The sequence below is a fragment of the Haliotis cracherodii genome, unplaced genomic scaffold (assembly GCF_022045235.1).
Source record: "Haliotis cracherodii isolate W230 unplaced genomic scaffold, xgHalCrac1.p SCAF_12, whole genome shotgun sequence".
Lineage (NCBI taxonomy): Eukaryota > Metazoa > Mollusca > Gastropoda > Lepetellida > Haliotidae > Haliotis > Haliotis cracherodii.
Window position 1 is genome coordinate 15,826,821 of NW_027266267.1, and position 72,089 is coordinate 15,898,909.

Sequence of the window (72,089 nt, forward strand, 5' to 3'; positions counted from 1 at the left end):
GGAACGTTAAACCGACTGTTGCATACGGCAGGGGCTCGGTCATAGTTGGGGGGTGTATCTCTCATGACTGCAGGTTGGATTTGGTCACCATAAGAGGCAACCTAACAGGGGCTCAGTACATCCGGGACGTTTTGAGGCCAGTCGTTGTTCCTCACTTTGACAACCACCCTCTTGCTACTAGGCCTCAGTACATGGATGACAATGCTAGGCCTCATCGTACGCATGCAGTCGTGGATTACATGAGGGCCAATGCAATAACGACTCTACCCTGGCCAGCAATGAGCCCAGATTTGAACCCCCTTGAACATGTTTGGGATATTCTGGGGCCGCGCATACAGGCCCAAGATCCTCATGTACAAGATTTATGCCAATTGGAAGCAGCATTACATCAAGAGTGGTTGTTGTTGACCCATCAACAGATCCAACGTCTGACTGGAGGCATGGGACGTAGAGTGGACTGTGTCATCCGGGCACCTGGCGGTTATACCCGCTACTGATCTGTTTCACGTGTCATGTCAAGTAGAGACTTTAAAGAACATTTTCACATGAAACATCAAACGTAACTCGTTTACTTACTCCGGCAGCTCCATACTTTTTTTTAGGTATTGTCTAAAGTCAAAAACAGTACCTGTGTTACCATGATTTGTCAGTAAATTTCAATCACAACTCACCAATATCTTCTTTATTTGTTGTCAAATGTTGTTCTGTCCGATGACATTGGTATCGCCCAGTTCCTGAGGTCAGTCATCCCATGCAATGCTTTTTGCCACGGTCACGGTTATCCAATCGAAACGAATAAAACAAGGTCAACCTTGTACGACACACGTTTGGTTTAATGAAGTGTTTGTAAATTTCTCTCGCTCTCTTGAGAATGCTTCAGTTCTGCCTTGTAGTTGCAAAATGAATGACGTCTGGCGATTTTTTATGAATGTCCATTCTTCATGTTGACCGGAATACAGACGTGAAAGTCATCAGTGCCTGTGTTGGACTCTCCAACATTCTTGGTACCTATAAGGAGGCCAGTAACTTTGAAACTACTCTTGCTATCATACCTGTTAAAATAGCCTGTAGAAATGGCATTACAGTTGAGTCAACTTATGCTTTTTTGGATCCAGGGAGCACTGTGTCGTTCTGCTCAGAAACCCTGATCAACCGGCTTGGATGTAGTGGGAAGAAGATGGAAATCACCATTGACACAATGGAACAGCCGCACACATCTGTAGTTCAAGCAGTAAATGGCCTCCAAGCATACGATCTTGAGTTGAAGAATGCCGTATCCTTACCAACCATATACTCTAGGGAGCATATACCAGTATCCAACAAGTACATACCTAAGTCCTTGGATGCATCACATTGGCCTCATCTATCTGACATCAAAGTGCCAGAAATTGATGCCAAGGTCGAACTTTTGATTGGAGCCAATGTACCAGATGCCTATTCTCCAATCGAGATTCGAACTGGTCCTCAAGGTAGTCCACATGCCTCAAGAACTCAACTGGGTTGGGTTCTATGGAATGTCATGCGAATACAAAGGACAGAAGAAGGAAGTAGTTTTCCATCTATGAGAACTGAGATTGCTTTGATCAAGAAAGCAGAAGAAGTGAATGATCTTGACATGATGGTGAAAGAAAGTATGAACTTTGATTTTCAAGAGAGAAACATTGATGACAAAAAAGAAATGTCACAAGAAGATAAAGTGTTCATCAGTGTGGTATCAAAGTCCATTAACAAGCAAGAACATCACTATGAAATAAAGTTGTCATTAAAAAAAGATGATGTAATGCCTGACAACTCGAAACAAGCATTGCAAAGGCAACATAGTCTGAAGAAGAAGTTAACCAAACACAAGAATTTCCATGAAGATTACAAGGTTTTCATTAAAGATATACTTGACAAAGTGTACGCTGAGAAAGTACCAGTCAGTGAAATTCAAGGTCTCCCAGGCAAGGTGTGGTACATCCCACATCATGGAGTATACCACCCATGTAAACCTGAGAAGATTAGAGTGGTCTTCAATTGCACAGCTAGCTACCAGGGTGTTTCTCTGATTAGTTTGTTACTGCAAGGTCCGAACCTCACCAGCAACTTAATTGGAATACTGATGAGATTTCGCCAAGAAATCATTGCTGTGATGGGAGATATACAAGCTTGGTATTATCAAGTGAGAGTGCCAAGAAAGGACTGTGACTTTTTGAGATTCTACTGGTGGCCAGATGGTGATTATACACAGGAGCCACAATTGCACAGAATGCTTGTCCACCTTTTTGGAGCTGTATCGTCTTCAAGCTGTGCTACCTTTGCCCTGCAGCAAGCAGCGAAAGATCATCAAAATGAGTATGATCCTCACATCACAGACATGATAAAGGACCACTTTTATGTGGATGATTGTCTTGCTTCTGTTCCGGATGAAACACAGGCTATTTGTGTCATCAAAGAAGTCACAGACTTATGCCACAGAAGTGGATTTAAACTTACAAAGTGGATAAGCAATAGCCACACTGTGATGAAAGCAATTCCATCAGAAGAAAGGGCGAAAGATGTGATACAACTGAACCTTGACTGTGAAAGTCTCCCAAGTGAAAGAGCTTTGGGAGTGATTTGGTTTGTAGAATCTGACACTCTTGGATTCCAAATCCAAAGTAAACCTAAACCAAACACGAAACGAGGTATCCTATCCATTGTTAGTAGCATATATGACCCTTTGGGCTTCATAGCTCCATTTGTGCTCCAAGCCAAGCAATTACTGAAGTGTCTTCAGATGAAACAATATGGATGGGATCAAGAAATAGATGCTGTTTCACAAAGAAAGTGGCAGCAGTGGCAAGAGAACTAACCTAGACTTGATCTTACAAGCCAAAAGACTTTGGCAAGGTTGGATCATGCCAGCTACATCTGTTCTCGGATGGCAGTGATGTTGGTTGTGGAGTAGTAGCTTATCTCCGTCTCTTGAATGAACGTAATGAGGTGCATTGCGTCTTGGTTATGGCAAAGTCTAGAGTTGCCCCATTGAAGATAACCATACCTAGAATGGAACTAACAGCAGCTGTACGACTGTCTGGAGTGATCACTCAAGAGATTCAGTACCGCTTAAGTGATACCGTATTTTGGACAGACAGTACGTCTGTCTTGAGATACATCGCAAACGCCACATCACGTTTTCAAACATTTGTGGACAACCGCATTGCTGTAATACGGGAAGCTACGGCTGTAGATCAGTGGAGATTTGTTGACACAAAATCAAATCCTGCAGACTATGCATCAATGGGTGTAATTGTTTGCAATCAAAGGCAGATGAACTTTTGGTTCGAAGGACCAAGCTTTCTTTGGCAGTCTGAAATTCATTGGCCTCAACTGGAAACCATGCCAAGTACTTCTTTGGAGAAAGATCCGGAAGTGACACAGTCTGTGAACTATGCTACAGTACATTTAGACAATGACATTTTCGACAGATTAATAAACCACTATTCTAGCTGGAGAAAGCTGAAAAGGGCAGTTGGATGGTTCATTCTGTTTGTGAGAAAGCTTCGACAGAATATTTCTCATCACAAAGATGAAAAAAAGGTGACTTTGAGAATCACCAGATGTCAACTGATGTGCTTCAGCATGCTAAAATAGTACTTATTAAAAACTGTCAGAATAAACACTTCCCAAAGGACCTTGAAATCTTAAGTGAAAAGAGTCTTTCACTCTCTGATAAGACAGTAAGAAAGGCCAGTGCTTTATACAAGCTTGATCCATTTCTTCATAATGATGTATTCCGAGTTGGCGGACGCCTCGAGAAATCCAAAATCAACTATGAATCAAAGCATCCATTAGTTTTGCCAAAGAACTGTCAGTTGTCTAATCTTCTAGTGAATGATGCTCATAAGGCAGTTGGACACCTTGGAAAGAATGCCATTTTGGCCCATCTGAGAAAGAAATTCTGGATAATCGGAGCCAGATCTATTATCAAATCACAGCTTGCTAAATGTGTCATTTGTCGTAGATATCAAGCGCCAGCTGGTCAACAAAAAATGGCAGATCTTCCAGAGGATCGCCTGAAGTCAGATACGCCCCCTTTCTCCAATGTTGGTATCGACTACTTTGATCCATTTCAAGTAAAACGTGGAAGAAGCTATGTCAAAAGATATGGTGTACTTTTCACCTGTATGGCTATTCGGGCTATTCATCTTGAAGTAGCTAGCTCTTTGGACACTGACTCATGCATAAATACCATCAGACGGTTTATTGCCAGGCGTGGTCCACCAAAGATTATCCGATCTGACAATGGCACCAAGTTAGTTTGAAGTAAACGGGAGCTTCGTGAAGCACTCTCCAGCTTCAATCAATCCAAGTTAAGTTCAACATTGGTAAATGAAGGGATTGAATGGCGCTTCAACCCTCCATCGGCTTCACACTATGGTGGCGTTTGGGAAAGGATGGTACGCACTGTTCGGACAATAATGTACTCACTTATGCATGAACAGGTATTGAAGTTGGATGATGAATCTCTGTGAAATCGAAGCCATTGTCAATGGAAGGCCCCTTACAGATGTACCTTGTAGTCCAAATGATCTAACACCTCTAACACCTAACTTTTATTTGAGATCAGGAGAGATGATGCCCCCGGGACATTTTCCAAGGATGACGTGTACTGCAAGCGTTGGTGAAGACAGGTACAATATCTAGAAGATGTTTTCTGGAAAAGATGGAGTAGAGAATATCTTCCCTTATTGCAGGAAAGACAAAAATGGAACTCCAGCAAGAAAAACCTTCAAGTTGGAAATATTGTACTTGTCATAGACAATACGCCGCGCAATGCATGGACACTTGGTCGTGTTATTGAAGTGTTTAGAGACAGAAGAGATTTAGTGAGAACTGTGAAAGTTAAAACCGCTACTTCTGAACTATTGCGACCGATCGACAAACTGTGTGTTATTCTGATTAATAGTGACTGAAAGTGAACTGTGTAATGTGAAATATTACAAAACAACATCAAAAGAGACTAAAGAACATTAGCTGTATCTGATTGAGACAGTGTTACATTTTAGTTTAATCCATGATGTTTGTTTGTATGGTATGTTGACAAAGTGATTTATCTCAGTTTAATTCATAAGAAAGATATATTTTGCCCCTAAGGTACCAATTTTAGTAATTATTTCACTTACATTCTACAATTAGGGGGCCGGTGTGTAGTGGTCACAATTTCATCGTTTTCATTTAGCTTCTAAAAGGGTATATTCATTTTTCGTTTCTTTGCAATTTCCATTCCGTTTTAAGTTCTAAAATTTGAATTAACTGGTCTTAAGCCACTACCCTTCTAAATATATAGGGGGGGGGGGGGGGGGGGGGGGGGGGGGGGGTAGAGGGTAAATGCTCTGGAGTCTAAAACAATGGTAAGCCAGTTTCACAATTTCACACCAAGCCTAAAAAAATTCATGTAAATGCAATGTAACATTACATATATAATGCTAAACTTTTAGTAATTCTCTAGTGTTAGAACTGATAATTGTTTCACCCTGTGTGTGTTAGTTCTGTAAAAGCTGACCTTGCCTTACTTGCCCATGATGTTCATATGTGAGCCTAGTTCTCTTGAAGTTAATTATTGTTTAATATGTATAGACATTTAATTGTTTGTTTTTGTTAAGCACTGAGACAGCTTCTCGTCTGTTTCAGTCAATCTGTATGTGCAAAAGAGCAAAAAGAAAATAGATAAGAAAGAATGAAATAAAACCAGAATAAAGAATTAAGAGCACAAGAGACTTGGTTATTACAATCTAATCTCCAGATAAAATCAGAATCACGAATAATTTTCCGTTAATATAAACTTAGACATAACTTTTTACATATCTGTCTAGTGTTATTAACTGGCCGAGATTGTTTAAACACCGTGTCTGACGCAAAACACATACAGTACCATTATGTGTGATTGATCTGGGCTTAACTGCGCGTTGAACAATATTTCTGTTAAATCACTCTGAGTCATTTTCATGAGGGAGGAAAGCCCGAAGTAAACTGGTCTTAGACATTTACCACTTTGAGGACGTGATGTCACTGATTCGAGGTGAGGCATTTATGATTACTGAACTTGTTTGCATGCACGTGTTTCTGTGATTGTATGTCATCAATGAGAGTGGTATTCCCCGTTTAAGTTACAGTATAATCACACAACACTGTTTAATCTAGCAATTGTCAAGAAAATACATCCCCTACATTAGACTGTAGTTGTTATAGAGGGTTTGTTGATGTAATTTGTTTCCTGAGATAAATATTAAATGTTAGTACATGTATGGTTAACTTGAATTGTGTTTTATTGATGGCACTGGCCTAACTAGATATGTTCCTAATCACTGGTTGTTATTTGTAGGTTACATGATCAGAAAACCTTCTTTCTTACCTGAGTTTTGTCATGTATATAATACGTGTTTCCATGGGTGTCGGTCTTTCTTGTGCATTGCCTCAGTCATATTACACTGTATATCATAATGGGAGATTTCCAACCAGTATGGGGTGCTTCTGGCCTACTGTGTCAATCTCATATCATCTCAGGCAAACGTATCCTATGTATGACATCTTCAACAAAAGTTGAAAACATATTTTTAGTCCTAATTCGTTGGATCATTCCTTTTAAAGACATTTTTGATATATAACAATGCTTAGCTTTAATAGAATATGTTTAACAAAGGTTATATTGGTACAGCAACAGATTTGATTATTTTTAAGGCGCTATTGTTACTATTTGGCAGTTTTCATGATCAAATATATAGTTTACGTTATTGTTCGCTTGAGCATAAAAGTAGCGGAATTTGAATAGCGGCATCAAAAACCAACTTGAGTAGAGGACGTAGAAGCGATTAAGGGCCAACATGGGCCACAGATCATAGTGATGGTTAAGGTGTCAAGAGTTGCTTCCCTTGGTATATGAAGTGTATGAAATGTCACATACTCTTTACTCTACAGCTTACCATTACATATATAAATGATACAAAGGGTTCAGTATGCTATATGGTGAGGTGAGGTGAGGTGAAATGGGGTCTAACGCCGTGTTCAAGTTTAATGCTCTTATATATATAGCCACGTGCATGCACGTGTGTGTAGTTGCTTGTATTAGTCATGTTTGTGACAGTTAAGCAAACAAAGAACAATAAATCACAATTCGGGAAATAGTTGAACTTAGGGACGGATCTCGCGCAGAGACTTTAGACTAATGCGCATATGTTTGGATGATCATCCCATGTCCTTGTACATTTTTGGTTCGTGACCCTCCCCAAATATATGTATGTATTTTTTTTATGATCCTTCTCTAGAGACTGTACATTTTTGTTGACCCTTCCCTGATTTCCTCTGATCCACCCCTACAGTTAACTATCGACCCCTTAATAGAGGAATCAGTCGGTAAATTAAACCAATCATATGTTCAGTTAATATTGTCAAATAAACTGAATTTAAACAATGGCTAGCTTATTTAGTTACGTGATGAGACACGTCTGATATCTATCGACGGGTGTATACTTATATCCACATGTGGATTCACCCCATGTGAAGTTAACTTACATGTGACGTTACGTATTAAAAGAGGCTGTTACACGAGTGTGCCCTACATTTACCGGTCGCCAAGCAGGAAGTGAACTACACGTGAGGTCTGGCCCGACTACACCTGGTGTAGAGGAAAACACATTGAAACGAGGATCAGGCGTGGCACAAAGGTGAGAAATACGCACGCACGCAAGCACGCACGCACGCACACGCACACGCACAGACTTTAGAGAGACAAGTACAAAACAAAAAACAACAAACGATCCTTTGTCTATGATAGATATGATACTTGCATCTTTTCGTATTGAAACCGTCCGTTTTAAGGGACCGTTTATGCCTAGAATTGTTACAGGGAATTAACTCCGGGATCTCCACGCCTTCAAAAACAGACAGAGAGGTTTCTCAGGCGAAATGCAGGAATCTTTATTATATATGACGTCAAAAGGCAACAACAGACATTTAACAGCATCTCAGTATTCTTTTTCATAGTTAAGACATCATGATGAGCAATTAACTAGTAAAGCATTAGGATTGAAATCAATAGTTAAGAAATGATAATAAGTTACATAAAAGTGGACTCATTAAGATACCATGTTATAAACGCCATGGTCTCTTACAACATTGTGCTCAGTGAATGTCAATCATGTTCATAGCGTACATCATTCATAAATTCAGCTAAAATATGGACATAAGGATGATCTTATAATACTCTTCTTGTACAATGAGTTCCTCATTACAGTATAGTAAAATACTTTCACTTGATAATTCATTCCGAATATTCTTAACTTAATTACCTCAGAATTGAATGTAATTGATAAATAAGTAAAGTACATTACTCTTGCCTTGTTGAAAATATGACAATGATTACATAGTTGTTTTAACCAGGGTAACTGCCGGGCGTCGCGTGCACCACGGGAACAATGGCTGACGGCCGAGCGTGCGTCGAACCGTAGCCTTTACTATAACGAGGCAACTGCCGATACTTACTTCAAGATAATGATGATTAAACATTTTTACACTCATCAAAAACTTCTGACGTTTACCAGTTATAAGTAAATAACTTATAACATGAGAAAACGTTTATAAAAGAAATGCTGGATATTGTATTGTAACTCTTATCTACGAGACTGCCACTGAATTGCCTGTATCTTTATATGAATACACAATGCCATTTAGAAAGTGGTCAAATGTAACAAATGTTATATTTGGGATAACACTTTCTTAGTAAAGTACAGATTCTAGTACTTTTTTGGGTTGAGTCCACAAAAATGAAAGAAAGTGTTATCCCAAAAATAACATTTGTTACATTTGACCACTTTCTAAATGGCATTGTGTATTCATAGCTTTCGGCCATGGGAGCCGTGCCAATTTACGCTTGTCAGGGGGGGGTACTCAAAGTACGTGATCTAGACAACGGCAGTCGTCGGACTTCGGGAAGTCTCGGTGGACTGGGTTAGATCGCTGACTTTGTGTGCTGGCGATCAGGTGCCTCCCGGACGGGACTCAACCCAAAAAAGTACTAGAATCTGTACTTTACTAAGAAAGTGTTATCCCAAATATTACATTTGTGACTGTATCTTTATAGACTATTCTACGATATGAAACACAAAATCTACCGGCGCTTCACGATGCGGATGCACTTATGTGATAAATAGTTAAGACATTGTCGAGTCTGTGCGTATTTAGCTACAGAAACAGTGTTACTTTTCGTGTATTGTGTTCTAGACATATACAGTCACAGACTGGTTATCTTTAAATACATACATTTAGCTGCCGATGCTATGCTACTCATTATATTGAAACATGAGATGTTTCCCGCGAAAAAATACAAACAGTGAGACGAATAACATGACAAAAATATAAATGCAGATAATAGAACACGTTGACCACCAAGTCACTTGATACAGAAACGTAATACACGTTGAACATAATGTTTAATAAGCATCCACGACTTCCATAACTAAAATGGCGTAATATGTTAGATTGATACTTAAACGACAAGAATACTAACGCCCGAGACGCTCTATTATTCAGTATAGTATTTGCTATCTAGTTGAACTGCATGAAATTAATATATAGCAGCCAAATCGTAGATTTCGAACAATACTTTTTGATTAACTGTAACATAAGTTCATTGTTCCAGCAGAGTAACAAAGTTAGAATTATTTACAGCAAGTTTAACAAAAATGGCAAAGTAATAAGTAAAAGTAACTTACCTTCAAAAACAGACAGAGAGGTTCTCAGGCGAAATGCAGGAATGACTGTATGCCAAGATATCCCTGCATTTATACCCGAGACCTCCAGTCCACGTTTGAAAGCATGTCACTACCCATCTGTCCAGTTTGGAATTGATAACAATGGTTTCCAACATATGGTTTTGATGTGCTGACTTGCTTAGTTAATTGTTTATTGGCTGGTCGGCTGTGTTTGAAACTGGTCAGCCGGGTCTAGAATTTCAATTGATAACAATGGTTTCTCACATGTTGGTCAAATTATGCAAGTTTTGATGTGCTGACTTACTTAGTTAATTGTTTATTGGCTGGTCAGCTGTGTCTGAATCTGGTCAGCCGGGTCTAGAATTTCAATAGCGCTAGCTGATAAGCATCTGCCAGCTCGTTTGACTGATTTTGACAGCTTGCATCTCCAAGCGTTACGTAGTCCTGTAAACTATGTAGCGTTTACTGGCTTGGGAATGTGAAACTTAAAGTAGTAGAATATATTTGATTTTGATAAAACTTGAAGAAAAATATAATGATTTTCGCACTGTTATAGTATTACACGTAGAGGATTACACTCGACTAAGCCTAGTCCTGCACCAGTCCTAGCATATATTTATCTTATACAAACGTAAGTCTTAGCCAGCTGTAGCTAGCTCTATACCTATGAAATCAGCATCGGGAAAATTATTTGTAATATTTTAGAGTCGAGAAGGGTATTGTGTAATATATACACATGCACAAAAGTTAAGCGCCACCCATCATATTTGTGAGCTGTTACTTTTGGCACTTAATGATGACTATTATAACGAGATGTACGATTGTTATAAGCCGTATATGTAAACCTCATGTGATGCAAAAGTTGTCCCAAAGCAAGTTTATCTTGTGTTCCAAAAGAATATGAGCAGAAAGGAATTTTACGGAAGACCAGAAATTGAAGGATTAGAAAACATTGAAAAACTTTTTTTGTCATGTAACTGTCATGATATCAGCATACCATATCAGGTGTCATATAGACACCCTAGGGAGTGCAGAGTCTATTGCAAGACAGAAACGTCAGTAACGTGTGTATGAAACACGGACATTGACCACAGCTTCAACCCTACGCCTCATACTCATTACAAGTCGTTGAATGCTTCTCTGAGGCAAACGGATCCATTCTTCATGAAGTGCGGCTTCATGTCCAGCGAGATTTTGAACTGGGATATCACGATGTCTGATTTTCCAGCCAAGAATGTCCCAGAGATGCTCAATCGGATTAAGAGCCGGACTACAGGCCGGCCAAGGAAGAGTGGCAATAGCTTCTTGACGCAAATAAGCCAAAACTGCCCGATATATGTGTGGTCTAGCATTGTCGTCCATGTAAACAGGTCTTGTCTGAAGAGGATGGTTGTCAAAATGAGGGACTACCACTGGACGAAGAACGGCATCTTGGTATTGGCCATTCAGGTTTCCACGAATTGTCACCAGCGGAAGTTTGCAGCCGAAGGAAACACAACCCCATATCATGACAGACCCCCCGCCACATGCTAAGGTCTTCTGGATGTTCCTTGGTGCAAAACGAATGTTACGTTGCCTCCAAAAACGTATTCGACCATCAACAGTTCGTAGCAGCATTCGACACTCGTCAGACCAATGGATCCTTCTCCAAGTTGGCCAAGTTTCATCGACTACGGGCACGACACCATATCAGACGGTTCCGCATGTGTCTCTCAGTCAGTTGAGGACGTTTTACTGGTCTTCTGGCGTTATAACCAGCCGCTCTGAGGCGACGCCTTACGGTCATCGTCGAGAGTATCTGATGGGTAATCCACTGCAGTCTTAAATCTGTTGAAGTGGCAAATGGATTTCGTCTGAGTATCCTGAAAAGACGTCTATCCTCTCTGTTAGAGGTCTTTCTTGGCCTACCAGACCTATGCCTGTCATTGACATCATTGGTTTGACCATGTTTGACAATCAAACGAGTGATAACACTGTGATAACGACCCATTTGTCTTGCAATAGCCCTGCATGACATGCCAGCATTTTTCATGCCCATCACTTGCCATCTTTCAGCGTTCGTTAACTTTCTCCTCACCCATGGCTGATTTTCAACCTCCATTGGAAGGGGAATCTCACACAGGAGCAAAATGCAACCACGTGTCTGAAACTTGAATTTATAGGGTAGGGGAACTGCAGCAACACGTAAAGCACGCTTTCTTTGTGGTATCTGGCGAATTTGGGTTCATGAAACTATGGAAGCCTAATTCAGTCATACATCATCATATTTCGTATTTCTGATTCCCACACGTGAAATCAAGAGACTATGAATATGGTGGCGCTTAACTTTTGTGCATGTGTGTATGATTTCATAGAGTAAATGTTAGCCCGGAGTTGGTCATTCGTTACCAAATCGTCCCATTCCGGATCACGCCGAATGTAGAACATTCTTTTAGGTTACCCATGATTTGCTTCGCAGGAATGGGGGACAAATCTGACTGCAACTTAGGGGATATTCTTAAGATAGTTAGTTTTATTTAAACACTTGAGGATTTTGTCATCATGCCCAATACACCGATCCACTTTGCTCCGCTTCTAGCCCAAGCTTTAACTCCTTAACCACTGAGAGCAACTTCAATTTATCATCATTATATGGAGGCTATTGAGTTGCTTTGTTAGACATATGCCTGAAATATTTTATAAACCCAATAGTTTAACAACACTCTACGTATTTACCTATACTTCTTTACAGATCTTTATTTACTAATGGCATTAAAGATACACGAATTCGATTCTGCTGCTGTCTGTTTTGTTTGTTTGTTTATTGTTTAATGCCGTCCTCAGCAATATATTCCAGCTATATGACGGTGGTCTGTGAATATTCGAATCTAGACCAGACAATCCAGTGATTGACATCATGAGCATCGATCCACGCATTTGGGATACGATGACATGCATCAACCAAGTCAGCGAGCCTGACCACTCGATCCCGTTAGTCGCCTCTTACGACAAGCATAGTGTTTTAGTTGCCTTTTACGGTAAGCATGGTTTCTGGAGATCTATTATAACACAGGACCTTTACGGGTTGCTGCTGTCAGTAATACACGAACAAGGTGATATGGCGTGTACATCGCTGTTGTGTAGTGTTTATGTGACTTGTTATACTCTCGCGGAAGCACACGAACAGATACAGTTTAGAAGTCTTTTAAAGTCAGTTAACTCCCTTGCCTCGGAAAGATGGCACAATGCCCGTGCTCGTGGGTTTCACCAAAGTGGTAAGCGTCTGAGACCTGCATCGCTTCGGGCTCTATTCCCAAATTAAGTTATCTCGCCGTGATATAAGAGGAACATTGCTCAAAGCGGCGTCTAACCCACATCACTCTCACCCCCAGACACTTGACCAGAAATAACACTCTGATGTTCTGTATACAGTTCGAAATGCAGGATATCATCTTTTTTATTGTATCTCTTGTTAGTCTCTTAGATACTTTATATGTTTATAGTCAACACATGTTTATGTGTAATACAATAACCATAGTGTAAAGCAATGAGAAATATGTGAAGATATCCTAACTATCCTAAAAAAGTAACTGTTATATAAAAAGTGGTGTAAATGTTATGTTTTTGAAAATACCAACATATTTAGTCGTTCGTCTAATCTGTTTTACCATTAAAATAATCATTGACAAAACCTATACCCGGCAACAGGAGAAAGAGCAACGAGCCCTAAAAGAGCGATGGTGTGACAACTCAATTAACAATGTCAATATCAGTTCCATTTCATCCCAGACATGCTCTATGGGGGAGAGGTCTGAAGAAACAGCCGGTCATGGCAGTACAGCAAAGCTATGATGCTTTTAAATGTCTTTTACAACACGTGTCACGTGTGGGCAGAGATTTTCCTGCTGCAGGTGACGTCACGTCCCTGTATTTACACAAAGGGTAGAACATGATCTCGAGTGATGTGGTCCGGGTGACAATTCAAATTTCCATTTAACGATGATGTGTTCTTCCATGGGTTGTGATGCCACCCCATACCATTACCCAAACTGATGGTGCAAAGTAACGCAAACATACTCCAGGACTCTAGTACCCCCTTGCACGACAATCAGAGCTGTCCACGTGAACCCTGGAAAAATCTGTTGACAGTATAATGTCCCAGTCTTGTCTTCTGAGCCTCAGATGCTGTCTACACCAATCTATTGTTGCCTGACGGTGACGTGGAAGCAAAATTGGGCGTATCGCTGGACGTCGGATGCGTACGGTTCGTAGATACACCAACCGAATATGGTTCTTGTCTTTTTCCGTTAGTATATATAGTTAGCGTATAACAGATCAGGGAATAACCAGATGTAATATTTATGTTTATGCACAAAGGCGAGCCATGATTCAAATACGTTATGATCTTGCAAGGCACTAGCTTCGGCAGTTTTGTTCCCCCAGTAACCGAAAAAAGAAATACTGTTACAAATACCATAATGTTCGGGAAACTGAACAGTTCTTTTCCTCCTTCAAATGTATACTCGCTTTAGATAGTTACTGTGCATCACTAGCTATCATAGGACGTGTTAAATAAACGTAAACAACAAAAAGATTTTGCAACAGAACAATATATTGATATCCATAAATAACATGAATTCATCATGACAGTGTCAACACATGTCCTCAAACACCATCTCAGGCTGAAAGTGTCGTGGAGTCAATTGTCAGTTCACAAGTCCGTGTGGGGTATGACCACTATTAGCAGTGAAACAACTTTGACAACGGCGTCTCACTGACGACACAAGATGGTTAAGGAAGCCTTGGAAGCCTTCCAGATATTGACCAAAGCCTTTCTCAGCTGAATCAATGTCACAAGTTGGTGTGGAAGTACATGTAAACGATGTTTCATTTCATCACACACATGTTTGATTGGCGGCAGATCTGGCGAAACAGCGGGTCAATGAGTATGGGATGTTCTGTTGTCCACTGAAGTCTGTGACCACACGTGTAACGTGAGGACGTGCATAGACACCTGCAGTCAGTCCTCGCTTACCCCGTGTGCCGCTGAATGCTAGAGGAAAAAAATATGTTCGTAATTACTTATTTAACGTCATTTCCGTCACAAAGATGGTGTTAATGTTTCTTCAAGAGCTGGAACATAATATTCGCCAAAGCTTGTTCATATGTGTAGATACTATTGTCAGTACATAGATCTAAAAAAACAATGTATTTTCACCAAAATGTGCATGCCCTACGTTCTCCGCTAACAGAAGCTTGCAACAGGGCGACCACGTTTATGAAATGATAGAAAATATGCGCTGATGATCTTTGGTCTCGAAAAGATGAAAAGAAACTTTATACATTCTTTCTGATGGACGTTCTTTACATAATATCCAAATAAATGACGAGAAAAGCTATGCCACTACAAAGAAACAATAAATCTTCCGATTAACTCCGGTAAATAAGGACTTTGTTTCATATTTAATGGAGGCTTAATTAACTCAAATTTAATATCTCAACCCCATGCTGGACGCCAATGTAGCGGCCATAAAATTTCCGAGTCCCGTGATGGAATTCGAACCACGGACCTGATCCGAGGTTGGACATCTTGTCCACATGACCAAAGAGGTTAACCCCGTCAGCAAGTTGACAAAGTAACGATGTCATCTGTGGGATGCCCTGCAACATAACGTGAAGTGGAAAATGGATACATTGTGAATTTCTCGCAGGCAGGCCGCCTTTTTCTTTTTGTACGATAGAACAATGGGATGGTTCCGTTCGTTAACTCGCAAGAATGTCAGCGTATACAAATAGTTACATTTGTTTTATAAACCACCTTTAACACATCAAGAAATCTAACATAACTCAATGTAAAGGGTTGGACAGCTGATAAATCAATTCACGAAACCCTCGCGTGTGAATCTTCGAATCTCGCACATGTTGTATTCACACGATAACACATAAGTATTTAGCGGTATGCTTTGAGTAACGAGGCATGAGAGTTGTGTCCCTTAGGTCATGGAGCGCCAAGCTCCTTCCCAGCGCGTGACACCTTCGTTACACTCTCGGTAACATCGCTGCCATCAGTGTGGGCGCGGCCATTACAAGACTCTTGAAATGTGCCCTACTACCCTTAATGTAGTAGCATACAGTAGATCTAGTTCAAACTTTTGTTTATTTCGCACATTTTGTGAGCACAATAAAAGATGGCGGAAGGTATCCGGTGTAATGCATTCTTTCCTTTATTTCTTTGTGAATGCCATCATAGTTCATTTTGAAAAGGTTGACGGCAGTCCATGTTTTCCAGATGAATTTACTTTGTTGTCTGTCTAATCAGATTGGTTCGAGATTGCAGACCAACGGAAAATCAACCAACTTCTCCCTTACATTCAATTACATGATAGTGTTAATGAAATAGAAATGGCCATAATGGCCCGCCGGTTGCGAGTTCAACTCCAGGCATGGTTGTGGCCACCTATCACAGTGGGGAGTTTTGACTGGTGGCAGCAGTAGTATAGAGAGCTCCGCGAACGGGCTATCACTGTGAGGAGCTTGATGGAGCGCAGAATATAAAACAAAGCAAGCATAGTCAGCGCTACTATGTCTTGTGACACAGTCCATCGGCTGATTAAAACATTACAACACAGTCTCGCGAGGAAGGTCTCCAACAAGCCACGAGGTGCGTCCCTTGGTTTCGGCCACAAGCCCCTTCAGCAGGATAGTGATATAACGGAAACACTGGACCCATATACATACTTAACCGCAAAAGAAACGTCACCCCGGCCTACCTATAGAATACAGTACCACAAACTTTTCAAACACCTGATCATACCATATGACGTAATTTGTAGTATTTTGTTGCCAGGCACACCGGCGAAACAATGCCCAGTGACGTCAGGGGTCATCAAGTGTGCATAAGCTCCTCCCAGTGATCTATCATCTCTGCACGCAATGTCATTGAACACGCCCTGCGGTGTTTAGAGTTTTGAGTATTTGTTTACTAATTATAGCCTGCTACGGCGCATTTTAGAGCAAATGCTAGTTTACGAAAGCACTTTTATTTTTTTTTTTTTTTTTTTTTCGTTTTTCTTGTATTTGAAGTGGATAAAATGGTTATAAATCGGAACTAATATACACATATTATTTTTTCGGTTCATTAATTTTCATTATTATGCACAAGAATGCAGTTTATTGGGGATATTATATTGGCGCTAAACACATAAAAAATTTCGCCAGTTTTAGGGTAGGTTACTCCAAACTCTCTATCCTTAGCCCTTGGATCCCCTTTACGATCAATCACCCCCTTTATGATCATTAGGGTTAGGAACCCGTTTAGTGTCTATTAGATTACCCGAGGTCTATCCTAAACCCTTGGATCCCCTTTACGATCAATCATCCCTTCACGATCATTAGGGTTAGGTACTCGTTTAGTGGCTATTATAGATTTTATACCGGCTCCTAATATTCTTAACACAAAAACGTTGAGTAAAAAGGATGAAATGGTTTTGTGTCGAATATTTTGGCTACTGGAAACTGTCCTGGAACATTCACACAAGCCACTTTCACTGGCTACATTTTTCTAGTACTGATTCAAAAGCGAACTCACCGTTGTGTTGTCACTAGTCATGCTTATCCCTCCATCGTTCCTTACTATTATCCACATAATCCTTACAGTGTTCCCTACCACACTTTTCTGTCACAAAAATCACCCGACGAATTATTATTTACCATATCATTCATGCATACTCGCGAGTTGGACGTCTGACGTCTGACGCCTAGAGCCGTTTTCAGTTCGCGGCATATCGGCTCATTCCCCACCACTCGGTATCTTGTAGATTACGGAATGGGACGAGTGTGTCCATCACCTATTCGACCCTTTTCGTTCAGTTCCGTAATGTCAAGACATGACTAGGTGAATTTGCACTAAGTTTAACAGTGTGGACATAGCTCAGTCGTTTAGCTGTCAGGCTAACAATCAGAAGGTCGCGGGTTCTCGTATGGCGGATTCTCACAATTAACTGGTTGCTTGTCTTCAGACATGTGACCTACGGCAGAGATCATCCTCACGAGAAGTTGTGGTACTGTATTCTAAAGGTGCTCCGTCACCCCAAGTAACTTTGCATGAAAAGTTGTCATTTAAATATCTGCGTAATTTTTTTCAAAGTTTCTAAAATTTAACATTACCTTCTCCAGAAAAATGAAATTTGATGATAAAAAGTCCATGGTAACCCGACGTGTGTTCCGTGCAAATTGAAATGCACATGCGTTCCCCCATGTCTTGCCCTATAAAAATCTACCCAGATTGGATAACATTCATTCGTTATTGAATTGCTTCCACATGCCAAGATTGACAAGAAATCAGCAACACCAGCAAGCTGGACAAACACCCCGGCATGTAGCCAATGCATTTCAAGTCCACGTAAGGACCATATACAGGCTCCACCGACGGTACCAGACCACCAACGCGACGACAGGATCATCAGATTGTGCAACAGCATCTTCAAGATCGCTTTGTTACTGCTGCGGAAACCGCTTGACAGACCATGGGGTCACACCAGCGATACATAAGTGCGGACACCGTGCGTCGACGATTGACGAGCAGACACCTCCACTGTCACAGGCCACACCGAGGACCCATTCTGACACCACGCCAATGCCGGGACAGTCGTCAGTGGGCAACACAGCACCAGCATTGGCGCCACCAGCAGTGGACAAGAGTCCTCTTCTGAAATGAGAGCTGTTACTGTATCTCAACAGCAGATGCCAGAGAGAGAGTCTCTTGACGCCGTGGGGAGCGTTATTCGGATGCTTGTGTTGTTGAGAGACTCGTGGGGTGGTCCGAGCATCATGGTGTGGGGTGGAATTGGTCTTGCACAGAGGGTCGGCCAGAACATCAGTCCAGGGAGAGGCAATGGTGTCGGTACAGCTCGGTACATTGATCAAGTCTTGAGCCCGCCATACCTCATTTGGCACATCGCCGCAACCACGAGTTTCAGCATGATAACGCCCGTGCCCACACTGCGAGAGCAACAAGAGACTTCCTACAGCAGAATGGCATCAGAACCATACAGTGGCCTGCCCTCAGTCCCGATTTAAAACCCATTGAGCACCTGTGGGACGAGATTCAAAGTCTTTCCCCAGAGTGTGGGCTCAAGTGCCTATGGCCTTCATCAACTGCCTCCTCCATTCCATGTATCGACGTTGCACAGCAGTCATCAATGCACATGGCTGACACACGAGATACTGACTTGTGATGTCATTTTCTCAGACTAGTGTTGTGTTTCACTTAAAGAACATTTGAGACTTTAATTTCAACCTTGATGATCAGTTTTGCCAAGTTTCATCTTTTTAATATTATATGTCTCAAAGTATGTTTACAGTGTTTGTACAAATAAGGTTTCTCATATATCTATCCATGGTGACGTTTCTTTCCCGGTTCAGTATATAAATAGACCTCTATTTATATGTATGGCTCCAGTGTTACAGTAATATCACTATTCTGCTTCAGGGTCCTGTGGTTTTGGCCTATATAGTCTCTTGGGTTACAGGGGCGGTCGGGTAGCCTAGTGGTTAAAGCGTTCGCTCGTCACGCTGAAGACCCGGGTTCGATTTCCGACATGGGTACAATGTGTGAAGCCCATTTCAGGTGTCCCCCGCCGTGATGTTGCTGGAATATTGCTAAAAGCGGCGTAAAACCATACTCACTCACTCTTGGGTTACAAGTAAAAGAAATAGTGACAAAAAATGTTGAACCAGTCGATTTCTCAAATAACTTTTTAACCACACTGTATTAGTTATTTTTAAGTAATTATGGAGCAGTTGGTTTAAAATAACACCCACTTATAGTAATACATTGTTGTTGGAAAAACAGGATACATGAATCTTAAGCATGGAACAAATACTTGCCATGTATTTGTTCTGGTCGGAACAAATGCTCTATGTGTGAAAATTCCTATTTGACATTTCCGTTGATATTTTAGAAAAAAACCCAGATTCATCAAAAAAGTGTTGTTTTTTCATGTATCTCTGTTACCATGGTAATACAGTTTTCCTTTTCGTTAAGTCTTCAGGATAATTCACCCTGACAGCCGTAGTATTCACTGTCGGCTGCCTTTTTGTTTTATTCATTTGACATAAACATGGTCACTTCTTGGAATTCTTATGCAGCAGTGTCCAAGGTATTTTTGAGATGTTATATAACAGTAATTGGAAGGTAATTTTGCGTACCTTCACCTGAACAACGGTATAACCCGCATACTTTGGTCCTGATGATTAGGGATGAGCTAGAGGTATGATGTCAGTACCCGAGGGGCCTTTGACCTAGAATAAACCCCAAACCTCTTCCATTCAAGAAATGATTGTACAAGTGTCATCCTGTGTTTAACAAAAGGTCTCATAATTTTATGATAATTACAGTAATTTGCTATACAACAAAAATAACAACATTTAGTCCAAAATGCCTTTAAACAGATTTTAAAGACACTAAAACAATGTAAGAAATATCATTATTATTATTGCTCTATTTCTGGTAGCTTGGATGTTATTTCTAACCTTATTACCCTCACCATGATACCTGATAGACCCCCTTGCCCTCGTGGCCTAGTGCTGCTCTCACCTCACAGGGCTGTATATCAACTCCAGGATGACACCTACTCTAGAATGTTGAGTCATAATTCTTGTCAGAATATCTGGTATACATTCCCTCTTATTTCTATGACATAGTGATTTGACTTCCCTTTAATTATCTAAATACCTATTATAATTGCCTTCCTGTAATATTAGTTCATTGATATTGGTTGCGTTTTGGCCTTTGTCATATTGACATGTTTTCACATTTGTCTTTATCTCTAATTAAGTATAGGAATTTGTTTCATGCTTTCCTTTTTCATCATATTCTTTTGTTTTTCGTTTATATTATGTTTATTTGTATTGTGATTGTATGTTTTAGTTTCCATGTTTTTCATGTTGCACATTAACAATATACAAGAACGTCATTTATAAACGGACCCAAACATTTGTTCCTGTCAACTGGAACTTTTCACTACAGGGTCGGAATATTTTCACTGCAAATTTATATTTGTAATCCTGATATTTTTTCCAGGCCAAAACTAAATTTGGGCAGAACAAAAACATGCTTACATGTTTTCTTGAATATTGCTGTCATCCACAGATAACAAAGTTTCTTTTTTATGCTTAACAAACTCATGGAAAACACTTATCCATGATCAATAAAAATTGCAGGTGCAAGGCTAAATATGCCTGTTGAGTTTGAGTTCCTTAAAATTTAATCAACTTTCTTCTTATATTTTCTCGACAGCATTGGATTGAAATCAGTGTTTGACAAATCAAAAGTCATTTCAAACATTCATTTCCAAATAAATATTTCATTGTGGCATGTAGGCTGAAATAATGGACCGTTATACGAGTTGGGTAATAATTCAGATCAAATCATGGGAATATATCAAACGGATTTCAGGCTCAAAAGTGGATCTTATCAGTTTTGTGTTACCTTTTCAGAATACAGGTCTCAATGGTGCCCTTTCCTATTGCTGTAAGACTTTATCTTACAGTCATCCTGCTGAAAGGTACTTTGAACTTAATATGAATATCAACAACATGCTTGCTATCAAATCACCTGAAGCTGTCATTTATATCTTGTCGATCAACATTTAAATATCTGACTTTTAGATTGACAGGTATCATTTTGACAGAGAAGTTTCATGGAGCGATAGACAATATGGATAATTCAAAACATAGGAACAGATAACCTTGAACAATGGCATAAACACATTGTTAATGATGAGTATATGGATAAACTAAACAAGCTATTATAGCCACTGCTATTTAGTATTTGCATAGAAAATGCTAAATAGTACTCCCATCAAATGCACAATAAAATGTTCCATGTTTACGTGTTTATTTCCAGGTGTTGAGGGAGCAGTGACAGTATCGGGGTCAGGAGGTACAGGGATACCCAACCAGCAGGCTCTGACACTGAGATGCAGCTACACTGTGACATCAGGGGATGTTGTTACTAGGTACACATGGAGGAGGCTGGAGGGCAACTCTGCAGTGAACATAGTCTCAGGTTCAGTGACTCCCCGGACAGCCACATTCCTGGACGCCTGGCAGAACAAGGGCGTGTTTGTTGGTAACTACACCTCCTCCCTGGACATCCAGCTGCCTGCCAGTCACGTGACATCTAGCTATGCCGGGACATACAGTTGTGAAGTGAATGGACTGTCGGATACTGGACGAGTGGATGTCACTGCCTCTGTGTTGAGTAAGTATATATACATTTATATATTAATGAATGTTTATGTCAATACTTGGAAATCTTAAATAAGATCAATATTTTCTAGAATCATTCTTTACAAAGTGAATATACTGTTATATCATACTGTGAATATTCTGTTGCCAGTAACAGTTTCAATCATATTGACACATTTCATTTTTAGTTTATTGAAGTCAAGTGGAAACAAACCCTTAGAAGATGTTCAGCTTAATCCTTGCCCACATTTAATAAATAAGACATAGCAACTTGAATTTTTACCTAACTTTACTAACATTTACTACTACTGTACTAAGAAAGTGTTATCCCACTTTCTGACTTTGTGTGCTGGTGATTAGTGATTAGTATGAGAATGAGATAACTGGAAAATGCCACTTTTATCACTGGTGCAAATGATCATGATGATGTTTAGATCACTAAAGACCTTACATAACTATACCCCGTACTTTACCTAAGGATTAGTAGAGAGTGTTCAGGTTAGTTTAAGGAGCTATTACCATACTTAACTCAATTATTTAAATTTAAAATACATAAGTTAAAATACATACTTTTTACATTCTGTTACACAAATAACAATGAGAGTGCTACAGTGTTATCACTTATATTGTTGTTGTCAAATGGCTATTAAAGGTTAAAAAGTCAATGTTTACTGCCAAACATTGATAACATAGCGTACCATGTTCAATTTCTTGCCTACTTCGCTACTTTTTTACATAGGACTACCTTTTCAGCGTGCCTAAATCTTGCATCCAATGACTATCTGAAATCATAATTGGAAACACAAACCTTCTTCATAAAAGTATGTGCGAAGCTGCTAGGCTCCAACCATCAAGATTAAATCACGTTGAAAGACGAGTGTTCCTCCAAATGAAACCATGCAAACATCGAATATACTTTCAGGAAACATTCCGTCCCACAGAACCTTCCATGGATTTGTAATGTCCAATGTGCAAGTAGACAGAATTAATGTATTTCGCACTATCCTGATGGTGTCAGCATTGTTTGCTGGCTCTGTGACTATCAAAAATGTTTCAATTAATTCTTGTTACATTTCAAATCCTTATTCCATATCTTGATCAGAAGTGACAGGATTGCTCAAGATATCTTTAAGTGGGTTGTCTGGCCTGGGCTCGGTTGTTTTGCAGGCCGTGGGAGTACTGCTGGTTACAGAGCTGGGAGACATACAAAAACATACTTTTTATGACAGTTGTTTGAGTGGCGGCTGCTCCTGGTAGAGCAAGACATGCTTTCTCTGCCTGCGAAGATTCAGTGTCATTCACTGATTTTCAGTGATACACAAATATATTTGGCATCACTCTTTTGCCTTTTACAATTATGAAATCTGTTTCGTTAGATATTCGAGTATGATTATTCTCATGTGATATCAGCCATGGGCGTTTTCTTTCAGTAGCTAAACACACCAGAGCTTTCATTGACGCTAAGCATAGAAACAGATGTATGGTCTTTATTGCATCGTGGGCATGAATCAACCAGAAGCTATTACTACCTGTCCAAGATCCTAAATTTCATATAAGTAAAGGTTAGCGTGTTTTGTTGTTGAAATGGTGGTACACGAACAATCCAGGACAAAGGCAGTTGTGGGTAAAGCTCTGATTAAATGTAAATGCTCTGGAATATTATCCTGGTAATATGCGAACATGTTTTAGCTCTAAACAGGCTTGCGTTATCGTTAAACTATTTAACCTTGAGTTTTTTACTAGTAACCAACAGCTAGCCATGCTTAGCTGGAGCTACAGAGGTAACCACCTTTACGAATCTTTGATTTAAAATTATCATATATTCAGACCGGAGGAGATGAATCATCTTTGTCATGGGAACTTTTACTATCCAACATTCACTGGTCACAAACAGAAAGCTACAAATCCCTCCTGTATGTGTAGTAATCTTCTCTTTAACCTTTGTCTTTTTCTGAATTGTTATAAGTTAAATATGTCTTTGCAATGAGGACAATTTGAAAAAATTGATAGCTGATAGCGGGATTCAAACCTTTGAAATCTGCACCGGAGACTAATCAATAGAGTCTTCTATCACAAAACATGGAAATATACAAGGTTAGTGCCAGAGAATAATATAATTAGTCTCGATTGTCTGATCGCCCAGACTTATAATAAGGCTAAATAGTGATACCAATTTTATGGATCAGTGAAAAACATTGATGACACCAGGTGTTCGCGAAAAGGGCAAGCATGTCCTACTCTATCGGTAACATCTTGTGGAATTTGATATTTGCTAACATTACTACTTACTGTATGCCCGTTTATGAACAGGGAAGTTTGTGTATTAATTTTACATGCTATTCAATAGAGTGAACAGTGAACAAACATATGATTTGTTAGCTTTGGGTTAAAAGAAACGAAATCAGCTAGAAGCCTTCTATTCAGTTTACACAAGATATACAAGATATCTAAGATGGTGTCAGATATGATCTCAAGATGTAAGGGCATGATATTCTAACGGTTACATCACTCTCAGAGCTCAAAATGCTCAAGTCAATCCTGACCTACTTTGGGGCATGTGTAATTGTCCTCAAATCATCACCCTACACAGAATCAAGTCCAGTAAACTGGTTCCATCATCGGTTTTTGAAGTAAGCTTACCACTTTCAGACATTAGACGGCAGCAACAAAAGTGTTGTAAATCTGTACCAAATCCGGTTGTAGATGCACATAAATACGACTGTAAATAATCATGATACATGTCTGCACCTTGAAAATTTGCTTGCAAGATAAAAATTAACAAGAAACTGTTCTGCTGATGTTTGATAGTTCAATTCATATAATAGTTTATTTCATGACAATACATATCTCTTCCTTTAAAGAAACAGTTAAAAAGGAACTTGCTAATGAAGCAACATTAGGTTATGCAAAATCATGCAAATGGCACTTCTTAATGTGTCCGCCAGTAAAAAATGTGTGATAACATAAAAATGTATTAAACATGCTTCAAGGACTACAGTTCCTGTGGTTGTCACTGGACCCTCTTGTCAAGTTTTGTTGGGTAATATTGTTGGGGATGTCATACCTATTGCTGGTTATGGTGGATAGGTCTTCATCGTGAGTGGTGTTGGTTTGATAAGTGTCTCCTTCAGTGAACATCTCTCGATGCATGCAGACTCGATTGCGCCTGTAGACTCCTCCATTGCATTTTGCTACTATGTATGACCTGAGTTCTCTACCCTTTTCTCTAATAACTGCTGGTTCCAATTTCTTTGTAATTGGATCTTGGATTCTAACAGACAGGCCTGGGTGGAGTTCAGCTCGTGCTTTGTTTGTTGTGTTGTACTTACTCTTCTGTTTGTCTTTGCTTCTCTTTACCATAGCAGGGTCACTTCCTTGCCTGTGTACCGCAGGTAGGTTCTGCTGCTGAAGGCATTGATAGTTCAAGCTTTGCTCTCAGTTACAGTCGTTCACAACAGCGTAAGTAGATCATCTTCTAGTTCTCAATCCCCCTTTCCCCATCAGGGGGTCTCAAGGCCACAACTTCAACTCACCAGTGTGGTTCGGACAACAGTGTTAGCATTGCCAGACCTTGAAGCAGACACTCTAGTTATGGCTGACAGCTGAATTAGGGCTTGGGAGATCCACCGGTAAGAATAACGAGCATGATCGATGATCCTAAGATGCCAATAACTGCAAAGTAGTCACTCGACGATCCTGTCAAGCCTCTAACCAATCCGTCCGATCCTGATGATCCTCCCTGTCTTAACGAAGCTGTCAATCCGGTGAAAGGTAAATATCCCAATTATAATCACCGAATGTCTACCGATCTTCCTGGTGAAGGTCATCGAATGATCCTGTGGATGAAGCTGTCTTTACTGAGAAAGGTGAAAATCACGATCCTGGTCGTTAACCATCTGCTGGTAAAGATTCACAGGACCACCCTGTCAATTGTCCCTCTCTCGACAAGGTGTCTATCGAGAGAACATTGAAGATGTCGATCCTCCACAGGAGGTTTGTCGAACAATGAGCAGTTCTATGATTTTGATGATGAGATCGTTGAACCTCTTCAAATTCACTGGAATGTAGAACGATACATTGTCCCTAACGATTGAAGATGTTGTCTGGGACTCTCTGAGTGATCCACAGATCGGTCCTTTGTTGAACATGTAGCAGGAGTAGGGTTCGTCAAACCTTTTTGAATATTATGACAGGTCATTGTGATAAGAAGCCAAAGACGTGACTGTAGCTGGCTTCTCAAGCTGGATGACAACTGATAGAGGCATAACAGATTATTCTTGATGTAGGTTAGAATGAGTCTGAATCTTCTTCTAGGGATCGCTCAACAACGCTACTTTTGTAGCCCACTTCGATAAACATGAACATGCAGCCTTTAAGCTTCATTGGCTGGTGAAGTCTAACGTTCGTTGGACATAGAATAAGAGCTTCTATCACTTACTCTCTTAGCACATTTTCTTCTGTAGAGTCATGTTGATAAAACTTGTCGCCATTGCTGTGAAATGTTTGTCACCAAAAGTATTAAAACTTTGTAAGGTCCCGTGACCTACTTAAGGGCTCTTTTGTGGAAGCTGTAGACAAGGTTAGAACAGGTTTAAACAAGAAAGAAGTGAGAAAAGCTCACATACCCCGTTATCCCCGCTGGTCAACAACAAATAGTAAATAGTTTGTTAATTAATGAAATATGACATATTTCTAACTGATTTTAACTTCAATGTTATAAAAATTAAGATTGAGTTCCAGTGACAATTGACGCCCCCCCCCCCACACACACACACACACACACAATCTCCCATGTTACCAGTGTTCACTACGAGGAAGTAGATCACCATGAACACCTTTGATTAAAAATTTGATTGAGGAGTTACATAAGAAGAATTATCAAAAGGACCAAAAATTCGTAAACGGGGGTATAAATATAGTCAAAGGACAGGTTATCGATATAATTAACACTGTCTTGATATTCTTTGAAGGAACATGTAAAGACCACCTTGACTGTGACATTTAAGAAAGGTTAGGTTAAAACACTATCACAGGAAGACCAAACCAGTTTAATATTTAAAAAGAATTAAAATAAACACCGCAATGCATTTCCAGGCAGTATGGCAATAAAATTGTTGAATGGCATTGACCTCAACAAGGATATGTTGATAACTGAGAACAAATGCCAATCAGTTTTCAATAAGTTGTCAAACAGTTTTGAGAATTGTTATCAAACAACTGTTGTTTTTATAGATTTGACTTTGTCAAAATTTGTTATCAAACAGTTTTCAAATATTAAAAATATATTTATTAAAACAATGGTTCAACAGTTTTTCAACAATAATTATTATATATGATAATACAATGACATATCATGATTTTCAGACCCTCCTTCTATATCCGGACTACCACCAGTTCAGATTGTCTCTAGTTCTCTTATCTCAGGATAGGCTGTAGTATGTATCAAATTTGCACCTTTTTCAGACGCTCCTTCTATATCCGGACTCCCATCAGTACAGACTGTCACAGAGTTCTCTAACCTCAGGATAGACTGTAGTATGTATCAAATTTGCACCTTTTTCAGACCCTCCTTCTATATCCGGACTACCATCAGTACAGACTGTCACAGAGTTCTCTAACCTCAGGATAGACTGTAGTATGTATCAAATTTGCACCTTTTTCAGACCCTCCTTCTATATCCGGACTACCATCAGTACAGACAGTCACAGAGTTCTCTAACCTCAGGATAGACTGTAGTACCTACACCACACCTGGCAACCCTCCAACAACAAGCTACACCTGGACCTATGGTGGTTCTACTGTCAGTACTGGGGCTGTACTTGATAGAAGCAGAATCAGCAGGAGTCAGGGAGGAAGCTACACCTGTACTGCCAGCAACACTCAGGGATCAGACTCGGCCTCAGTCAATGTGGATGTACAGTGTGAGTACAATTGTCCAATTTATTACAACGTTATTAGCTCAATAAGTCATAGACCATTGAAACAAGACATAAAGTGAAGATCACAGCAATACTCAGGAGGGGATGGCCTCAGTCCATGTGGATGTGGATATGTCCAATATATTTATCAACTTCAATGTTATTAGCTCAATTAATTATAGATTATGAGACAAGACTTAAGTTGAAGATCACAGTTACACTCAGGTCAGACTCGGCCTCAGTCTATGTGGATGTACCGTGTGAGTTGAAATAATTTACACATATCAACTTTTCATGAAACTATCCTGATTTTATGAGTGTTGTTCCTGCTTCGATAAAATAACTTGATAAACATGTGTTTTGTTTTATCAGTGTAGCTAAAATAGGTGATATTTTATTATTTAATAACCTCAAAATCTTTATTAGGAATTGTGGACATTTCTGTATGGCACAGCTTTCAAGTATTTTATACCTACAGTGCTGTTTACCACCAACCATCAAATTGGAGGAATATAGATATTTAACTTACATTAAACATTTGAACATTTGAATATTTAAATATTGTGTAACATCATTAAATGAGAAGCTGATAATAAAATATGCCAACATAAAAAGGAATGTGTTCTCCTTTATCTTTGTAATCTCTGCTCTGTAATATAATTATAACAGGGTTGACATTAACCAAACAAAATATATGACATATCTTGTCACATTTGACTTTATCCTAACTATACTGATTTGCTTATCTCTTCTTATGCCTGATGTGTTGTGGAAACTCTTGTGCAGTCTTCCCAATCAACAGAAAACATTTCACCCAAACAACCTCTCGCGTGCAAGCACACTGGAAACACGTGACCAACCAGACTGACTCATCACACTATCCTTTTCCTCCGATATATACTGAACAACAAAAGTTCCTGTGACATTGAATAAGATTTAATGCAAAGTTATGTTTTTTACCAAATCTGAAACAATTACGGTTTGCAACAGATAAGACTCCTGTAAGTGTTCAAATGGTTTAATTTTCCATACTGACTTCAGAAAATGCGTGATTTCATACAAAACATGAACATGCCAAAATGTCAATTTACAAATCAATAGCGTGTGTGTGTCCACCTCTGGTTGCGATGCAAGCAACACATCTTCGTCTCATGGAATGGACCAGGCGTCGCACAAAGTCCTGTGGGATATCTGTCCATATCTGCTGGAGCATGGTTCGAAGTTCCTGGAGTGTCTGTGGAACACGTGGTCGACGTCGAAGGCGCCGATCCATCTCATCCCACATGTGCTTGATTGGTGAGAGATCAGGTGAGCGAGCCGGTCAGGGGATGACATTCACATTGTTTTGTTGAAGGGAATCCTGAACAAGTCGAGCAATATGAGGCCGGGCGTTGTCATGTTGAAAGATAATGCCTTGGCCATGACGACTCAAAAACGGTAGAACAACAGGGCCGATGATCTTGTCGCGATAGCGCTGTCCATTCAGATTTCCCTCTACCACTATCAAATGGGTCCTCTGTCTTGCTGTAATCTCACCCCATACCATAACGCTGCCGCCCCGGAACCGATCTTCTTCCATGACACAATGATTGACGTAACGTTCACTTCGACGTCGGTACACTCGAATCTGTCCATCGCTGTGGCTGAGGTGAAAACGAGATTCGTCAATGAATAGAACTTGTCTCCACTGCATTGCCGTCCAGCGTAGACGCTGTCTGCACCACTGTAGACGTGCTTGACGGTGGTTTCCTGTCAAAATGGGACGTCTGGCGGGTCTTCTGGCGACAATCCCTGCACATCTGAGGCGGCGACGTACGGTTTGGGAAGATATTTGTCGAAGGCAAGGGATGCTTCTTGCAGTCACTGTTGCTGGCTGGAATCGATTTCGTAGGTGTATTGTTCAAATCTAGCTGTCTTGTCGATTATTGGCCTGCCACTACGAGGATGGTCTCTGACTGCATTCGTCTGTTGCCAACGTTGCCATAAGCACCAAATGGTGCTTCTGTGGACGTTAAATTGTCTTGCAACATCACATTGACTCGATCCTGCTTCAGGCATACCATTGGCTTGCAGACGCTCATTTTCAGACAGGCGTGGTATATCGTAATGTTGTTTAATTGCGTAATTTTGTTGTTTTTCTGAGTGGTTGTTGTCAGCACGAAGCTAAACAATGCATATGGAATCCCATTAACGCACATGTTTTTATACCCATTCTTGAGTAGTGAAATGCATGGGGCTTGCATAAATGTCAACTTTTGCATGGAATGCATGCTTTTCTGTAGCAGTTGCGTTTTTATGACTTGATTCCATTCATGTACTACTATATTGAAAACCAAACTTTACTTGTTTGAAAAATACTCTAAAATATGGATGTCACAGGAACTTTGTTGTTGAGTATAGAATTTTGTCTGTGCTCTTGGTTTACCTTCCTTAAACATTCCTTCGTCATATTTTGGAATTCTGGCAAGGATTTTTGTTCTCTTTTTGGCTCTTTTAATTTTCCCTTTTGTTTTCATAGTCAAACATGTACCACTTCTTGTCTGCATATCTTTAGTCATGATCCACACCCCATTTGTTGAACTTCTATGGAACACAACTGTACTAGAGACATTAGATGCGACTTCTTCTCCCCCTTGGCTGAAGAAGAATTCGCTGAGTACATCTACACCATTGAGATGAAGAAGATAGACAGGAGGAGGAGAAATTCTTCACACTCCACTTCGTCTGCGGAGACCACCTCTAAGAAGAAGAAGAAGGTGATATCAGATCATCAGCCTACACCCTCCCTCCTTCTGATGAAGAAATGTGATTTGACAGCGATGACGATGAGGTCAACCTGCCCTCTTGGAGACAATCCCTGATGCCTCAGCCCAGACTTCATCTATCGGTATTAGACATGTCGACTCTCTACAGAAGAGCGTCTTGGCTGCCAAGTTGAAGAAGAGGTCTCCTGTTATGTCTTCCGACCCTGGCAAGAATCTCTAGTCGTTGGCAGAGAAGAAGTCCTCTTCGTCTTCCTTGAATTCATCATCCTCCACCAAGACACAGGCCTTAACAAAGACTCACACCTCCGCAAAGTCAAAGTTAGCATCCTCCACGAAGACTTCCTTGATGAACACCTCTGGGAATGAAGACACCTGCATGCAGCCTTCCACCTCTGCACAGTTTCAGAGATTCATCCAGCCCCTGACCTTCACACTGGCTCAGGCTTTCACACAGCCACAGACCTCTGCACAGCCTCTGGCCTTCATGCAGGACCTTCAGCCTTCAGCCTTCATCCAGTCATCAACTTTCACACAGCTCTCTCTTTTTCCACAGGTCTCTAACCCAACAGCTTCCTACCTCCTTCAAGACAAGGATGTGTTTGAACCCGAGTATGATGAGGAGTTATCCCAGTCAGAAGAATTTCCATCTGTGAGGATCACAAGATGTTGGCGAGGGTCGCCAGTGGCCTACCCATTTCGTCAACCTCCAGGGATGATCTTACTTATAGCGAGTTCTACTTCATCAAGAGAGAGGATATCTACACCTTAACCGTTCCACTGATCAAGCTGATGAACAGATAGCCAAGAGCTTTGATGCCTTTTTTCTTAAGGCTACCCGTACCCAGGGTAAGCCGACGTCAAACTTCAATGCAAAGAAGTTCTCTTTACAGGGGATGGCCGCCTAGCTTCGTGTTCCAGATTTATGAGGACTATACATTGATGTACCCTTTCCGCAATAAGAAGTTAGCACAGCTGGATATGGTGACCTTTCCATGACCTTTCCATATCCCGCTCCACTAATAAAGCAATGATGAATGCATTCAAGAACCCTCGGACCGACCAGTAAAGGATGTTCTTGTCTGTGATGATCGTGCAGAAAAAAACATCAAGAGTGCTTCAGATCATGTCAGCCCAGTCTCAGCCATGCTTACTCTTCTCCCTCACAACTTCCATTGGTCTGACCTCAATACCAAGCCTCTTTTACTTCAGACTTGGGATTCTTCTTTCTTTTATTATGGCCACATCCGCATCATCAATAAGGAGGTAGTCCAGGATTCCAAGGACCAGATGCTTATCAAATCGGTCCAGGCTATGAACTCAATCTGTAAACAGTTGGTTCAGAAGACACAATCCAAAAGTCGCTCTTCAGGCATCCAGAAGGCCAAGGACAAGCGCTCCAGTGGCTAAAGAGGAGGCAAGCGGGGATCCTTTTGGAAACCACAGGACAGACAATGTGATTAGTCCCAACGAATGGTGGGGATCAAGGGGATCCCGTGCCTACCATTGAAGGAGAACTGTTGACCGACTTGGACCTTCACCCCCAGTCATTCAAGTACAGCAGTCTGCTGTGGGTGGAAGACTGGCAAGATATTGGAGAAACTGGAAAAATCTGGACGACCTGTTTGTGATGAACATTATCAGAAATGGATACAGTCCAGATGGATGAGAACAGCCTCCACTCACTCTCGACCCGCCGATTTTTCAGTATCCAGAAGAACTGCAATCCATGCTGATGGAGGGTATTGGCACCCTTCTCATGTAAGTAATCCAAGCAATATCTCCTTGGCCAACACAGCTGGGAAACAAGAACTTGATGATGAGAACACACAACTCAACTGTAGCCTTCTACATTAACCTCCAAGATATGACAAGGTCGACAAATCTTCTGAGGTTAACATGCCAGCGGTACGAGTTAACAGACATCCTGAATCTGAAAATCAAAGCAAGGCACATCCCAGGAGCTCCAAATGTCCTAGCAGATGCCATGCCATCAGTTACATTGCCATGAGAGTGGATGCTCCATCCAGAAGCATTTCAACTGGCGACAAGAAAAGGAAGTTGTCCTTCTCTGGACCTGTTGCAGGTTAAACAGGCGAATCACAACCTGTCTCCCCAATACCAGACACCCAGGCTTGGTCCAACAATGTGTTCATACTTGTTCCCACCACCAGCTCTGATACCAATGGTTTTACAGAAGTTCATCCAAACAAAGAACCCTGAACTTCTTCGGTTGCACCTTCTCGACTGGCAAGAACATTCTTCCTGGACCTTGTTGCAACAGCTGGAAGATCAACTCTAAAGCTCCTGAAACTGGCCAAACCTGCTTCTTCATCCACACTCAAAGCGTTCATCCTCGACCAGATCTCTCGTGAGGGAAAAATTGTTGACAGCGGCAAAAGCTACATCACCACAAGTGGCATAATTCTTGCGTCATTTTAGGAGCACACAAAATCTCAAGGGTTCAGCCTTATGAAGTTATTTGGCAGTAATTAGATCCAAATTAACTCGTGCTAATAGAGAGAAAAACTCACTAAAGTTCCAGAACTGATAGCCCGACATAGGTCCTACAAAACAGAAGTTTAGAGCTCAGGCTTGGGATTTAAGTGTAGTACTTCAACATCTTACAAGTAATGCTTATGAGCTGCTGAAAGAAGCTGACTTTGAACACCTGACACATAAGACCTTGTTCCTCTTGGCACTAGCAACAGCAGCCAGAAAGTCAGAAATTCATGCCCTGGACTAACAAGATTTGACAGCAGTAAACACACATTGGCCCATCTGGGTTTGAGAGTCCAGTTGCCAAGACAGCCAGAAAGACAATTTCATATCCCAACACTTTCTTCCATTCTAAAATCCAAAGACATAGAAGATCTGTCCCTTTGCCCAGTTGGGTCACTACTCATCCACCTTCAAAGACAAGTTTTAGGAGTAGAAGAACGCTAAGACTATTCATCCTGTTAACGAGAAAAGCTTCTTCAAAAGCTTCAAGAGCAACAATTTCCTTCTGGATGAGGGCAGTCATCCTTAGAGCTTACAGGACGTCAGGTCTAGACCCACCAAAAACATCCAACCTCCATGAAGTCCCAGCGATAGTATTGACCCCAGACTTGCATGGGTGAGAGGGGTGCGTTTGGGTGAGATGTTTTCTGTTCCTTGTGAACACTGCAAATGAGTTTCCTTTACACTTTGGGAATAAGAAGAGGTAAGCAAGCAAGTATGATTCAGGATAAGTATAAATGATATATTTATCATTAAAATGACATTTTTGTTATTGTTTGGTAATAGTCAGATGTTGTGAGTCCTGACAATGTTGTTGTAATCTGCATTTGTTATTACATTTAGTTATGGTAGGTTGGTGAGCATGGTTACTTTATACTCCTTAAATTTCTAGATGGACCAGGCAGCGGTGTGACCATCACATCATCAGGGTCACTAGAGAGAGTGGAGGGGTCAGGTCCTTTCACTGCCACCTGCACTGCCGTGTGTAACCCAAGCTGTACTATAACATGGAGGAAAGACAACAGTGACCTGACTTCAGGCCAGATCAGTCTCAGCAATGTGTCCAGGACAGACCAGGGAGACTACACCTGTCAGGCTCAGAACAGCATTGGTGGACCCCAGCAGACGTCTATCACACTGGTTGTATACTGTACGTAACTTTCTTGACAAATATGTTATACTGTGTGTCAGGTCAACAAAAATTTCGGAAACAATGGTGTATTTACCAATTCTTTCTATACAAGGTATAAGAACTCTTGTTCAGTATTGATAATTGAGATAAAGACAAGTTGTCTATTTCCAGACCTGGTCTCCCCTCATCTGACATTCAACAAGATGGAGGTGATGGAGAATGCCACAGTGACCGTGGACTGTGATGTTGACAGCAACCCGACTGTGGAGATGACTGTCAGGAACGTTGACAACAACACTGTACTGGTACAGAGGAACACAAACACCCTCAGTCACACCATACAGAGAGCTCAGTGTCTACACAACGGCTCCTATGTCTGCTCAGCTGATAACAGGGAGACAGGGACTGTTCACCACTCAACCATGCCCCTGAATGTACTGTGTGAGTAGATACACACTATATTATGAGATGCATTCCTGTAGACAGAAACCCTGTGGATATAGAGAATCTCACCCGAGTGTCTTTAGATATCAAATATATCAACATGAGTTGATAAAAGTGGAAAAATTCCGAGGCTTGCCGAGGATTTTTGACACTTTTATCAACGAGTGTACCTTGTACCTTGAACTAGTGAAAGCCTATTCAGCCACGACTTTAACTTACCCTGCTTTTAAAGGATGGTAAGTTCTAGAAGACAGACCACACACATTATGCTCCTAACATGCCTAAGGACATAAACCGACGAGCTTGGAATCTGTTTTTACACTTACGTCAAAGCTATTAGTCACAACTGCAGAGATTGAGTATGCTAAGAACGAGAAGAGGAAATGATGGACAATACCCCATCAGGGTATTGCTTATTGCTATAAGTACAAGATATGATTTGCAGTACTGAAGTATGCCAGTATCATCATCTGTGCTGAGGGGCTGATAGTTGGTTAGGAGTCTTCACCCTACAGGAGTCTGGTTCCAAGTCAGACTGAACATTCAGAATCAGAGTCATTTGCCAGTTGCAAGAAGTGTGGCCATTCCATGATATTTAGGGACACACACACTTCTTTCTATGGAGAATTCCAGATGTGATGAATTTGCTTCCCTCTCTAAATCGGCCTTCTTAAAATAATGTGGCTATCAAGAAGGCAAAGCACAAGGAAGTGGCAAGAAGACAGTAGATCCGCTTCTGTCTTTCTCCCCTCTCCAGACAGTACCCCCCTTCAATCCGCCAACTACCCCTGCGACTACAAAGACACTAAAGTTGACAATGGTATCCCTCTTCGAGTAACGTCTGCATTTTCAACGAAGCTTAAGCAGCTCAAAGAACAGCAAGAAGAACAGGCTCAGAAGTATCTCCTGACCAAGAGGCTGCATGAGAGAGAGTCACCGTGAAGACTTGCTTCTCTGTTGCCAGCGGAAGCTACCACCACTAAGAAGGCTGCATAAACAGATAGTATGCCCAGCAAGGCCACTACAAACAGCCAGCGTGGCAATTATAATGCCTTAGCCTGCCAGGATTCCCGACCATCACAGTTCCTGAGTGGTTCTCAAGACTGGCATCCATTAGCTCCACGGAACATGGACACTCATCCCACTCAGTGCTGACCACTGCACAGACCCCAGCACAGACTGTCAGTAGCAAATCATCTTCCATTAAGGGATCATCCCAACCATTGTGTGGATCCCACACTGTCTCTATGGACAGAAAATCATTGTCCATTACCAGGACAACACAGCCACCACATGGACTGCACATGGATTCTACAAGTATCAGGTCATCAGGGAAGAGCCGCAGACCTGTGAGACAAAACGATATTGATGGGTTGGGGATAGAAATATTCATTCATGTGTAGAAGGAAATTAGCAAGATAAGATCTTGTCATCTAAGTGCCAGAGAGAAATAATCAAGCACGGTAACTAACCAAGTTATTTTAGACATTAAGAATAACATCTGAGGACCTTGTGTATGTAATTATCATAAAAGGGTATCCTAGATACTGGGACTGCATGGAATTCATGAGAGCGCCCGGTTTCTGCCACCATAACCAGTAAGGATACAGAGATGACTGTTGGCCAACCAAGTTGATTTATTGACGGTCACCTACCCATCCATGTTACGTTGGCCACACCCTGACAGCACAATCTCTATGTGCAACCTATTACCAGTCTTGGTTTCTGTTAGACAATGAATAACATGAGGACCGAATGGACCGTACCTACACCACTCATCACCATGCCTTCCCACTCTCTCTCACATTTGACACTAAGGATTCAGAGTCAGATAATGGGAAAGAGTATTATACAGACACATCCTCTTTTAGAATTTCAAGTACTTGATGAGGATTTCTTCAATTTGTACGCCTAACACCAAAGGTACCTTGTCCTGAGTGTGTGTGAAGGATATCACGGCGGCAAATAAGCATGCAATGGATATTGGTGCTTGTATCAACTAGCTAGAGTTCGCCACTCACTATGAGAACAGACCAGGCTGGGTTGATACAAAGTATCTTGATACCATAATACGGATGCAAGAAGACTTACGAGGACTGGCTGAAAAGTTCTAAGCCTAAGTGGGATATCTCAATCGGATTGAAACAAACTTTTGCCACCAACTGTAGTGTTATAATGGTCTTTGTACCAGACCATCTTGTGAACCTACCCATTGAAATCACCAGAAATGGCCAAAACTGGCTGTAGGGCAGTCATCAAGTACCTGCAACTGAAAGGACTAACTCCAACACAGATACATGCTGACATGATCTCCACTTTAGGGAATGATGCCCCTTCCTTTTCCACTGTAAAGAAGTGGGTTGCGGAATTCAATTGTGGCAGAGAGAGCCATGACGATGACCCACGTCCAGGAAGGCCTTCAACAGCAACCATTCCGGAAAACATTACCCGGGTGCATGACATGGTGATGGCTGGTTGTATTCCAGTGTTGTGGGCATCTCCCATGAGAGGGTTGAGCACATTATCACCAACGAGTATGAAATGACAAAAGTTTCCGAAAGATAGGTGCCAAAGCTCTTGACAGCGGATCAGAAACGTGTCAGATTCCTGATGTCCCGTGACAATTTATGTCGTATGATTTATGAAGCAGATCCCGATGATTTTTTGGCCCGATTTGTAACCATGGATGAGACCAGGATTCATATTTCAACCAGAAACCAAAATTCAGTCTAAATTGTGGAAGCATCCGGAATGACCAGTCCCCCAAAAAGCCAAGTCGGTTCCTTCTGCTGGAAAGATGATGGCTTCAGTCTTTTGGGATTCCAAGGGTATTCTCCAAGGAGTCCTGTTCCACCAAGACAATGCTCCTGTTCACAAATCGGTGGTTGCCATGTCAGCGATCCATGATTGTGGCTTCGAACTCATTGACCATCCCCCTTCTTCACCCGATTTGGCCCCGTCAGACCCCCAAAATGAAAAAGGAACAAGTCGGTCGCCATTTTCCTAGTAATGATGACGTCATTTCCGCTGTGAATGACTTTTTTAGGGTGGCTGAAGTAAATTTCTTCTTGACCGGCATCCAGGCCTTGCAGCATCACTGGCAAAAGTGTGTAAACCTGGAAAGGGACTATGTGGAGAAATAAATGAAAACCATCGACTTGGAACGGGTCTTTCACAGTTAGGCTTAGAACCTTTCAGCCAGCCCTCGTACTAGCTACTCAAGTAGTCGAGGATGTTTATGCCCTAATCTGTTGCAGCGACAGATCGTTAATTACAAACTCATTATTGAACATATGTAGGCAAGTGAATTTGTTCCTAATATGCCTCTGCTCAGGATGAGATGGTAATGTGACTGTTAATCTTAGATTGTATTCTCCCCAGGGAGCTGAGAATGAATATCAAATCCACACTGATCCATTTGCTGGGATGGTGATGTTAATGCTTTGAGTGTACACCTTGTGTATGGAGGCTAGCTCAATATAAGTACACACATTATTATTATTAGTTAGAATTGGTCTTCATGGATTCCTTTTAGACTGATTGTCTGAAAGAGTGATCACAACATCCACAGGATACTTCCAGATAGTCTGACTACAAAATAGGGGAAGTAGCCGATGTGGATCCAAACGCGGAAGTAGGGGTGATTGCTGAATCTGACATTGTACATGCCCCTCTCATCATTTGCAATCCAGGCTTGGTCTACATATCCTAACTTTTGTCTACCATCTTTCAACATAGTGTCGAAGCCAGGACCAGTGGGAGGACATCTTTGTCATGAATGGAAGCAGATGACGTCTGGCCACTGGATTCTTGACTGGATGCTTGACCACATTTGTTGAAAATTGAAAATACATTAAAAGATCATGCTGCACTGCACAATAGGTTACATTTGCAACAAAAAGGTTACATTTGCAGGTTATATTTTTTAGCCTAAAATTCATGGAGTACAACTTGTGTATGTACAGGAGAGTGCCAAACCAATTTTAAGCTCCTGACAGCCATAGCCCATTCTCAAAGCATTCTATACTACCAGGTAGTCACAGTCATAAATGATCAAACTCATGTAGAGTTTGTGACGTTTATATTAACATATATTCAGGCTCCCCACGTCACGACTTCAGGAAACAGCTGAACGGTGTGGTGGCCCAGAATAAGAACACCACTGCTTTCCTCACAGCAGACATCATCGCCAACCCCCTGCCTAACTTCACCTGGTACAGATACGGTGGAGGTTTTGTATCACCCATCAGAAACACAACAGGGATCACAGTCACCAGTACAGCCCTACAGTCAGTGTTACAGATCTACATCACCTCAGACGCCAACTATGGAGACTATGCTGTCAGTGTCCAGAACAGTGTTGGCCAGACCATGATGGTGTTCACGCTGACATCTAAAAGTGAGTATAGTTCATAGCTTTATACTAAAACCTATGCCATAACAGTTCATACACATGTGGCTATGCACTATGAGTGCATGATGGCTGTAAATATATAGAAGGGGATACTCATGGACAGATGAGGCAACAGAATTCCTGTGAAATGTTTGGTCCAATCAGAACATTGAAGATCAACTAGATGATCCAAAACGTGACAAGGGATTCATATATCATAATTCTTGCAAATACCTTACCTTTATGACATCATAGCCATAAATCCTGCATTTAGGCAGACCTCACACCATAGAATCTTCAGATTTTCAAGACGTCCTCTTCACTGTCAACTGTCCATAACAGGAGTAGTATCTTGCCAACCCGACCTCTTGCACATGGGCAAGCACCTGTAAATCTCACTTCTTTCCTGTGTGCTAGTCCCCCCCCCCTCCCCCCCTCAGAAATCTCAACCGTCTGCCGTTCCATCCCTCAACTTCCCTTCACCATGTTGTGTAACCCACTTGAAGCTCACCGGGAGGAGATCACAGCTAGTTTCAATCTACAGTTGGATAGTTGGAGGTGTTGCAGGGGGTAGTGTCACGTTGTCAGGAGAGAGATTCCCCTACTGTACCACTGCAGTGAGGCATAAAGGAGATGGGATGGATCACCACACCTTTGGCATGGGACAAGGTCGGTTGGCAACCGTTGGAGCCATGAAAAGTCATGGAAGACCTTTTCTGAGGAACAGGTCATAGATAGTTGTCAGTGGAAATACAAAAATACTTTTACCAGATTCTATCAAAGAGATATTCAGCCAGACCTACAGGGCATCAATAGCGGTGACTGACTGACTGATATAGGATATTTAACGTACACTTTCCGACTGTAGCGTATTTCGCACACGGGCCCAAAAGGGTGAAAGTGGTGTGTGCAACCCAGGAGGGGGCTTTTAGGGGTTGCTTATATTGAATTTTTGGAATTTTTAAATTTGGAATAAATAATAATAAAAATATAAATAGCGGTGACGTCACAAGCAGGGCTATAAGGATGCAAATACAACAGAAGTATTTGCAAATGTCCTTGCCATGAATCCAATTTTAGGCCTATTGAGATGATTTTGGTCTTTGTGGCCAGAATTGCTAGTTTGTTTTAGAACAATTAGACACCCCAATGGTAAACATGGTAAATAATTGATAGCTCCAGAGACTCTATTGTGTACTGTGTGGTAACTTATAAGGTCTACAAAATTTGACATGTACAGCAGGAATGTATCATAGGACTTCAAATAGATTATATAAAGATGAATCAAAGCGAGAAAAGGCATGTTCTACTATGAAATGTTTATTAAATACAATATTGAAACCAGTTTAGACTTTGCTTTCTAAAAAAACGAGTTTTTAGATCAGTTTTCTTTGAACGTCCTGTATAGTTAATCCCTTATTAATGCCGATAATATTTTCTATGTGGAAAATAAAGCATTTTAAGTTTGTATTTCAGTCCTACTGCCTTTGATGTAGATCTACATCATTTCTTCCTTCGGTCATGTATTTTATAACTTGCTGGAATGTTTGAAAAAAAAAGGAGTATTTCGTATTTGTTTACATGCTTGATATTTACAAATAATTACATGTTGTCTACAAGATCATTAGCGTCATTTACATATGCATCAATGCATTCTACTAGTTATTTTGTTTTCAATTACAAGTGACTCAAACCCATGTGGGAATTCATTATTTTATTTTCATATATTTTGCAGGACATATTATTTTGTGAGCATATCCAGTTTAGCTTTAGCTTAGGTGGTTGTTCATATTCCTATACAGGTAGCAACATTTATATTTTCTTGCTGCTTTTATAAGGAAATGTATGTTTCTTCAAGGATGTCAAGTACGAGAAAGACTTTTGGCTTATATGCCTTGTGTTAATGTCAAGATGACTGAATTCTAAATCTCAAAATTTAACCAATTTATAAACTCACGATTATAGAGATACAGAGATAAATAAATTGGAATGGTTGCCGTGAAACCTCACTATATGAACAGTGACACTGAACTTTTGAGGTATTCCTCCTATCTGAAGAGATGAATGTGGAATATGCTCAACATTAATAAGAAATAAAAGAGCCAGCAGTTGTTTTTATCCTCTAATATAATGTTGTTTTAACTTGTAGAGTTCTACTTTTAGCCTCTATTTGTTATGCAAAATAATGAGCATCTCTACTTTAACAGTTTTACTGTCATTTATTTCTTCATCCATCCATCCATTCATTTGTGTATCATTCATTAATAATGCATTTTTCGTGATTCATTCATTGATTCAAGTAGTTTCATTAATTTATTGATCTCTGCTAACACTGAATATGATCTCTTAAATTAAAATGAAACATTTAACTTGTACGAAATAACTCACCTTGTCAGGTTCTCCTCAAACACCTACGCAGTTTAGAGCTCTTGATAACTTTACAACATCGTCTATATATGGTTGTCATGGCAGCCCGAATTTACTGTACAGGGATTGTTTTTATGAAGTACTAGAATGCCATGATAGTAATAGAGTTCAATTTAAAACTACAGCTTGCTTTGTATACTCCCTGTTACAACAGACTTGCTTGTATTTCATACCATTTCAGACAGTGCAACTCACCCAGACACTGCAGACCCCAAGATTACCACTGCTCCAGTTATTGCAGGAGTTGCAATAGGATCCATTTGCTTTACCTTGCTGATATCAGGGATCATTATTTTGTTCTTCTACAGAAAAGGGTTTAGATTTGTAAACACCCAGAAAGGTATATAACATTGGAATAATCGTCTATCATTATATTGGTAGTGCCTTAATACTATTGTTGCGAGAGATGCACACTCACAAAATCTCAATACCAGCACACATGGTAAGCATGTCTTGCCACAACGCACACAACAGGATTTAAGTTGTGTTTGTTGCCTGACACCACACAGCAGATTCGTCAGTACCATACACATTCTCGTTGGTAAACATATGCAATCTGTATCGCTGTTGGTTTTCAGTCATCATCAGACTGGCGTTAGATGATATAACTGAAACACTGTTCAAAGCTCCGTTACGCCCCAACTTATAAACCAAATGGGGCTACCACTGAAAAAAAAGAAGTTCATCATCCATCCGTTCTTGTCACTAGACCTACTCAGTCATTCACTGTAAGCAGGACGGAAGATCACACATAGCAGTCTTAGTACTGTCCAATACCACACTGGACCCATGAAGATCCGGGTAAGAATTGGTCTTCAGCAACCCATGCTTGTCGTAAGAGGCGACTAACGGGATTGGTCAGGATCACTGACTTGGTTGATGCATGTCATCGTATCCCTATTGAATTGATCGATGCTCATGATATCAACCACTGGATTGTCTGGTCCAGACTCGATTGTTTACAGACCACAATAGCTGGAATATTGCTGAGTGTGGCGTTAAACAACAAATAATCAATATCACACTGCCACATTGACAACTACCTCCATTTGTGCGTTTGTCAACACATGTACATAGCAAAACATATATGAAGTTTTTTGTGTTTTCTTTCAGGAAATGCTGAACAAGAAAGGTAATGCTATCTCCATGTGAACCAAACCAGAATTAAAGACCTACACCGTTTTTTTAAGTCAATAAATTATTAACTGAACAAGGATAGATGTAGTCAGAAGAAGACTTTCTGCTTTGTATAGCCATAGTTACAACATGTACACAGTCAAACAACAAATGTCAGAATTTCTAAGAGATTAATAACATCTACTTAAGAAGAACATGTTGTGTAATCATAGTTTACTGACACACTTTTACCCCCAGCTCCAGAAACCAGGCTACTGAGGACACTGACAACCGAGACTATTTATCTTTGGGTATGTGGACGACAAGTGTTTAGTATTTACAAATATGTTTATTATCATCAACACAAACAAGTTACATTGTGTTAGCATACGCATGTTTTCATCATCTTGTTTTATTATCGTATTTATTTGTATTATTGGTTGTATTTAGATCAAATGAACAGTCCAGTCCAGTACTCAAGCTTGAGAAAGGAAGAATTAGACAAACAGCACTACTCGAAGCTGAATATAATTGATAATACCAACGGTTGAGAATTAGGCATTTGCTCTGGGTTTTTTTTATTACTTTCTATGCACATGTGTTGAATATAGTGTTCAGATATGTTTTTTAGTTAGTGTTGTAGGTTGTCGCTCAAATTTTACTTGTATGTTTAGTTGATGTCCAAGCAGATGCTAGAACCTACGAAGGCTTGACAGAGACACCCCCAGTAACCTACGAGGCCATCAGTACTTCCACCTACCAGAACAGCGATGCTCAGTCTCAAGGTGACGATCCTCCAAGGCAAATATGAACTCAATTCGTTTCACGATCCATTATTAAGTATATAATATAAACGGTTCTGTAGTCATAATTATAAACATCCTTTTATGTTATATATATACATTTATTTTTCAGTCTAGATGTAAAATGTTTGGATGTAAATTTAATCTGCCCAATTTGATACATCATTGTTAATGAAGCATTATTTTTGTTCTGTAATTGTATATTTTTGATATATACAAGAACAGAAAAAGATATGCGATCTGCTTTTTGTTGACAGAAGTAACATGTCTATTTAATTGTTTGTTTATCACATATTTTATACCTTAAGAGTAATGGTTGTAAAAAGACAGGCTGGTATGTACAATTCTCATATGCAAACCTTTATCTGGAGCTGTAACCGATATTTAAGCTACATGACTAACCTGCTTGTGTATAAGGAAGTATTTCAAAACGTGATATCACAAGGAGTTTTTTCCTTGTTTGAGACACTGTAAATAATGCATCAGTTCCGGGTAAACAAGTGTGTATTACAGAATTGTGATTGTTTACAGACAAGGATGTTGTGAAAGGTCATATGCATAACCTGTGTACAAAAAGGAAGAGCAATGTATAAAAGCGTCAGTAGCAGCAGTAATATCTGACTAAGGAGTGAAGAGTTGTTTCCCTTCCTTGTGACTCCGCTTCAGTCCTGTAGATGTCTTAAAGATTTATATTTATTTTATTAACCAATATATACATGAGCTAACACTCAAAAGGAGCTAACTGCGACATTACAAACAAATGAATCACAGACTCTCATGATATACATTGTACTGTTTCTGAATAAAAGATTGTGTCAGAAAGATTTATAACTTAATCTTATAACCAAAATGGATAGCATTATCATTAAACCGCCCGCATGTTATTGGAAAGCAGCAGGCAACTATAACTTGATAATGCCCTCATATTGCTTGACGACGGGCCATTATCACGCTTGTTGTTAGGTGACGTCATAGGGTAGGGATAGGTGACGTCACGTTCGATAGTGACGTCATCTGGTTTGTTCTGTGATGTTTCCATATTTGTAAAAGTGGGTCAGTGACATTCGTGTTGATTGCAGTAAATGTTTCAAGACTGATATTGTTGTTCCTTTTTACAAATTTTACAAATTAACAAATTCCATCCATTTTAGCTATGATAACGGTAACGCTATTTTTCAGGGCATTATTATTTGCAGAATACCTCGGTCTTTTCAACTGCCCTCCTTTGTCAGGCAGTTAATGGAAGACCTCGGGCTTCTGCAAATGATAATGCCCTGAAAAATGGGGTTACCGTTATATTATGTAGATGAATATCTATAATCAGGCAAAATATAATTGCATATATATACTACTCCACCTTTGATAGGGATAGACACAAAACAGATCCACATAACATGCTAAGTGTATATTGAAGTAGAACGACACATCTGATTGTCCAAAGAAACTTTGAGTAGTATATATATGATTGTTTGATTGTTGATTATATGAATAATAGTTTATATTTACCTATGTAATAACAGTAGTAGGCATGTGTCTGTCGGTTTTATGTCAAAGGCAGGCTTCTGGATATTTCTTTTCAGTGTTTGATTTGAAGTTTGATGATTGAAGTGAAGAATATTCAACCATTATATTAAATTTTATTTAGGTAGAAGCGGTGCTTCAGAGCTTCAGACACATTTCTATCTTAATATCGTCATAAGATTAACTTGCGAGTTGAATGTTTTGGTGAACCCTGGGTAAAATGTCCAGTTGTGTAATGTCTTATAAAAGCATAGATACAGCTTTTTCGAAAAGCGCGCTGCATCTTGCCATATGAATGCAAATTCTTCCTGAAACAATTTGAATTTGGTAGTCCTATTTATGTTTATGAAAACTGCAAAAGTCTCCGACTCGGTGTATAACCTCTAAAGGAAAAACTTCTCCTGATTGACAAGTCACCTTAATTAGTTGTATGCTTTGAAAGAGTAAACGCGAAAATATAACACATCAAAAGTACACATGTGATAGGTTTTTTTTCACGACTCGACTCATATATTTGTATTATTCATGTATGATTTGATATACCGTATTCGATGTAAAAAGCAGGGCGCTCTCAAAATTAGAAATAGGGGGCTCTTATTAGAATAGTAATGTTTTTAGCCTGAAATGTTTATATACGACAGATATATTTTTCCAGAATTTAATTGCCCATAATTAAGGGTGCATATAACACACGAGTGCGTATTATACACGAATAAATAAGTCTTGTGTACATTAATCAATCCGAAGGGGTGCTAATTGGGATTGTTCACTGGCCAATATATCAACAAATGTCGCTGTGGGCGCTTATTAGAGTGGGGCGCTTATTACGTCGAATACGGTAGATACAAAATTTATTTTCCAAGCTTCACATTTTTTATACTCTATTAAATGATAACTTGCTGAAACTACTACCTCTCTGATGCTTGTTTTCCATGGTTATCTGTGAATGTGTTGATGAGTATATAATATCCTTTCTTTGTGGAACGGTGCCCTGGTACCCTTGATAGTGTGATTTATGTCTTCCATGATTTGTCATAATCAAATTTACAAATATGAGTAAATATAAAAACATTTCATCCTATAAGCCACCTGTAGATGTACAGAGTATTTACATTATTTTCAGTAGCTATTGTCAATGAGAATCAAGTTAGCGCTTATTTTCATTTTAAGATTATAAAATCTGAGACAATTTTAAGTATACTTATGCCGAAACATTGACTTCGAATGTTTGAAGTTTTGTCCATAATTTACATGATACTATGATATCCTATTTTAGACAACAATGTCCCATAAGGGACATTCTCCTATCGATTGGCCTGTGACGAGTTATCACTTAGACGTGCGAGAAACTTGTGTGTGGGGGGGTTCTCTCAAGTGCTGACGCTCTTTTGATGCAGACATTAATAGAAGCCATGTGATATCTAAGCAGCATCTGAGGCAACAACATACATTTGACACCCGTTCATTGACATTAAATCAGTGAACTTGTGAAGTTGTCATGTGAAGCCACCTCAAGACCTGCAGATCTGATTGGATGTACGCGACCAACATACATTTGACTACCATTCATAAGCATAAATCGGTAAATTGTCATGTAAAGCCAGCCTCACCTCGAACTTTCCTCCCCCATCATGTTGACACGCAGTAATACAACTGAAATACTGTATAACCAGGGTATTTTGGAAAAAGTGTTTTTAATATTAACTTAAAATGTGGTTAATGAAATTCTATTAGGCTCAATAGGTCAAAAGATTAATGATTCTATTGCTGTTGGTGACAACTTCTCATCAGAAAAAGGGAATTAGCAGGATCTGGTCTTGAAACATAAGTACAAGAGAGCAAATGAAAAGATGGTATAGATAATCAGTCTTGTATGAATTATTGCTTGATTGGAATCTGAGTAAGGATATCTTGGTTAATTGGTAAATACCATTTTGACATAGTATCTGGCTTTCATCCTAGGTTCATGAACTATGTTTGATTGACAGATGAATTTAGAAAGTTAACTGAGTTATTTTAGACAAGAAGAGTTTGATAGCACAAACTGAATCTGTCATTGGGAGATTGGAAATTAGCTTCTGTTGAAATGAGTGTATGGGTCATTTCGGTATGACTTGGAACATTATTTCGGAAGGTGGAGATAAAATTACCATCAAGAGTATTTCATGAGTTGTCCGGGAGTGGTGCGGGGATTCAGAGACTCAAGGCTGAACAGAGAGGTTCTCTCTATAGATTGGAATTCCGGGTCAGAAAAGAAGTAGAGTTAAGAGTTGATCAGAAATGCTATCAGGCTCTTCAACGCATCATCAAGGTATGTGTTGTATTTAAGTTATACAGGCTACAAGAAAATAACTGAGGACCTCATGTGTATATTTATGATTAATTCCATCTTAAATAAAAAGGACTTGAGCAAACAAGCTGACTTGTGATTTTGAGAGAGAGCTACATCATCCCCAGAACCAAGGAGTGGTTGATCAGAACAAGTGACCAAGGGAGAAGCGTATAGTACCTGTCTCCTAAGGTTACAACTGTTCTAAGTGTCGTTAAACCCAACCCACTCACTCACTCACTCACTCACTATTTCTTACTGTGTCCTGTATGTATTGTAATCTCATCTACCGCTTTGATTTTCTGCCATTGTGTGTACTGATTGCATTATGATTATGTATACGTATCATTGTACCTCCTGTAACAATAAAGCTTGTAATTCAGTCGTAGTCTTTGTTTTCATGGTAGATCTTGAACTCTTTAATGCTGTTTCCTATACCACACCCTAAGACACTTCGTGTGGGGATCCCATGGTCTAACAATCCCCAAAGTTGCCCATACATGTAGAAGTTAAACAAAGTACTGGTGGAAATGCTTAGAAAAATGCTTTTCTGGCTTCATTTAATAATACCAAATCAAAGGGCTATGAAAATAGCATATATAACAATAACTTCAGTCACTCACTGACCACAGAAATGGGTAATCCTCGAAAAGTTACATAACCACACCTTGTGCTTCTCAAGGGTGGTCACTTAGCAACATATTGTAGGCAAACAACACATCCGCTGCTGCTCTTTCTCCACATTTTCCACGAAGACATCATTTCACGAACTAAACTGACCCTTGAACAGTGGCACATCCCTGTTGCATGCTTCGTTCTCTCTTACGTTTCTGCTACTTCACAATGTAATTGAAAGGAGGTTATGCATACATTTTACATTGATTCCGGTAGAAACGTAACATGAGATGGATTTGTCTGGACCTGGAAATGATGCATTTAGCCAAGCTAAGTAACTCTATCCGTTACAGAACACACAAACTCACTATCCTTGACGGAACATACACTCTTCAGATGTGGCACTGTCCATTTACATTTGTTTTGAACACTGATGGATTATAGTTTGGGGTTGATTTTTCAAGATTTAATCTAAAACGGCGTAAGACATATCTAGTCAAACAGTTGGGCGCAAATCACCACTGCAGCTCTGCAACATTTTCTACTAAAAAAGAAACATATAGGTGAAATTGATACACAGAGAAAAAGATAAAAGATAAACGATATTTGAAGCATTAATATGATGTTATTTGGTATCAAAAAAATAATGTCAGTCTTTGAATCTTCATTTACTTACAAATAAATATTTAGCCTTATGAATATTTAGTTGTTTTGGCGGAACTATGGTTGGGATAACTGAGCTGAGTTAACTGTAAACATGGTAACCGAATCCTAAGTATAAGATTAGAGTCATAAGTTTAAGATTAAATCAACCAAGAGGCACACTATATCTTCCAACCAAAACAATATTTATAAGTACGTGGTTTTATGACACAGCTTAGAGACATGAACGTATTTGATGAATTGGGAAAACTACAAACAGATTCTTCAGTCTAAACAATGTCTCAGAAACCACTATTGGTACAAGAAAGACATTTTGCATACATCATTAAGGGAGTTATGGTCCTTCCCTTATATATTAGGCATGGTGCACTCTACCCTCAAGTGGGACACATTTTCTCAGAAACCATTATAGATACAAGGATTTTACATACATCATTACATGGATCGATGCTCATGATATCAATCACTGGATTGTCTGGTCCAGACTCGATTATTTACAGACCGCCGTCATATAGCTGGAATATAGCTGAGTGCGGCGTTACACAACCAACCAACATACACGTTAAAGGAAAACATGTGGGACTTCGAAAACCAGCATCAAGAATGAATGATTTACAGAGTTGTGGCCCTTGTTTGATTCTTTGATTTGGTGCACAGTAATGCCAATGGAGACAAGTATTCCTGGAAGCCACAGATGATGTTGTGACTACATCATAGTGTGATGAATATCGTATGTATCGAGAATTAATATTTTTCTGAGGTATGGCCCTTGTTTAGTTGTCTTTTGTATTGGCTCTTGAGGGTAGGAGGGCCCGGGTAGGCCAGTCATCTGAGGAATCCTTGGGCATGCCAGAAACGTTGGCCCAAATTATGATTCTAGGTTCTAGGATTCTAGGTTTGTCAACACCATACCGTTGCTCATTGGTTTCACCACAGTGGTAAACATGTGACACCTGCGTCACTTTGGGCTTTCCTCCCACATCAAGCTGACATAATGATATAACTGAAATACTTTTCAAATTGGCATTAAACCAAACTCGCTTGCTCACTCTGAGGGTATTTGTTTCAAGAGCAAAATTCATAAACCCAAATTGTCATTTCCTTTCCATGGCATCAACTTCAATTTAGCATAAGGTTGGGTTCTATTTTAACCAAACCTTTTAGTTTTTTCAGGAAACTTATCTAAGAATCTAAGAAATTGGAAGGATTGCTGTGGATATGGATGGTTGATTCCTTGATATTTTTTCACTATTTCAATGACTTGTTTTACGGATGTACTGACACATAAATCAACAAATGTCATAATTACCACAATCTTCAAGCAGGCTAACAACTTCTGACCCTGACACCATTTCAAACATACTGTCTGTGACTGTTGCTACTAGGAATAAGCCAGATTCTGTTGTAACCTGTTTGGTCTCAGCTTATACACTGTTATATAAACTAATGTAATTTGAAGAGATGAGGAAAACTCCATAATTAGGATGTGTTGTGATGTGGGTGAACTTTCTGATCAGCAAATTGGGGCTTCTAAATTCTCTGTACATATGTGAGAAGATTTCAGACAATACCATTTTTCGATATTTCGAACACAAAAGTAAACGGAAATCCAAATGCAAAATATATAGCAGTGCTTTTATATTGTGGATATTTTATGCATCCCATTGTTTCTGAGCGCTGTGGCACCTACACCCAATCGAGGGAACGTTTGTGTTCAATGGCTGTTACATTTTGCTCAGATATAGCTTTCCCAACTGTGGTGGTAAAGAAATGAAGTCAAATCTGATTTGAATGAACCTGAAACCCTGAAGTTCCTTATGGCACATGCTTTCATAGCTGATGGGAACAAGTGGGTTTGTAGGAAGCAATCTGATTAGTGACCTGGGGTTCTACATCTTATACCATTAACCATTGTTAGCCAAGTTGGTTTCTTGTATCTGGTCATGTCACAAAGAGACAACACATCTGTCTAGACCTGACATAGTTCACTGACCAGTTTGAGCAAAACACCAACTTTGTTCCCAAATTGCCTGTCAAGAGCACTTCATCTGGAATAATGGATTAATTATATTAGTTTTACATTATCTGATTAAACTCTTGATCATATGAACACACAATGGTGACAATGCCATTTAGAAGGTGGTCAGTTGTAACAAACGTCATATTTGGGATAACACTTTCTTAGTAAAGAACAGATTCTCTTTCAAAGGTCAAAGAAATCGTGTCTAACACACTCGGGGTCATTATTCTGTACTGAGCCTACTGTAGATACAGATAGTATATAGATCTATCTCCCATAAATACCGGGATGTTTTTTTTATAGAGCCCTTATTGTTTGGTAACATAGGCGCGACCTATAGTTAGAGCTCAAAGCAGCGCCCTAACAAAGTGACACCGCGTTGACTCAAACGGGAAGCTGAGAGCGGTAAAATGATGATAATAAATATAGTTGTCTTCTCGATAAAACATGTGACGCAATAAACTGAAAACAAACTACTTTTTCTCAATCTGTTCAATCTTTAACACTCTGAAATTTATGATTGCAGCAGATTGAGTTCACGCAAACATCAACATGTGCAGTACTTGTCATTCCAATCTATAAGTGATGAATGATCATTGATGAGACTCGTAGTGGTACAAGTTGAAAGCTCTAGCCAATTAAAACTGTGTTCAATCTTACTCCACTTATTTAATTATAGATAGATAGATAGATAGATAGATAGATAGATAGATAGATAGATAGATAGAAATATCACAATAATAGAAATGAAGGTTCCTAATTTTTAACTTTAAAATCTCTTCCCAAACTCTCTATTATATAGATTTTACTAGATATTTGTTTTCATACATGTAGTATATAATTTGTAATGTAGGCTGAACTGACCAGAGAGTGTTCTTTCCTAATGCTTTCGGAAAACTGTTTAGTGTTTAGAGAGTTTTTTTCTTTTGAAATTATTCTTAAAAAGGCATATGTAAATTTAATGAAACAAAATATATTCAACTTGCACATTTTGCCACCTTTCAAATTACCAGGCTCACAAATCTATAACATTAAAAAACTAAAAATGACTGAGGTTATACCGTATTCAACGTAAAAAGCGCCCAGGGCGCTCTCAAAATTAGAAATAGGGGGCTCTTATTAAAATATTATTTTGGTGAAAAAAACAGAGTTGAAAGATAAATTTCGTGGTTTATGCTGACAGCCTGAAATGTTTATGTACGGCAGATATATATTTTTCCAGAATTTAATTGCCCATAATTAACACAAGTGCGTATTATACGCAAATAAATATGTCTTGTGTACATTGATCAATCGGAAGGGGTGCTAATTGGGATTGTTCACTTGCGAATATTAGCAAATATCGCCATGGGCGTTATTTGAGCGTGACGCTTATTACATCGAATACGGTATGTTACTTGTATTAAACCCCATGATAAAGATGGTGATACTGTGTTTAATGGTATAGATACCAGTAAATGTTTTTTTTATGAAAGTAATGATGGACATTCAAAGGTCTTCTATAACAATAAGGTCAATGAAATAAAAATGAAATGAAATAGATTATCTGGCAGTTGTTTTCACCCATACTTGTTATTCATTTTATCCACACTGGTATTGTGATTGGGGAGAATAAATTATAATATGTTTTGTTAGATAGAAACAAAATTAATGGCATAATACACTTGTTTCTTTTATAGGTATAAGTTTGTGTTATAAAATGTTATATAATTTTAAGCATAATAAGCACTTATTTTAGGATTTAACCCTGCATAAAGACACAAAAAACACTATATATCTTTCATAATTTCCTGTTCTTATTAAATGGACCTTGATGCTATTTTCTTATTGAAAATGATTAATTTTGGATTTTAAAATAATGTTTTAGGTCTGTAGTTACCTTCGTTAACTTCATATACATACATAGATTTTGCTGGGAATGACACAAGGCCAATTTCATTGACAACACCGAAACATATTTCTCTGTTCATCCCATCAAACACAATGACCCGTTGTTTGCCCATTTTGTTTCAGGTTTAATTCGTTTTCCTCTGTTGAACAAATGCTGACAATCACCAATGTGGGGGAAGACAGGATTTAAAAATGTCTCACCGTATTAAAGCCTTTTTTCGTGGAGGAAGCTCACCAGGAACGGATCATTGATGCAAAACAACGTTTGGGTTGTGGTCAAAGGGAGACAACTCAATGGAACCATAGCATCACTATTCACTTTGTGGTCTAAGGGAGACAACTCAATCAGAGTTCCCGCATCCCATTTTTCGTTTATGGTCTAAGTTCCCGCATCCCATTTTTCGTTTATGGTCTAAGGGAGACAACTCATTCAATGACAGCATTGTTTGAGTACTAGAGTTCAGTCCCTTGGTTTATTAAAATTTGGATGTTCTCCTCATGTCCAACTCCTTACCGACCTTTACGAAAGGGAGATAACAACTCGAACCATTGCTTATCTCCCTTTGATTTGAACGCTGTATGGAGCTTTGTACAAAGGGAAACAACTCTTGTAGTCTGAAGTTATAAGGTCGGCGATTTGGTTGATTGCTGTCATCGTACTACGACGTGAGATGTTCCTCGTGATATCAATCACATTATGTATTCTCGAGCCCCACAAAGAAAAAAACAAAACAAACTACAAAGCATTGACCTGATGCTGATCTCCGGTAGTTGTACATGGTGTTTTAATGGTAATGAAATTGTACATACTGCTATTTCATACATCGCCACGATCACATTAAATGTACGGCCTCGTATAGTTGACCATGACCCATTGCGCCCCGTCAATAAACCCAGCCAATGATATCGAAGGGGCACAATAAAGGTTTAAGAAAGAGGCTCCTATAATGTTACTTAATTATATTACATACAGGTTGTAAAGATTAAACCCTAATTGTTGTGTCAGTAGAATGAAATGTGATGAAATAATGTTTTTGAAATGAAATAACTTATTTCAAATAAGTATCAAATCCATGAGTTAAATGTAAAATAAAATCAATGTCAGTAAATGTACACAAAATAATTCATTGCTCTCTGGAATTATTGGTGACAATAATATTTGAAAAGAAATCCAATAGTTTAATACTTTTTAGTTACATTCGCCATGTGTGATTGCGATATCATGCATGTCAAGAGTTGTTTAAAACTTAATTTTACTGAATATTTGAAAAGATAGTAGGAAAATGAAAATAATGTGTATGTTTGGTTGTTTTGAAAAACAACAACAACCATTGTATGGTTTGAAGCAGTAACACCACCATCTCTCCAATATAACACTTATGGTTGACGTAAATGGTTGACCCCAGTCTTGGAGATTAATAGAGATAATAAAAATATATTTCCACTATTTCAGTTTCCCCAATATTGTCTGTAGTTAGCCAGGGGCAACTCATGATGCATTTATGTTGTCCAACAGCAACATTGGCACCAAATTAGAGCAGAATCCTGTGGATGGATGGTTGCTCGGTGACTCTGGGTATAACAACATTTTCATGTGAAAAATAACATCAACATAGTAGTTTTCATTGTAATTTGTAACAGTTTATTTTTGCAGAATACCTTTTAATAAATGAATTTGTTACAGTTGGAAATGCTCAGCTGAATTGACAGGTTTTTAATAAATTCATGAATAATGATGACATTAATGTTGCAGTACAGGAAAACATAAACCCATCAATCACAGTCACATATTCTGCAAACACTTCTAACCAACATTTATACATATCTTACTGGATAGATATGACTGTCTGCCATGGCTCCTCAATACTGAACATGTAAAAAATGAAACATTTTCTGATAAGAACTGAAATGTTTCTCCTGAATAGTGAGTGAATGGGTATATATCAGGGTTGGGGACACCAGAAATGGGCTTCACACATTGTATCCATGTGGGGAATTGAACCCGGGTGTCGCTGTGATGAGCAAACGCTTTAAACACAAGGCCACCCAAATGCCCCTCTCCTAAAATAGACTTTACAGAGTCAAATGTTAGCAACATATCTAATCAGGACAACAAAACTGAAATATTAATTAAGGATGAAATGATATCAGAGGAGACAGGCACTGAACATTCTTTTCTGCTCGTTTTAGCAACAATTCTTCTTCGTTTATTTTCAAATTTCTTTCATTGATGGCAAGATTTCTTTCCTCAATGCTAAGATGATGGATTTTGACTGACAGCAACAGCTGCAGGATGTCTGCTTTCCTTTTCTCTGAAGTTAATAGGTCTCTTGTGGTTGGAATTTGTCCTGAAAATATGAGTAGGATCAGAGATATTACATTACATCTTACATCCAAATCAAATTGAAACATGAATAAAGGTAATGAATGCTTTTTCCATAATCAAAGTACACAATATATAGGTGAAAGATTTTGGGGATTATTTGTTTTTTCTCACCTTATAACATGTTTATGATATTGAGTGAACTGACAAAATTGATATTTGAATAATTAGGTTGTGAGAGGAGTTGAAAATATTTTTAGACAATAAAGCTACATTTTCTATTTACTCTGTATATTCTATCACTGGTCTTACATGTTATAAATCATAGCGTGAATGATCAGACCTGTGATATAGTTGAATTATCATGACAAGTTGTGTCAGACCAATCATATTTTAATACCCTCCAATGACTACACTAAAATCTTACAATTGTTACAATGACAAAACGATGAATATATTTGTAAATGGAATCTTTATCCCAGGTCATTACACATAATTGATGTGTATATGTTTGTCTATGTTATGAATTCACATTCCTTTAACTTATATTCATTGACATCACTCTCCAATCAACCTTCTCAACCATCAATTTGACAGGAGGGAATCAATGATACAATCTGTAAATAAATTTTAATAAAGACTGTAAATTTCAAAGATTGGTAACACATTACAATGAAACATTACAAATGTTCACTGTTCATGATAGAGGTGAATAAATGTATCAAATGTGAAAACAATTCATACAAGTGATTACAATACATGCTGTGAATGTGTAATTTAATCTGACTGATTACATAGAAGTTAAAGTAATCTTTGATATGCCAATGTAATCATATTTACCCGCTCTTCAACTTCATTGAGTGGTTGAGGTGGTGGTCCTCCTCCCAGGGCACTAATCTCTGTTTAGTGAGGCAGCCTTCCTTCTTGCTTGGCTTCTAAATACAAGGTTATATCAGTTTGAATTTGCAAGAAAGGAAACAGGACTAGTCTCAATGTTTAATAAAAGTATTTCATCATCGCTTCACACTCTTTGTATTGTCTGTGTTTTCATTTAGTAAGCAAATTAGTCTAAAAATAGGCAATTCACAATTAGTTATTGACATGTTCATATCAGCCGGATACATGTCAGTTAGTGTTCTTTTGCAGACAGACAGACAGACAGACAGATAATTTATTAAAGTCTCACCTCGTTTGCTACAAATACTAAAATATTTACAAGGTATAACAATTTGAAAGTGTAGTACGAGCCACTCTAAGCAGAGTTATGAGAGACTAAAATTATTGGGTAAAAGCGTATGACATATATATACATAAAAAGATCCTAAAAACCGTAATAAAACTCATTGTAAAAATCATTTGTATAAAGCCCGTGTTCGTTCTAATAAAATTCTGTTGCAGGTGTTGGCAAATGTAAAAATCATTTCTGGGCTGGAAAGTATAAAACCTAGCTTCTGGTTATCACTGAAATCGTTAAAATCAGGACAGATTGAATTGCACTTTGAAAGGAGGTGGCATCTGTAAGACTGGTACAGTGGGCAGTGTAATAAAACATGTTTTTCTTCCTCAATTGTATCTCTGCATACATTACAAGTTCTTTCTTCAATAGGGGTACTGTTGTAACGTCCAGTTTCTATGTGAAGCTGCGCAACTCCGCTCCGGAATCTTGAAAGGGCGCTTCTGTGTGACCGCTGAAGCTCACCCAACACATAGGATTCGACTCTATATTCGACTTTCAAAGTGGCGTAGGTTCTCAGCTTATTTCCACCTGTTCCACGTACGCTATTCTTTTGATTGATCAGCTTCATCCAATTTTCTGTGAACTGTTCAAATATCTTTTCCTGAACCGTCCTTGTGACGTAACATTTGTCATACGTGTAATTAATGTTGTTAAAATGAGATCGTCCAAGTGAATCAAACTTCAGGTGTATTCTAAAAACTTGATTCCGTTTACGTCGCGCCGCCCACCGATAGGTCCAATTGAGAACTTGATGTGCTAGATGTCCAGGATCCATGGTGCGTAATCTCATGTAAAGGCGTGATACAGATCCCCACTGCCGCACGACGGGGGGAGTCCACCCAGTGTCTCCACCGACAGCGGCGTTGCGCGTGTGTTTCCTTACACCGAGGGAAAAACCGCATTGCCCTGTTCTGAACGGCTTCGATGCATGACATGTTGTACGTCCCCCATATTCCTGCACCGTACTCAGTATACCATACCATGGAGTCGAATAACGTAGTAAAAGTCTTGTACTGCATACCTCCAAGAGCTTTATATTTAGATATGAGGAGACCCAGGGATCTACTGGCTGAACTGGCTGCTGCTCTGGCCATACGATTATAGTCGAGATGTTCTGTCAAGAGAATGCCCAGATAGTTATAGCAATCGACGATCTCCGAGATCTGACCCCCGCACTTGAAAATACAATAAGTCTTCGTTGTTGAGGAGCTCCTGAAATGTACAACTTTGGACTTGTCAGTATTCACAGCCATCGAGTTGGTCTGACACCATATATTCAAGCAGTCCAATAGTAGATTTAACTCGGATTCCGACTCCGCAAGTAGCACAATATCATCGGCGTATGCAAGTATACCAACAGTCATCTCATCGATAACAACTCCTATGGACGTTTGGTTTATGGTAGCGATAAGGTCATTTATGAAAAAGTTGAAAGGTAGCGGTGATAACATGCATCCCTGCTTTAGTCCACATTTTACATCAAACTATGGTGTTGATTCCCGTTGAGTCTGACAGAACATTGCACGTTCTTGTAGAGTGATGTAATAGAGTTAAACAATTTACCTTTTATGTGCACTTCAAGCAGTTTAGCCCACATCTTCTTTTTATCCACTCAGTCTATGAAGGCTGCATATGTTGGCTTCTTAAGCGATTTCCGTGTTTCTATGATAGAAGTAAAAGTAGAGATATGCTCCGTTGTTGATTGTCCTTTTCTGAAACAATTCTGGTTATCTTCTAGTATACCATGATCCTCAACGTTTGTTGACAGACGTTTATTTAAAATGCTGCAATAAATCTTGTAAGAAGCAGTCTTAATCGTAAGACCTCTGTATGAGAGTGGGTCACTTCGGTCTTGAGTAGAAGCCTTCGGAATTGGGTTGATGATGCCTTTACCCCAACTGGCAGGGATACACCCAGAGTTAAAGCACACTGTGAAGAGTTTGTGAAGATATTTAATACACCTGTCATTACATATAACCTCCACGGGGACGTTGTCTACACCACATGCCTTGCCTTTCTTAGCGTAGATTACAGCATACTTTACTTCTTCAATACAGACAGGCTCGGACATCGATAGTTCATCATTCTCTAGTTCTTGTGGGGTGGGGCAGTTACTGGTGGCGTTACAGTCAGAAGTTCAGAGTAACTGTCTCTCCATTTGGACATCACAACATGAGGCTCAGTACTTTTAGAGCCATCGTCAAGTGTAACTTCCATGGGGATGTTATTCAATCGTTCACATCCAACTCCTACTTTACCAATTTTCTTCCAAATTTGTCCCATGTCTGTATCACACAGATTCTCAAGCTCATTAAGTGTAGCCTTCACAAATGTCCGTTTAGCTTTCTTACACTGCTTGTCGAAATTATTTCGTAGGGTTACATAAACAGTTTTCTGACGATATTTCCTGGGTCCCTTGCACTTGCACAACATTTTCTCAGCTTCACACAATTCACTCCAACACCTGTGTAAATCTTCATTCCACCATGGTTTCTTAGCTCTGTGTCATCTTTTTCCCAAACGCGAATGGTGTAGAATAGTTCTTGATGGTAACGTAGCTGTCATTTCATCCATAGCTACATTAAGAAACTCATCATGAGCTGCATCAATGTCTGTTTGTTTGTTTTCAGACGATTCTAACTGAGTGATAACATACCCAACCTTCTGAACACAGTCTTCAGAGGACATGAACGAATCACTGACCAAGCTGGTATCAAACTTTGTCGAAGATGTAATATTTCTTAATGCTGTTCGCTTTTTCTCTTGAATATTTACCAGCATTAGAAACTAACATTTAAGGTCCACTAGTCCTTATAATGATAACATATAGCAAAATCCTTAAAAATGGCAAATATCCACTAGTCCCTATGATCCCTTAACTGTTCGGCAGTTTTGCAAGGACTATAGGACTAGTGCCAATTTCTAACCCTGTATATATATTATGTTAACAGTATTGATTTCATTGTTATGAATACATATCACACAATTATCAAACACGACCCAAGCACTTACTTAATGTCAGTCCATTTCTCCTCGATCTCCTCACCATTTAACCAAGCTGTTGGCACAGATTCTATTAAAGAATCACATAATATCACCAAATGATATAAATATTTTCATGTTTTACTTAATGACTACTCATTGTACAAATGTATACCTCTGTACTATGTGTACATTGTATGACGTTATATACATGTATTGGATAAACATTGATTGCATAAAATATAAAACATAGAACTACCTAAACAATCTTTGATCATAAAGCACAGAGATGAATTATTGACAAAATTTTGTACATTCATTTTTCTATTTTGTCTGCTAATGTAAACATAGGTAACATAAATCTTAAACAAATTATTACAAAAAAATACGGTAAGGCATAATGTTTGTCTCGATAACGATACGTGTCCCCGAAATGCAACTTGGTGCAACAAAATGTAAACACCCGACTCATGAGAGGAATCAGGTTTTCCCCTGACTATAAATAGTCACTGTCGCCAGACAAATGACAAACAAAAAAAGATCGTACATGAACATATACCAAGGACGTAGTTAACTTTAGTTAAATATTTGTACAAGTATCACTTGTCCCCAACTTGGGGCTACGGCACTGTACACTGAGTTTCAGATTGACTCTACATGTAATCAGATACTCATGACACAATAAACAGTGGTAGTTTCATTATTCTTGGTTCACGCACAGTGACCTAGTACGTACTTACTTCTGAGCGATGTCGGTCCATATCTGTAGCATATATGCGACTGACACGATGATTGTTGTGTGGTATCAAAGACGTTTATTCAGGAAAGATCACTCTCAAGGACACCAATGTCGTAAACACAACGGTAGATGTCGTTGACATATATATTACATCCCTGTTTGTTGAGACATATCAACCCATCACAATGATTGACTAGAAACTACTTAACTTACAATATTAACATAACTTGAAAATTCAACTTTATTTCTGCATAGTATACTCAACTTGTGCAACTGAAAAGCTTACTAGATCCAGATATTAAGAAAGGAACGGCAATACCTATATGTATTGTAACGTTACAACTAATAATTAACACCGCCGATAAATCACAGGTCAACACGACATGGAGGCCAGCTGACCCGACCACTTCGCGTTACAATACTTGGACGGCATTGAGTACATGGATCTGACTAGCTTTACTTTGAGATTGATCATTGTCAAATATTGTCTTTGGTGTCAATGGAGACTTCTCAAGGAGTTGAGAGCCTCATGATTGCCCGCAGCTGGTTTGCTGATTTGTGGTGGATTTCTCGCGTGTTAATAGGTCTCTAAACATGAAAACGAAGCCTAGGAATCTGAATCTGGTTCATAAGAGAAGATTACAAATGACCATCGTCCATTCCATCCGTGCTTGTATTGGCTCCTTTAGCGTCGGGCAGGCAGATGATCGGACAGAACGTATGTGAATGTGGTCTGCCCGGACACTAGTTGCCTTTGTAGGTGCTTGGGTTCGATTCCCAATCTCGTTACAATGGGTAAAGGTCTTGTATTGTGTTCCCGACATTATGTTGTTCGAATATTGCTTATTGTGGCGTAAAACCATACACCGACTCTATCATGTACAGTGTGGCTACAGTCGTAAAGGAATTGCTCGATCTTTCCTTTCCTAGGTCTGGCTTATCGGCAACGTGACAGTGTTAACATTAGTCATCATCCATCACTTCACTGGGAGACGCTGTAGACACTGGAGATGAGGACACTTGCGTTCCCTGGTTTCACCAACGTTGTTACTGTAGTCATGCAACCGATTATACCGATTTGATACACATTTTAAATTCAGTTTTTTTTTGTCATGAGGCAACACTTAAGACTTGTGGATGTCAAAATACACTTGTAATAAATACTTGCAGAAAAACGTTTCCATTCTATTTCTGGACCTTTGTGGTCCAGTGGTAGAGCGTCCGACCGGAGAGCGAAGGTCCGGAGTTCGATCCCCGGCCTTGTCACACCATGAGACGTTTAAAGATGGTACTTGTTGTTGTTACCCTGTCTGGCGCTCGGCATTAAGGGGCTAAAACAAGGACTGAGCGGCTCGGAGTCAGTATACTGTGTCTGAGTGGGGTATTCATGTTAAACTGCGTCATTGTATCTCAGTGGGCTAGCATTATTAAATCGGCATTTGCCCTGACTAGTACAAGCACACACACACACACACACACACACACACACACGCGCGCGCGCGCGTAGTTATATAAGTACAAAAATCTTGCACCCCATTTTCCTCACCCGAAACAAACGGCCACGGTCTTGCTATTACATAGAATTCAATCAGTCTTTTTCATACATTTTCGCAATACCTATAACCGTATGTATTTTATCATTTGATCACAGTTTGACATTTCCTGTGTGGCTCTAATATCCTTCCTCCTCTTTTCCAGTGAGACCTTTCAAATAAATTGCTTTGAAGTGCTTTTTTTCACGTATATATGAGGCTGAAACATTGCCAAGGTGACACTCAATCTTAAACTCTCTCCCAACTAAATTGTAATCTGTCTTGTTCACTAAACAATAAAGAAAATCACAATCACAAATTTGTATCTTGTTGTAGTGTTCGTATTTCATAACTCTTTGTAAATTAAAGAAAACGGATGAACGGAACAACCTTTATATCCATCTACATAGGCTATAGTGGACGATAACTATCTCAAAGCAGGTGGCTCTCATAAATGCGTTTACACAGAATCTGCAGGCATTTCCGCGATATATTTGTTTCAGTGTTGCAGATTACTTGATAGCCTTACAGATGAAACAAGCAAGAAACTCCGGATGTTTTCATAGTGTTGATGGTTGGTTATCTCGATCGTCAGACGTAGCCTGTAAACAACTGTGTTGAGTAAGAGATCGTCTTTCTATAACGTGAGATGGTCTAAGGGAGATAATTCAGTATCCATTGACGCACTATCGTCTAAATTATATGCCATTTAAAGGTAAACGCGAGGTACCCGGTTTTTTTAACGTCCATTCCATCAGCTTGTTATTTCCGAAAATAGGCAGAAAAGTAATCTTCCACAAAACATGTAACCCATGAAGGGTTTTGTGTATGGTCAAAGGGAAGTAATAACGTTTAAGAAAAATAAGAGTTAACTCCCATGTCTAAACTCCGTCAACGATTCCATATTGAACTTCTCACATGGCGTGCTACATACGCTAACAAAGCAGCAACACTGGCGCTTTTACTCGTTTCAGGAGACGGGAGCCTAGTCAATGTATTTTCTGCTGTTACTTCCCTTTGACCATAAACAGAACGTTGCAACCTCGGCTCAATATAAGGATTGCTCGATGTTGTTGGGCCCAAACATTTATGATTAACCCTCTTGGTGCCACGGGACCATATATGGTCCCTCACTTTTCACACCCGCATAGTGCCAGGGGACCATATATGGTCCCGAGAAAATGCCCCTTTTAAACTGTGAATTTTGATATTCAACACTGAGTGCGCTAAGTCAAAACTATAACCATCATCACCCAAATCATCTTAGCTTTAACATCGTGTAACTCGTACTTTATACAGTGCTACGGATTGCGAAATATGGCGAGATTAGTAAAGTGGCTACCGCTCTTCTCGGCCTTTTTCTGCCATGTTTGAACACCAAGCGAATGACGGCGAATTTTGATTATGCACCCATGTCACATACACGTAAATATTTTCAGACAAAATCCTTGTTCATAAGAAAAAATATGACCTGAGTGATCAGAAAGACATATTTTTCCCAACTGTATACTTATTCACGTAAATACAATTCTGTTCACTCCTTATGAACAAGTTTATTTACACGTTTTGTATACTTTTATCGACTATCGGTAATGGCGGAATGGTCGGTACACATGAGAAAACGACAGTGTATATTTCCATTACATTTATGACGTACATTGAATGAATTTATAACCATCATCACCCTAATCATCTCAACTTTAATATCGTGTAACTCATATTTTATGCAGTGCTACGGATTGCGAAATATGGCGAGATTAGTAATGTGGTTACCGCGCTTCTCGGTCTTTTTCTGCCATGTTTGAACACCAAGCGAATGAAGGCAATGTTTATTATGCACCCATGTCACATACACGTAACTATTATTATATCAGACAGCCAATTTGAAAAAGAAATCTGATCGTGCTGATCAGAAATGATTTACTTGTCCCCACTGTACATTATTGGCGTAAGAGTACTAACGTTTAGTCGGCCACGGTAGTTTTTTGTTCCAAGTATTGCATATGTTTATCGACTGTGTGTCATGGCGATTTAGCACGGCGCTACATACCAACCGACAGTGCAGATTGTCTTTTTATTTATGATGCTGAATTACAGAAAATATTCAAATCAAAGATATGGAAAGATAGCTATAATCGTTAATATTAAGTTGGTATTGTGTATATTTATGGGCAGGAGGTTCATGATCAAAACCTAAAACATTGAATGGCCAAGCCCGAAGTGATCGACAGGGCACGTTCGCCTCATATCTGTGCCGCGATTTCTTGTTTACAGGTTGTCCTACATACTTGCCCGTTCAGACAAATAACTGCTACTTTTTTCATATGAAATGACTAAGAGTCATGTGTGATTGCTCAAACTACCTGACCGTGTGAGTGACTTGCCCTAACTGTTTCACATTTTGTCGCAAATGGAGATTTCAGAAGTGTGGCCACGACATCTAACGTGAGTCGACGCCATATTGTAAACAAATTGTGTCAAGGTCGGTTCCACATGTGGTAGCTCAGGCCCCGTTTCTGTCGATGGTACACGCGATACAAACATAATGCAACTACTGAAAACATCAACATAACTTCTACAATGATGACATCAATACCTTTTTGTATTTGGATTAACCGCTTATGGATACGCTGTGCTTTTAAGTTCAATTTCGATTTGTTTTTCCTCTCATTGAAACTGTGATAATGGCGGTGTGATTGGTTTGCTGAAATAGTATTTTCCATGAGTCTAATGTACATAGTACATGTTGTGATTGTAGAAGATAATTGATAACCAATTGTGTATGCATATATATCATCAAATACACATTACTAATCTCTTCAGAAAATGGAATATATTATAGCTCGTTTTCAAACATTCTGCTATGGATATTAGATCAAAAAATGATATTAGATTTACAAATCATTTATGTACACTGTACTCTCGATTAACGTATGATAATCTATTGGAAGTCTTCAACTCTTATTTGATATGTCATCTGAAATGTCAGCAATGAGTACAATTAATTTTATTTCGTTACAATCTGCAATTTTATTCAAATAGGCTAATAGACTGTCGGTGATTTCCCGCCGCTGTGAATTTGTCGTCTGGACAGGTGCGCGTGATTTGACCTCGCGTGTTGTGACGTGGATGACGTCACTTGAAACAGCTGATCTAATGTTGTGGTAGTATAATGGATACAAGTGGTTTCATTTTCCAAATAACAATATTCTCTTTGACTGAACTAGAAAGCATATCTAGTACATCACGATTGGAAAATGTCTACGGCGACCGAATAGAATATTTAGAATATTTGGCGCAGTTTTCTAATTTTGGTATGTTGACATGTGCTTTTCATATATGTTTGAAGGCTTAAATTGATATTCCAAAAAAATAATATGCATTTAGTTGAGTACAGTGAGAAAGCTGTCAAAATGGATCCAATATTAAACCACCTAGATTTTAAAATATTTTAGCTTCATCTATTGGAATCTCGAATGGTTCAATTTATAACATAAACAGTAAAAGTAATTAGATCTTCTCACAATATATAGATAATCAATTTCTGAAAGACAAAAAGTTTTTAGTGTAAATGTGACTTCGTTTTGATGTTTTATATAGTTATATGTATGTCTTTTTTCACTCTGCATTATCTAAATTACCAAATACTTCGACCAGTGACATATAGTAGTAATTAGATTCTACTTTGTTTTTTATCCTAGGTATGAAATAGATTTTCTTTTTAAATAAATATTTGTCTAAGAGCAAAATCAATACATTCTTGTGGGTTTTTTTCACCATTTTAATTTGTATATCTTCCCTCCAAGCTGTTGTTTAGCTAGGCCAAAATTAAGAAAAAAAAGGAAAGACATAATAAACCATTTTTATGTAAGATTTTGCTGGTTAAATTTTCGGAGTTCAATACCAAGAATATATTTTTCCTTTTATGACAAATAATTCCATTACTTTCATTGACCTACGATCATTATCTATTTCAAACTTTTCCTTCAGTAGAATGGAATGGAATGGGAAACTAGTGGAAATAAACTATCACGTATGTCCTTTAATGTACATGTACATACCTAGCTATAGGTGTAAATACACTTCTAAAGTCGTATTTATAAATCAAATGAATAAATGAAAGAAAAAGTGGTATTTCATGGACTGGCCATACAAGTATATTTTGAGCAAAGGTCTAAGTTAGGCAGCCAAGTGCGAAATACGAGCTGATACGAGGATGTATGTTTTCTGGTGTTCATAGTGAAACAATGACATATGGCGCCCGAGTTGCGAGTGATCGAAAATAGGTTTGTTGAATAGATTTGCTGCCCATGAAAACGTTTCAACAATTTTGATTGAATCTACATGTACTTACTCTTGGGTGGTATTACGTTAGTATAATCTTGTTAATTATTAAGAAATAACAATGATGCCCGATATTGAGCGATGTCAATTTGAGTATTGTCAGGGCTGTTTAGCGATCTTTCACATTTTGTCCTTTGAAAATGTACGATGTCAATTACCCGGAAGTTGATTTTATCACTAATAAAAGAGCACGGTCATTGAAACATACATGGACGTAACTGGGATTTCTTCACGATATACATTCCAAACTGTCATTCGTTTTGTGACATAATCTTTGAAACAGTCTGCGTATGAATTAATCACTACCACTTCCGTCAATTTTGTTTTGACGTCAAAAACACGCACAATTTCATCGGGTTTTTTTATCGGTAAATATAACTCACGGAAAATTCTCAGTGAATGTGTACTTCAACATAAATATCATATGTCGATCACTGTTAGGACATGTACTTGCCAATGATATGAATTATTGGTCATTTAGATTTCAAACAAGGGCGCTTACTTGACTTTGCTTGCCATATTCGGGAGCGTCCATATTACGATTAATGTGGAAAAGTAGGAAACTTATAATACCAGCACATTTATCGATGGCTGGGCAGTGCATAGATCTTTTGGATTTGGTGACTTTAGATACTGTTGGAAAGACAATCAACTCGAGTTGCATGTTATACAATTTGGTTACATTGTGTGAAGAAATAAAGACGTTGCAACACTTTTGATACAATGTACACGTTTTTCTAACCGCGACGTCAGCACAGTGCGGCACTGGGCGGTTTGCAGGCTGACTGACGTCCAGGCACCATGAGGGTTAACAGTGCCCCCGATAATAATTCTACGACTATAGAGAATGATTGCGAATATTTTCATTTAATGTTTCAGGGGCTAAGGATCGGGCAAGGAAACCTACCCAAATCCTAATACAAGTGACCCCACTGTACGGATTGAAGAGAAATGTGTGAACGGGGACTATTATTTAAAATAGATTTTGTGGTCCCTGATGTGAATATATATTTTCAAATGCTAATTATTTTTCTATAAATATATCTAGTTGTTTTCATGCTAGTAGGTGGCGAAAAGATTCTTTAATCGCGCCCAATATTTTCCATTGAGTCCAGTCGATCATTGTGTATATTAATCAATGAGTAGATCTAGTTATTTTATAAAATAATTCTGCATTAAAAGCTGTTTCTGGTGACTCCTCATATGTATGTGCTTATGTGCTGCCCTATGTGTGTCATGTGTAATGCTCAAAACATCAATATATTCAAAGTACAAGATGTCATGTGATTATTCACTGTGGTCGAGTTGATTCATGTTTTGCCTGCAGTCGACCAGTAAATAAACATCTGTAATGAAAAACTTAAAAGGCCACATCGACTTATTACTCACAGTAATGTGATGGTCCTACTATTGAGTTTCTGTAAATGTCCATGCATATTTGTATGCAAGCAACTTAAAATTAATTGTGCAATGGTGAATTAATTTACATATTTATTCGCAGATGTTCAGCTTATGTGGAGCCCTGGGTCAGCTACATAACATATATTTTTATGTGATACCTGAGTGATTTTGATCTGATTGTCTGGACTGTAGAGCTCCTCCTAGCGTTGTTTCTATGACTGATTATTTCATATCTGACTTAAAATATATAAGCATGAAATTGGGAGAGCGGTTGAAATCTACAAAGGGGAAAGGAAGGAAAGTGTCACTATGAAGAGATTGGTTTCCTTACTTGTAGCAAAGAAACTTTCCCCTACAAGTAAATCTGTTCTATTTCCATTAGATAATTTGAAAATGGTTTTAACACTTTAATATTTTCTAATACAATGTTAAAAGTCTATATTTGTAAATGTCTACTTGTCATAGATCTGTCATGACCCATACTTATGTGTACAAGGGGATAAAAAATTACTGAGGTGAATTCAATTTACTAATTACATGTTTGCCAGGATTATCAACATATACCGGTATGTGTAAATAGCTCAGTTAAGGAATCAGTTTTAAATAAGCACATATATTTAAATGCAAAATTTTATGCACTGAAACTTCAAATTCTTGTAAACTTAAACTATGAAACACTGTAATATTATTTGTTTCAATTAGTTTGTAATAATCACATACTTCAATATCTTCTTGGCTTTAAAATTCAAATCAGAATTATAATTGTCACATTTAGAATTTTCATTTGATATCATGACAAACATGAGTAATGACATGCTTCAGACTGGGCTGGGAAACAACATGTCTCAGTCAGTCACGAGCCCAACACAGCTGAAGCCAACATCTGAAAAATCTGTCCAATTATGTAACAGATTGACTAAAGATTATTAAAAAGTTCAAAAGGGCTTAAAAACTTCAAACTAATTGTGATAGAATTAGAAGCCAGAAATATAAAAGGATACATTGGCTTATACCATTTTCAGTCACTCGGTGATGAAATTAAACATTATAATGTTTGGAATTGGTCATCATAATAGAATAAAAGGACTGATTTTTCACTCAATTTGTAATGTTATTGAAATATTTAGGCATTTTGTATATTGCCTAAGTTGACCTTTTAGTCACTGATTTTTTACATTTAGTGTAACATACATATATATCTGTCAAACAAATATATTTTGCATGTTTGTAATAAAACATTATTACATTCTTTGCCATTTCTACAATTTGATAATCATCAATGACAAGACGGACATGTTAAAAGGGGGCTACTGTGTAATTCAAATTATCTGCTCTTTGACCTCCATACATTTTGAAAATGATACTGAAGAAAAAAAGTTCTTAAATTGGCTGTCAAAATTGTCATAAGTCTTGATAGAGATATTATGATTATAATTTGATTCATATTTAGTTATTTTTTTCTCCCAAAGTTTTATGATGGATATCAGTTGACTTTTGTGAAGATATCCATAAAAAATCTGTGAAAACAAATCATAGAAGTGGAACACATTTAGATCAAACCCTACTTGGCAACTACAGAATAAAGCTGTCGATCAATACTAAAAAATCACAGAAAGGCTGGAAAATTATCTTAGCTCTTATTTATTTGAAAATACAACCATTAAATTACAATTTTCAACCCAAAGCAGAATGCCATTTTAATGTGAAGACAGAGTTGACTTATGAATTTCAACTTCTTTGTTCTTTCAATGTCACATTTTGGTACATATAGAATGCTTAACATATATGAACCGTATAAGCAAGCTATTAAAGTTTACCTTTTCTGCTTTAATAGTGTGTTAATTTAACTATTTAACTAGTAGGGCATAATATTCTTCAACCTACGATTGCATTATTAAAATATTTTGTTTTATGTTTGTTTGTTGTTTAACGCTGCATTCAGCAATATTCCAGCTATATGAAGGTGGTCTGTAAATAATCGAGCCTGACAACCCGATCCCATTTTTGTCGCCTCTTTCAATAAGCAAAGTTGTCTTTTACGGCAACCATGGGTTGCTGAAAACCTATTCTACCCGAGATCTTATTGGTTTATATATATTATAGATTTTGATTGTTTGTTACTTTACTACAAAAACACATGGGCTCCCGCTGCGGTCAGAATAAAATACTACTTTATTTACATGTTTGTAACAGTGAATTGTTGCTTGGCTGAAATAAAGATTAAGTAAAAAAATGTTGTGGTTGTGTCGTGGGGAGTGTAACAATTTAGTAAAAACAAAAGCCTTGATTTTAAACAGTTTGAATTATGAATTGAACAGTGAATCAATTTTACTTCAACAATAATTATTGGATCTAGCATTTGTGTTCAAAGGTATGTTGTTGTTTATAATGGAAGCACAATTAAAATAAAACACTTTGGCAACATTTCAAAAAGAAAATGTTTCAAAATTTCGCATTTGTTTTAAAAAAAATATAGGTCGTGTTGGCGGATTTATATTAATTCGTTCAATCATTTTGACGTCAAGGAATGAAATGCAGTTTGATGTATCCAGTCCTTTAGAACATGAGGCCTTTTGACCACGAACGCGGTGCTTGGAGCTCAAACCGAAAACTGGCTTATGCGTATTGATTGTTGGGTGCGTTACGATAAATCTAAACAGCGTGCAGTAAACTTCGAGATAGTATAATCGTGTAGCAAAGGCCGTTCTTATCTGTGCAGCATTTCATCAACCACCTTCTGTTGAATATAAACACTAATATATTCATATTTACCGCGCCCGTCTTCCTGTTTATATTGAGAGGGGTCGCTTCGCGTAGGCACAGCTGTGGAGCTCAAACGTGCAGACTGTTACCCAGTCTGGGGTGCAGGCTAAAACGGCACCTCAGCAAAACGTCACCGATTTCTCTGGCGAAAACGGTACCGGATTTGGCGAAAACGGCTGCTGTGTGTTGTGCGAAAACGGCACCTCTATTTGTGATAACGATAAGAACGATTAATGTAGAAGTATATATGGTTTATTTACATGATATTTGATGTATTTACATGTTATTGGATGTATGTGATGTATTTACATGGTATTTCCTGTGATTTGTGTTTGTAAGAGACGATGTGAGTTTTATTTCATTTATTTTACTTTAATGCATGTTATGTTTTCACATTAAGTTGAGTTGTGTATAGGCTAAGATGGAATATAGTCTGCCACAAACTGCTGACAACTTTCAGCTTGATAATCTTTGATGCATGATGCGTTTGTACCAGTATTAAATGAATGACAATAACATATTTATCATAGCATAGCTATTTATTTTATGTTCCGGGGCGGTCGGGTAGCCTAGTGGTTAAAGCGTTCGCTCGTCACGCCGAAGGCCCGGGTTCGATTCCCGACATGGGTACAATGTGTGAAGCCCATTTCTGGTGTCCCCCGCCGTGATATTGCTGGAATATTGCTAAAAGCGGCTTAAAATCATACTCACTCACTCACTCACTATTTTATGTTCCAAAAATTGTTAAATGGGTATTCGTTATATGATAAACAGTATTTCCTTTTGACATATTTTAACTCTCTTCGTGTCTTAAAACTTGCAGTCACCATAATACATTACACAACACTGTAACTGTTTGAACATAATGCAAACTATTATTCAGCTTTATGTTTTTTTTATTAATGCTGTATGTAAGTATATTTCCTAATAGGAATTCGTGTAACCTAAGCCTTCATTGTGAAAGTCATATTGAAACCACACAAGCACAAGCACAAGCACAACACTGCACATGACAGAAATATACAGGAAACGTTTTGAAGAAGAAAAGAAGGCAGTGACTTTGGTATTTCCCCATCTGTCATAACAAGTGTGAAGGCAGGTGAGTAGCAGCATGGATTTCGCTTGTGTGGGGAGCATGGGTGTCATTTATTTCCTTCCCGTATTTATAAATAAAAATACCCATTGGAAATAATTCATGTTAACCTGCCTTAAACAATCAATTACTTGTGGACAAAGCCTAAAGGGTGCTCTGAAACTCACACAAAAAAATAGCGTCGAGAACTGAAGAAAATGGGTATTAAAATAATCAATGACAGATGAGGACATACGTACAGGTAGCTCAGTCGACTAAAGCAGTGCGATTCACTGTGCAGAGTAACGTCCCGTAGGCGTGCCAGTGAAATTACGATCGTGGGTTCGAAGCCCAGGTGTGCCTATAGTATGTTTCTTGGTTTGTCAGCTCCATACTCGTGGGCTTCACCAGAGTGGTAAACGTCTGAGTCCTGCATCACTTCAGGCTTTCCTCCCACATCAGCTGACAGTCCGTGGTATAATTGAAATACTGTTGAAAGTGGTGTTTATTACTGAACTCACTCCGTTGCCCCCAAACATTATTTTCTCGAATTAACGGGTATTTCGGCATTGTGCTCAATGCAATAATGTAAAAGTGAGTAGTAAAGACTTTTTTCTTTACAAGTCCTGTTATCATTGTCATTGGTGAAATACAAGTCATTTTTGAAAAAGTAAGACAGTAATTGTTTTGTTTCAAATTTGTTTTAAACTGTAGATTGGCATCCGAGAATGCTTTGAAAAATGTTATATTCGTTTTTAAAACAGTTTGTAACTGAATTGTTTCGAACATGTTTAACCATTCTTTTCTGAACATATTCACTTATTTGTTTTGTCTACAGATGTAAAATAAATATCAAATTGTATTTTTCCAGTCAATGATGATTCCCTCACATTTGTGGATTTAAAAAAAACTTCATGAAATTTACAGATATGAAGAAAATGTACAGATAAAAATTATTAAAGTTATCATGTCTCATCACCGTATCAAAGTGACATAATCACATGATATTTGTCGGATGTCTTTTGGCCTAGATCTAGAATAAAGTAAAGGACAAAAACCTGAAATCAGCATCTACCAAGTAACATGGAGTTCGTTTTAATATTCCAGATTTCATATATTTGTATACCCCTTTGTCCGCGGTTCTGTCCGCTTTTTAAATGATCCCCTGCAAAGCTTCCGGTAGACTGGTTCCCGGATCC

The 72,089-nt window shown here is 38.9% G+C and overlaps 2 protein-coding genes and 2 long non-coding RNA genes across 4 annotated transcripts; all 4 read left to right on the plus strand.

Moving 5' to 3' along the window:
* The first annotated feature begins 928 nt into the window (after nucleotides 1-928).
* Nucleotides 929-2,833, plus strand: LOC139457087 (uncharacterized). Its single transcript, XM_071238529.1, has one exon. The coding sequence runs from the start codon at nucleotides 929-931 to the stop codon at nucleotides 2,831-2,833; it is 1,905 nt and encodes a 634-aa protein (XP_071094630.1).
* A 4,781-nt stretch (nucleotides 2,834-7,614) lies between these two features.
* On the plus strand, nucleotides 7,615-21,738 carry LOC139457591 (uncharacterized). Its single transcript, XR_011652606.1, has 3 exons — nucleotides 7,615-7,685; nucleotides 21,210-21,277; nucleotides 21,619-21,738. It is a non-coding gene; the product is annotated as an uncharacterized lncRNA (long non-coding RNA).
* Nucleotides 21,739-32,541: 10,803 nt separating this feature from the next.
* LOC139457088 (neural cell adhesion molecule 1-like) lies at nucleotides 32,542-42,676 on the plus strand. The gene is made up of 5 exons (XM_071238530.1): nucleotides 32,542-32,728; nucleotides 34,037-34,294; nucleotides 34,448-34,717; nucleotides 38,820-39,119; nucleotides 42,654-42,676. The coding sequence occupies exons 1-5, from the start codon at nucleotides 32,542-32,544 to the stop codon at nucleotides 42,674-42,676; spliced, it is 1,038 nt and encodes a 345-aa protein (XP_071094631.1).
* Nucleotides 42,677-42,894: 218 nt separating this feature from the next.
* LOC139457585 (uncharacterized) lies at nucleotides 42,895-43,486 on the plus strand. Its single transcript, XR_011652604.1, has 3 exons — nucleotides 42,895-42,967; nucleotides 43,107-43,202; nucleotides 43,331-43,486. It is a non-coding gene; the product is annotated as an uncharacterized lncRNA (long non-coding RNA).
* The last annotated feature ends 28,603 nt before the right edge of the window (nucleotides 43,487-72,089 follow it).

Bases quoted from the DNA above. Each gene is read 5' to 3' on its own strand.
- LOC139457088 (XM_071238530.1), top strand. From the start codon at position 32,542: ATGCCAGCGGTACGAGTTAACAGACATCCTGAATCTGAAAATCAAAGC. The intron at 34,295-34,447 runs GTACGTAACTTT...GTCTATTTCCAG, and splicing joins TATCACACTGGTTGTATACT to ACCTGGTCTCCCCTCATCTG. The intron at 34,718-38,819 runs GTGAGTAGATAC...ACATATATTCAG, and splicing joins CATGCCCCTGAATGTACTGT to GCTCCCCACGTCACGACTTC.
- LOC139457087 (XM_071238529.1), top strand. From the start codon at position 929: ATGTCCATTCTTCATGTTGACCGGAATACAGACGTGAAAGTCATCAGT.